We start from the raw sequence: 72,089 nt of genomic DNA on the forward strand, positions 1-72,089 counted from the left end.
CACGTTAAAATTATTTAGAAGGAAGAACGGATAATCTAATTAGGAATTCCACTTTATTTAGATTACCTAATAAACCTTCTTTTGCGAGACGGTTTATTCGATCATGTCCTATATGATTTAATCTCGCATGCCCTACTAGAACGTCCTTATCACACATAGGAAAAGAAGTAGTATTGAAGGAAAAGTTACTTTCTAGATCGATGTCAAGAACTGTTAAACCATTTGATATAAAATCGGAACCATAAAATATATTTTCTAAGCACAACCTTAAAGAATTATCTCTAAAATGGGAATTCACTCAAAAAAAAAATCTCTAAAATGGAAATTGAACCCTAATTTCATTAAGACAGTTACAGAAACGAGATTTATCTGAATCTCCGGAACAAACAAGACATCGTGTAGGATTAGAATGCGACCTTCTCGTAGGTTTAGTCGACAAGTTCTGATCCCTTTGACTAGTGTTGTTGCCTACATAGATCCACCTTGATCCTTCTATGCTCTGTCAAAATTCAATAAAGATTTCACAATCTCTTGTCACGTGGTCCGTGTCACCTGAATCAACAATCCACATATGAGTAAGTTCAGTCAAAAGAACAGTGCTAGATACGAACAATTCACTCATTTTTTAGTTAATAAGTTATACCTTTGAGGCTGTGCAATATTTTGCATAATGCCTTTTGTTCTAACAGCTATAACACTTTACTTTAGTGATATCTACCTTCTTGCTCTTTTGTTTGTGGCCTTTTTGTTCAGATTTCTCAGTCTGATTGACTTTACCCTTACCCTTGTCTTTACTAGAGAAACGTCTACTTTTCTTACCTTGTTTTATTGGAGAGGAGACAACATAGTTTGTTTCAGCAGTTATCTTATTTGTGAGCAAATGGTCCTATTCCAATTCGATATGATTTCTGGCATCATCAAAGGTTCTTATGGTAGTGGAGTGAGTTAAGTGCATTTTCATGTGCTCCCAATTTTTACGCAAAGAGTGGATAACTGCCTGCATCTGCTCATTAATCATCACATGACCTGTGGAATTAAGTTGAGTGGGCATGTTGGACATCTGTCTGAGATGCTTTTTCATATCATGATCATGTCGTTTCTTATATATATCAAACTTTATGGTCAACAACATAAGCTTTGTCAGGGAGAGGCCTCCAAAAGCTTGTTCCAGGGCTTGCCAGAGATCCCTAACGAGCGGTTTGATGAGCACGAAACTATTGTGTTAGGTCATTTTCCATAACCCTAAGTATGATAAGACAAAATGTGGAATTCTTTTTTCTTCACGTGATATAAGCATCTCTATCATGTCTGTGGTAAGCAGTTTGGCCTTCCTCAGGTTCTACAAATATATTATCCAAGGGCTCAATGACATCTTATTCCTCTAGCACATAGATTATCTTAATGCTCCATGCATCATAGTTGTTCCTATTCAATTTGAGATCTTTGTTCAATTCATCAATGATTGATTTGGATGCAATTGTCATTGTAATAAATTGATCTACATTTAATTGCACACATGAATATGAAGTTATCTCTATCAATACGTCTTTGTTCTCTATGCAACTTATATCTAATCAATAAACTTTCTCACTAGATCTAAATTCGAAAAAAAAACATAATTATGCTATAATCACCCTCTGTTCTCTAATGACCACTTTTACTAATTAGATATTATGCATGAAGAATTATGTTTTATGGATTAACTTGCATCCCATACAAGATTGATACTAATTCTTTTGTTTTTTCTTATGTTTAGTAATCTAAGTTATAATTTTTGCATATAACTATCATTTAGCTCAAATAATAAATAATTTCATATTCAATATTGGCGAACTTTATTAAAGAAAATGAAATAATAATAATAATTAATATATATCCATAAAACTAATAGAAATTATCTCAAAGTTTCTAATTAACTCTTGTTGTACTTAACCAACCAAACTAAGTTCTGAACAAGTTTTCTTTCTAGTCACATGACCATATCTTTCTGATTAGGATGGATATTCGAACTTTCTTAGTTAGTTCATTCGGGACTCGACCAACATTTCTCTTGTAACACGAAGTTGCAATTTGTTTTCTAGATCTTAGTTTCATATAGGAATTAGCTTCAGGCATAGTAACTCTTTGACGATTTAAATATTCCATAAAAGTCAGCATAGTTGGTATGTAACTCTTTCTGTTGAACCTCCAACATTCAGTTTAAAAATTTCTCAGATTTGGAGCTGTCAATGACTTTCTCAAAGTTCTATAAACAATAGTGTTTAGTTTAACATATGAGCTGAACATCCTACTATATTTACCTTCTGCATCAAATTTTGCATTTTGATGATGTGGGATGATATTTCCTGAATACTATTGTCGAGAAAAATGACTCATCTTGCAACATTTGATCAAATTATTCAACTTGATAATCTGAATAGGATATCGAGCAATGATGGGAACTTGAACAGTAATAGTCATAACTGCTAAAGAAATATAATTAATTTTTAAATATTTCTTAACCTTTATCATTAAAAATGAACTTTGAACAGTTCTATTTGATCCAAAATATTTTTCTGGGACAATTGAAATTTTTTCTTAAATATTCCATAATTTTTGGGAATTTTAAAATTAATTCTGTAATTTAAAATAATTTTTGAACCTTCTTTGGTTCAAAATATTCTATTTATTGAAAAATTAAACAAAATATCCTAAAAAAATCAGAAAAATTAATTAAACGGGGTCTAGAAAACCAGAGGCGAAAATACCTCCCGGACACGCCACCTAGGGCATCGACGCGTGTAGTTCACGCTCGCCAGGTGGCACTCGACGATTGGGCCACCTGGTGCCACATGGCCCACTCGATCGAATCATGTTGCGCCATATGGCGCATGTGGGCAGCGATGGCGATGCATGTGGCCTATGCACTACCTTACTGATTTCGATTGGTACCCTAATTTCATTCATCCTAGAGTTTTTAAAGTCTTGAATCACTTTGGTGAGGTCAGATTTTCGAAATGACAAGTCGATTTTTAGATATAGACATCACATGCCTTGTTTGAGACTGGAACAATGTTTTAAAGCAGAAAAAACCAACTCCTTATTGCAGGGACACTTTCTTTTGTGATTTTGCAATGTATTTTGATGTAAAATTGTCTATTAAACACGTTCTAATCATATAAAAATTAATCCTAACATATTAATTAATTTTTATATGAATAAATTTATCGTTTCGATTATTAATTCTGAATTATTAGCTAGAACACAAATTCTAGGGCTCTGATACCAACGAAGAATTTTACTACCAAAATAATCAAATGGACTCAAATACGAGTTTGAGGCTTACCTTTTGGAGCTTTGATTAAACTTGAGTAGGCATTGGAATAATCTCTTTAGAACCACGAACTTCTATCACTAGTCACGTTTTTTCCATGTTAAAATTATTTAGGAGGAAGAACAAACAATCCACAAACTAATAAACGAAGTCTCACTGTGAGAGAGAGAGAGAGAGAGAGAGATATATATATATTTTTTTCTGAGTCAATATTGAATGTTGTCTATAGGTTTAACTTAACCCTCTATTTATAGATTAGGCTTCTTTATCTCGTGAGGGTTCGATAATTAATTAATTCTAATTAAATACTTATTCTAATTCCTAATTAGATTAGTATTCTTAATTAATCAACTAACTGATTAGCTAGAATTAACTTAACTGTGATTTTTATTAATTATTTAATTTCTTAATTAAATAAGTATTTGAATCTAATTAGAATTCTATCTGAATCCAACTTTTAAATCCTGATACACATATCTAAAAAGTATTTGATGAGTTTCGAACTAGTTTTTCTTCGGGCAAACTAAAAGAAAACAAAGAAATAGATAGAATATAATAATTTCAATGGCTAACAGCAGCCTTATGAAAATTATTTATAATTGTAATAAAAAGAATATAGTTCGTGTATACAATTGATCCAATTGGAATATTGGAAGAATTATAAAATGATAGGATGCAAAAATCAAGGGCTAAATTGTTAGTATAGTTTATGGTTATGTCGCGATTTGGATAAAATGTGCATATGGGTATAATTTCAGAGAATCAGCATTTGTCGGGTGGTCAACTGTTCATGTTTTTGGTTTTGTTTGGCGCGTGCATTTTATTACAAACTGCGCGTGAAATAAAAGTGTTTGCAACGTGGGTGGGTTTAATGGTGTTCGTGTCAGTCCAAATATAATAGCGGCCTGTCCGCATATGGGCCCATGCTCGCCTGATCAGCAACTAGGGACCCACGTTTTCCAAGTGTTCTGTCTTTTTTTCTTTTTTTTCTAAGAAAACCTAGTTTGATGAGTGGACTATATTATTAATTTTACGAAATACTTATATATACTATCGTTTATAAAATAATAAAAACAATCCTATATTTTTTCAAAGAAAAAGAAAAAAACAATCCTATAAATTCCAAGAGCTAATTAGGTGTCACATTTATTATTTCATTAAAAAAAATACGATATAAATTTAAGAGACAATGTAATAAAATAGGTCTAAGGTTTTTAAGAAGTATCAATTTAGGCTCAATGTTCAAAATAGCACCAATATAGGCTTAACGTTTATAAAATAATATCAATTTAGACTTAACGTTTACAATATAGCATCAATTAAGGCCGCACGTACAAAATACAGTAAAACCTCTATAAATTAATAATGTTGGGACCATGTAATTTTATTAATTTAGAGAGTTATTAATTAATCGATAAATTAATAATTATTAATTTATAGAGTGATTTGAAAATTTTTTTTAAATAAATTTTAAATTACTAATTTAAATAAAGTTTTTGTCTAAAATCAATGAACAATGCATTATATAAGTTAATTGAACTTGGAAGTTCATTGTATTTATGTTAAAAATATTCAATGTATCATAGTTAATGAATTACTATAAAAAAAATTATATGGAGTGTTGTTTCAAATCATACTAAAAATAGGCTTCTGATGAATATGTCACAACGAATTTAAAGGAAGCAACCACTGAAGATATTCATGAACTTGAGGGAATGATTGGTCAGTTTGGTTACCGCAATCCAATGGATTTCAATCAAATATTGGATTATCCAAGTGAAAACAATGAATGCTTACAAGTTCGAAGTTTAGAAGAAATTGTGTCGAACGTTATGGAAAATTCAATTGAGGATGAAGCTGAAAATGATTCGGTACATTTGAAATCAGTCACAAGAAAGGAAATAATTACAGCATCATCCACTATTTACAATTTTTTTTGTTACAATTTGCCAAGGATACACCAGAACTTTTGAATGCACTGAGAATAGTTAGAGATGAAATTCAACTAGATTTAAATTTCAAGAAAAAATAAAATAATGTAGGTTCATATTTTGCTAAATTATCCTAAGTACGTATATCTTTATATATTTCGCATATATATTTGAGAAATTATTAATTTATAGAGGTAATAATACAATGTATTTATAAAGGGTTGTTCCAGAAAATTATTATCTTATTAATTTATTAAAATTCATCATTTTTTGAACTGGCCCAAATCGGGACCGGAAGAAATTATTATTTTAAAGAGTTTATTAATTTATCGAGTATTAATTTATAGAGGTTTTACTGTAGCATCAATATAGGCTTAACGTTTACAAAATAATACGAATTTAAGCTTAACGCTTACAAAATAATACGAATTTAAGCTTAACGTTTACAAAATATATACGATTTAAACTAAACGTCATAATTAAATTAATCATATTATATTCTTTCCCTATTAACTTTATATGTTATCTTTTTATTTAGTTATATATTCTTATTTATTATAATACGATTAATTAGTATTCTTGCTCATTAAGATGTTATATTTGTTTTTCATCAATAACTCCATGACTACTAAATTTCATTGCTTATGTAATATATGCAAACTAAAAGTAATTGAATATCCACAATATTTCGAACACTGACATGTATCAGTACTTTTAGTTTGCATATATTACACGAGCCATGGAATTTAAGAGTTATGGAATGGCTGATGAAAAACGAATATAAGGTTTTAATTGGCAAGAATACTAATTAATTGTACTATAATAAATAAGAAAATAGAACTAAATAAAAGATAACATATAAAGTTAATAGAAAAAGAATATAATATAATTAATTTAATTGTGACGTTTAACTTAAATTTGATATATTTTGTAAACGTTAAGCTTAAATTCGTATTATTTTATAAATGGTAAGCCTATATTGGTGCCATTTTTTACGTGAGGCCTAAATTGATGCTATATTGTAAACGTTAAGCCTAAATTGATATTATGTTGTAAACGTTAAGCCTATATTGGTGCTATTTTGAACGTGGAGCCTAAATTGGTACTTCCCCAAAAACCTTAGACCTATTTTGATACCTTATCCCTAAATTTAACATAAAACAAATAACCACAGATTATATATTGAATGGAATTCAAATATTTTTCATAAATTTAAAGCTATAACAGCTGCAATTCAAATTTTAGCATTAAAATCATTTTAAAAAAATATTTATTAAAATATTTCTTAAAAAATGATGGAATCGATCCTATGAAATTATGTAATTTTAATAATATATATTGTATTCACTATAAGTAGTTTAAAGAAATACAAAATTTATAATGAACTGAGAAATGATCATTTTACTCAAATGATGTCACATTAGCAGTTGTGGTGACGGGATATGATTGAATAGAAGGACTATTACTGATCTCGGTTGATAGTAGAATTTCTCATTTAGTATTAATTCTTTTACATTTCCCCTCAGGTTGAACAAGGTTGTGGACGAACTGTCAACTTGTTTTGAAAAACAGAAAATGACCTTGCTTATTGGAAGTCATCAGACTATTTCAACGATTCAAGACGAGTTTTCAAACCTCGAACAAACAAACGGTAGAAAGGTCCGAGACATGCCGCGATACAATCAAGGAAATCTTCTACTATCATAGATTTCTATAAGACATCAAACTCATAAAATATAATTTTAACCTTTTGCATGACCACAATTATTATCAGATCGAGATGTATACATTTCTTGCACAAACTTATGCAAACAATTTCTAATTTCATTTACCAAAAACAGCAACTACATCTCGACGAGGCAAAAAACAAGCACGTTGAACTATATGATGTGTGGCTGTTCCACATGCCGTGTGGACCCTGTTTCAGTGAAAACTCCTTCTCCTCAAATGGTCCTTCATATCTCCACTTAATGCATCACCTTTTTTAGCCCGAGATTTCTGGCAACAGATTTATGTCCTCGCCATTCTCCTTTTCTTAAAAATATTTAGACTCCAAGTCTCGTGTAGGATAATCAAAGATGAGGCTCTTGCTCTTGAGTGTCCCTACAAATGCTATTTGGTCAATGTACTCAAAGATTTCATTCCTAACTTTAACTTCGTTGGGGCTGCTCCCTCCCTTCAACAACTTGCCAAGGTTCGGGACGGAGATCGAGTACGACGTCTTATGGGTTGGCATCAAGGTGGTTTCATGCTCATATCTCCACTTAGATTCCTTATGGCTACTCAACTTTTGTGTAACAATCTCAAAGAAGGTGCACATTGAAACAAAACTCCCTATAGTTCCATCACGACTTTATGTAACCGACCCCGTCCTTCTCTGGGATTCTTCTTATTGACCTAAATATCGAGTCATTCCTTGACACATCCCCTAAACTTTGAGGTCCTCCTTATAAGATGGTACTTTATAGTGGGAATATAGAGTGGGTGTTTCCCTAACAATGCTATCATAACTCTCATTTCAAGTAAGTAACAAAATACACAACAACGAGTTTATAAATTACCTAATGGAGGACTTGAGTCAACAACTGCCTACACGTGTTAGGGCTATTTTTCATGCCAATGGGAACCATTAAATGAAGGGTGGAAGACCCATCACCCGAAATCAAAGGAGTGTGGTATGATTGTCTCACCCTACTAAGGGTTTCTTCTCATTGCATTGAATTAGTTTTCTTCGCTAAGTAAAAAACTTGATAACTCAATGCATCTTCTTTCGGTGCCGATCCTCGGGTAAAAAAAATGACCAAGGTGGACTTTCTCCCTTCATTAGGAGAACTTACCAATGGTGTAAGAATGTATTTGATCCCATCATTGAATATGGTGTAAGTGTTGCTCCTTCCTGCATGTGTCGTATCTCGATCAAATTGCCAAGGTCTTCCTAAGAGCAAATGGTAAACATCCATCTCAACTACATCGCACATAACCTCATCTTTGTATGCCTCAATATAAATAGGAATCTTACATCAATGAGTGACATGAAGCTTCTCCCCATCTTTGATCCAACCAATCTAATATGGGTTAGGATGTGGTTCGGGTACCAAACCAAACTTGCTCAAAGTGGTTCGACTAAAAATGTTCTCTTGGCTTCCCCCATCAACGATCACCTCAGATTTATTCCAAAGGATTAGGAATCGAGTTCTAAATAATTGATGTCTCGGGCCATGATCCTGCTCACTCGTCATTAGCACCCTCTTCACCATATGAATGTAATGTTCATCCCTAGAGGAGCCACTCTCAAGTGGGTCATAATACCCCCTCATTTTCTTCCTCATCATCATCTCATACACTACCATGTTGTCACACTTCCTCTTTGGGCATTCATTAGACCTATGGCCTATTCATTACATCTAAAAAACTTGAAAGGTGCCGGTTTGGCATAATGGTTATTGTTTCTAGGTGGAGGCAGGGTTTCTATACCTTGCGTTCCATCTCCCATGGAAATCCTCCTAACATCGAGACTCTTAGCCCTACTAGCACTTGCAATTTTCTTCCCCTTATCTATTAACTCTAATTGTTCTCAAGTGGATGTGTTGTTATCTCCTCCCACCCATTTAAAGCTCTCTCGACTCCTTATGCTCATTTGGGACTCCACTATCAATGCTAATTTTCTTGTATCTTGCACCCAAATTACCATTTGAATCTCAATCTTGTCTTGTATGTTGTGTCTCAACCCTTTTAGTTACCTCAAAATCTTTTGACTTTCGGTTTTTGACAATTGAGCCATTGTCGAAAGCCTCCAAAACTTTGACATGTACTCGTGCAACTCTTACTACCTTGTGCATAATGTTGGTATGAGCTATAAAGGTATTACTCATAATCTGGTGGTAAGAATCTTTCCCTGAACATCGCTTTCATCTGTAACCAAGACTGAATTGGTTCCCAACCTCCTTTTCTCATTTCTTCCTTAATGTGATCCCACCATACTGAAGCTCTGCCCAACCAACCTCACTTTTCATTGGTTCAGAATCCCCGCATACCCAAAGAACCTCTCAACCCTTGGCAACCAATCACGGAAAACCTTTATATCCAACTTGCCCCTAAAGGTGAGAAAATCCACTTTCAATTTGAATGCAGTATCTCTATCAAAATTAGCCCTATGTGAATTTCTAGCATACTCATTACCACCAATTGGATTTCTCCCAATAAATCCTACATTTCTATTGTATTTGTGCCCATAATGTTCATCATCAAACTCATACTCATCAGTATCACTATCATGCTCATCAATTAGCAAATAGTTAAGTCACCTTACCTCTTATTGCCTCGAACCCTTTGGATTCGGCTTTAGTGGATGTAAATTCCTCCTAAGTGGAGGTGAAGGTGGTTATGGTGGTGGTTGTTGAATACGAACTTCCTCATTTCTCCTTGGATGTCCTTCCAAGGCTTGTTGGAGCATGCCTTGAACACCAACCCTCATTTGCTTAATGGCGGCTCTCATTTTCTCTTCCGAGTTTCTCCTTTGCTCATTTACAACTCGTAGATGCTCTCTAACTTCAAGCCTCAACCCATCAATCTTCTTGTCAGAAGCCTCCATAGCTTCTTATAGGATTCTAGGTTGAACCAACTGATACGGATCGAGCACAAAATGATAGTTTTGATCTTAAACTAACAAAAAAATAACTCTTCTCTAGCTAAAACTAGAAGGAAATAATCTCAAAGGTTTGAAACCTTGGCCTCCAAAGGATATAAAAATGAATTTGATTCATAAAAAGTTGTATTCAATAAAAATAGAAAGATTTATATACCCTCTCAACCCTAGACTAGGAAAGACATAAAAACCCCTAAAGCACAACTAACATAACCTAAGCTACTAAGGGTAAAATAGTTACAAGATGACTTAATGGCAGAAATTATAAATAGATGGTGACATATTCGTAATTAGGACAAAAACACAAAAGGAAGAGCTTGCTAGTTAAGTCAGCTCACACGTTGTGTGGTAAAGTGAAACGTTGCGTGGCTGACAATTCGAAAACTCACACGCTGTGTGGGAAGAGCCACACATCGTGTGAATTAAAAGAGAAGGAGCATAATCAGTCGTTCTGATCACACACCATGTGGATGTCTCACACACCGTATGGGCTCTTTGCCTTCGTCTTTGTTGCTGCTCTTCGAACCATACGACGTGTGTCTGTTCCACACGCTGTGTGGACCTTGTTTCAGTGAAATCCCCTTCTCCTGACACGGTCCTTCATCTCTCCACTCGATGCTTCACCCTTTTGAGCTCGAGACTTCCGACCAGTGGTGGAACCAGAACTCAAACTAAGTCGGGGCTTAAATATTTAATAATAAATTTTTATAACGTTAAAAATATTATATCATGTAAAATTCAATAATTTTTAACACAATAATTTGGGGGCCTAATTTTAACCGTGCGGTTGACGGCAAATTTTCAAAGTCCAACCCGTTAGGGCTGGGCAAAAAAAAAAGCCTCCAATACGTTAAAACTATAAAAATATTATCATTTTTTAGAAACTAGCATTGAACTAATAGAAAATTAAACATGTTTACTTTTTTTAATGGTAAAGACATAATAAAAATGAATATTAAATATGTTTACTTTTTTTAATGGTAAATACATATTAAAAATGAATTCAAAAGTGTTATCAAAATAAAAATAAAGAGTCCATTTAAATTAATTAATAATGGTAACATGTTTTTATAATTATTGAAAAATAAAATTAAAATAAATAAAAACTTTTTAAAAGAAAATGAGGTTGGAAGGAATTTAACATATGACCTTTTAAATAGAAGTAAGCATCTTTAACCATATCATCTACCTTTAAATATAGTCAATATAATTCTCTCAAAAATATTATCAGCCACTATTACTAAAAAAATTCTCAATTTTCTGGCGGCCTGCTGAGGCTCGAGTCCACCTCAACCCCCCGGTTCTGTCCCTGCTTCCGATAACAGATTTATGTCTTCATCATAACACCTCGTATCTAAAAATGCTTACCTAAGCAGGATTTTTAGACGTGTAATGTATACTTACTTAACCAAGAACTAAGTTCCTTCAATAGTTGAATCCGACTATCCCGTTCAGGCCTTAATAGCATATCCAACAAATAACGGTTGCATGTTACGGGATACATTTTAAACGAATTAAAAGGTTACTCTAATAGTTTCGACTAGTACAAAATACTCGTGATTTATTAAACCTATAACAATTCAATTATTCTTTTACTTGTATTTAGTCATTGTAAGAACATGTACGCCTAAAACTGTCCATCTTTGTTACCAAAAGGTATGCATCAAATCTTTCATTCCAATTTATTTTTCCAAAGAAAAACAAAAAAACCTTCAGCTACATTCATAAACCATTAAAAAAGCTTTGTGGTTTTTATGTGGAGAGAAACTCCAATTATACGCTAACCTTAAGCGCGTGAAAACTACTCTTCACTTCCCATTTATGATTTGTCTACTTGCGAGATATTCATAAACTCCATAATTGCCCCTTTTCTTAAAATTATTTAAATCATTTGCTATTTTTAAATTATTTTAATGAGATTATGCCTTTATGATGTATAAAGCCACACATTAAAGAAAAAAGACCCCCCTTTTCCCCATTTTTTAATAGTGGCCATGTAAAACATATATTTAAGAATTTTATTGGTTTCTGATTTAAAATTTTTGGTATTTCTATAACAACACATGTATCAATGAATTTACTTTCTCAGAAAATAATTTTTTATGGAAGAAATAATTGAATGTATAATATTTCATTGTTTAGCAATAATAAAAATGATAAATTTAAAATTTAATAAAAATGATAAATTTAAAATTTAATTACAGTGGTGTTTCCAGCCATACAACTATTATTATTCGTTTTATTTGAAACTGTTTTTGTGATCTACAATATCATAAATCGTAATAAAGCAATATTAGATAGTACTTGAAACTGTTTTTAGTATAACAACGAAAAACCTAAAATCGACTTCATAAATTTTTTTTCCATGAATGATTTATATGATGATAGACAAAACTCTCATGTTTTTTCATAAAGGAAAACATAATAACATATATAAAAAGACATACGATAACCGGTCACATAGAGAGACAAATCTCAACTATCAGTAAAAGGAGAAAAAACAAAAAAGTAGAAATAAAGAAGAATGAAAACCTAGATGAAAAAACCACGGCTTGCAATTCCTGAGTTGAATACCAAAGAGTGCAAAAATTGGTTTTTCACATATAAATAAGCCGAGCCACTTATGAACGGCTCGGTGGTCGACTCGATAAAAGATCGGTTCAATTTGTGAACGAGCCGCTCGTTAACACGATTTACTAGCTCGATTTGTAAACGAACCAAATTTGAGCAGTCAAAGGTTGGTTCGAAAACTCGCGAGCAAACTCGATTAGAACATTTATGAACAGATTTTAGTTTTGTAGAAAACTATATAGTTTTCTGTTAGTTTATAAATATCTAAACTTAATATTATTTCATTTGCTATTAGATGAATTCATTCAGAAACATAATAAATGAGTAATAGACGAACTATTTGTAAGCATTTTGTTTATTTATTCACAAAATTTGCTTGTAAATTTATTTATGTATCCAATTAAAGAGTTATTTACGAGTGAACTTTATAAATATAATTAATAATTTACTCATAAACAATTTATGGTTAGATAAATTTTTTGATAAACTAAGTTTAAAAGATGATTTTGGGTTCAAAACTCGGTTTGAATTTGTTTATTTTCTAATGAACCGAGCTTGAACAAGTTCAAGCTCGATTCAAGCTCAAGCTCGTTAATTTTATAGCGATCCGAACTTGAGACAGGTATATGTTTTTTTTTTTTTTTTTTTTGAAAGAGATGGAAAGATCATGTATATCTGTTGAGAGCTGATAATGGGTAAATATCTAAAAGAGTCAACAAGCAAACTGTAAAGTCAAAAAAAGACATCACACTCGCTCTCCTATCACATATTAACGCGCGTGGTTCTGTTATTACCGTTGGTTTCCTCCATTACCCAATTCCATCTCCTGTATTTTTATTTTCTATGTATTATTTCCCTCACATCTTTTTCTTTGTTTCCTCCTTTTCAATATAGAAAGAAAAAAAGAGACAATTAATGTTGTAATCATAACAACCTTTACAAAAGTCTCTCTATTTCGCCATAAGCTAAATTCGTTCCTATAATTCTACATTCTATGGAGATTTGATTTTTCCTTTTTCTTTTTCTAAATCAACAAACGGTTGTTCTTCTTCTTGGGGTTGCCTACATGTGCCCTTCTTTCTACCTTTTGGCCTAATGCTTATTGTTCTTATTGTTATTCCATTGCAGCAATATAAAATTATAAACCCCTCAACCATTTTTTTGTTCCTAAATTGAAATGCATTACAGGTGCTTGCTTTTTTGTTTCTGAGAATAATGCTTCTAAATTATGTGGATTCTTCATCACTTTTAATTAATGGAGAAGAGACAATAATGCTTCTTCCTTCTTCATCAGGTAACCCACGTTTTCCCTCTTTTTTTTTTTTTTTGGTTCTATGTCAATTTCTTCCTGCTTATTCAATCCTGTTTTTAGGAAAGTCCATAAATTTCATGTTTTTTGTGCTTCAAGAATTCTGGGTTCATTGTGATTATCATTTTTAATGTTGATTTTACCAGAAATTTTATTGCTTTCTAATTTAAGGCTTCTAATTTAGGATGCAGGGAATTCCAGAAGAAATTGAGTATTTTTGGTTCAATAATGATGACTTGTGAAACTACAAGATGCAAATTTTGATCTGGGTTTTTGCCAGAAAGAAGAAAAAGAGTTGAGTTTTTTTAAAAAAAAATCAAAATTAGTAATTAATAGATGGATCCGATGGGGCATCAATCTCCAATACCCAGTCCAGTTCCAAGGAAGAAGATGACCAAACAGTTGACGGGGAAGAAAAACGACACGCGGTTGCATTCTGCAGCCAGAGCAGGAAATCTAGTAGCAGCAATAGAAATATTTACCACTAATGAGGAGAAAGAGCTCAAGGAATTACTAGTAAAGCAAAATCAATCAGGAGAAACTGCTCTTTATGTTGCAGCTGAATATGGTTATGTTGATTTAGTTAGAGAAATGATCAAGTACTATGATCTATCAGATGCTGGAATCAAGGCAAGAAATGGGTTTGATGCCTTCCATATTGCTGCCAAGCAAGGAGATTTAGGTAGGTCTCATCATTTGGTTTTTGTTGCCCTTAGGGTTTCCAAATTTCGTGTCCATTTCTGTTTAGAATTAATGTTTCCCGGTATCCGTTTCAGTTTCCGTTTCGGTTTGTGTGCAACTGGCTGGACATTTACATTATGTTAATTCATTATTGCAGATGTATTGGCAGTTCTAATGGAGGTCCATCCGGAATTGGCTATGACTGTTGATTTATCAAATACAACATCTCTGCATACTGCCGCGACGCAGGGGCATATAGAGGTTGTCAAATTTTTGTTGTCTGCAGGGAGTAGTCTGGCAACCATTGCTAAAAGCAATGGGAAAACTGCCTTGCATTCTGCATCGAGAAACGGGCATCTGGAGGTTGTTAGGGCGCTGGTGGCAGCAGAGCCAGGCTTGGTCACAAGGACGGATAAAAAGGGGCAAACGGCACTTCACATGGCGGTGAAGGGCCAAAATGTTGAGGTTGTGGAGGAGTTGATTAATGCAGTACCTTCTTCAGTAAACATGATTGATACAAAAGGCAACACATCATTACATATAGCAACCCGGAAAGGAAGATCTCAGGTGAATCAATTTTTTCCCCTAAAGAGTCTAATTTTGAGTTTATAGAGATTATCCTTGTTCAAAGAAACTTGTTAGTAAGACTTTTAATTGTTTATTCAACTAAATTGCATTGACCTCCTGCTCATTTGAGAGGTTGCATATGGTCCAAGTTTTTCTCTATCAGCTTGAATCATGCTTTGGTCAAATCACTTTAAAAGTCAACTTGAGTTTTCCACATTATGACTGAATTTTTTTTATATGTATAAAGCTTAAATCTTGCTGCTTTTGTTGTTAATACTGTTTTATAATCTGGATGTGCTTCGAATGACGGTTATTCGAAATTGATCATCAGTTGACTTCTGAACAAACCTTGAATTATCTTTTAATTTGATGAACAAGTTGAAAACTATTATAATAAACTAGCTAGTTGAGTTTTAAATTCAGAAGCTGCAAAATAAAGATTTCATATATCCAAATTGTGTGCAGTGTTGAAAAAGGAATTGGTGCACAGAAATGAAAGCATTAAACTGACAAAATGCTGTTCTGATCATGCAGATTGTTCTTCTGATACTCCGGCACAGCGAAACAGACTTAAAAGTTGTCAATAAAAGCAGCGAAACAGCCCTTGACACCGCTGAGAAAACAGGGCACCCGGAGATTGCAACCATGTTACAGGAGCACGGGGTTCAGAGTGCCAAAACCATAAAGCCACAGGGAAAGAATCCAGCTCGCGAATTGAAACAAACAGTGAGCGACATAAAACACGAAGTGCATTACCAACTAGAACACACCCGTCAAACTCGAAAGCGAGTGCAAGGCATAGCGAAACGTATTAACAAAATGCACACAGAAGGACTTAACAATGCCATAAACTCAACAACCGTGGTAGCTGTTCTAATTGCCACGGTTGCATTTGCAGCCATCTTTACAGTCCCCGGCCAATACGTTGATGATCCAAGTGAAATCCCAGCGGGAGATTCACTTGGACAAGCAAACATATCTCACAAAGTACCATTTATGATCTTCTTCATATTTGATTCGATCGCCCTCTTCATTTCCCTGGCTGTGGTGATAGTGCAAACATCGGTTGTTGTGATCGAAAGCAAGGCGAAGAAGCAGATGATGGCAGTAATTAACAAGTTAATGTGGATAGCTTGTACACTAATATCAGTAGCATTTTTAGCTCTATCATTCATTGTTGTAGGAACAGAAGAGAGATGGTTGGCAATCTGTGTTACAATTATAGGAACAAGTATAATGGTTACAACTTTGGGTACTATGTGTTATTGGGTGATTAAGCATAGAATCGAGGCCTCGAATTTGAGGAGCATACGAAGATCATCACTCGGTAGCAGATCGAAATCGATTTCAATGTCTGTATTATCAGATAGTGAGATCTTAAACAATGAAAAGAAAATGTATGCAATCTAAATATAATCCCATACAACATCTTTTTGAATACTGCATCTTGTCTTTTCTTTTGACTTCTAAATGTACATGTCTGACTGAGCAAATCATAAGCTTTTACCTCTTAATTCTAGTCTATCAATGTTGCTTTGGATTATAATTAGGAAAGTAAAAGCAGGACTTAGTTAAAAAGGTAAGTGATGCTAGAAAAGAAAGCATAAGCATTGGCATTGGCATTGACAAAATGGTGTCAAATCTGTGATGACTTTGGGGCACTTAGAAGATTCTGTTGATTGGAATGAGTCATATATAATGGGTCACATGTAAGATGACTAGGATTCTCATGTTTACACAACCATATAAACAGTTCCTCCGTAACAACTTATGGAAGAATATATGTTAGGCTTCATTATTTTTATCCTCTTGTTTGTTTTTCACTCAATTTCTAATACGTGTCATAGTTATTTTGAGATAATTATTCCCGAGTTAGAAACTCGGTGGAGACAGAAAGATAGAGACAACAAATTTTCTTCCACAAATTGTTTTAAAAGAATTTCAAAATAATACTCTTTTTAAAATTGAAGACCATTTTAATAGGTTTTTAAAATTATTTCAAATTTTACCTACATGTCAATTCGGTTATCAAATTTTTTAGACTGGACCTATTATTCTGAATGCATTGATGAACTCAAAAGAATTAAAAATTAAAAATTAAAAATTTACAAGTAGTGTCTGATACTGCTCCTCAAGTTGGTGCTGCTCCTTAAGCCGCAAATAGCAAATTGTTATTGAAAAAGAAACTCAAAGAGAATGAAGCAACAAAAAAAACCAAGGAATACGATGGAAGGGCATTTTCAAGGGAACTCATATAGGAAAGGAGCTTTGTATTCTTAATGCCTAGTGTTTCTATGTGTTTTAATTTTTCCTAAGATAAAAAAAAAAAAGAAATTAAAAATTTACATATGGAAAAATTCATAGAAAACGCATTAGATCTACCAACGCACTTCTCATATTATAATTCTAAAAGTATCTCCCCAAATCATAAAAGTGAAATATCACTGCTGGTCATGAATCAACTACATCGAGACACACGGAGAGAAGATCCAATGATCCACAAACTAAGAGCAATGGATCAAACTAGAGAGAAAAGGCGGGGGTGGCCTCTCTTGAGAGAGGAAGGAGAGAGCCTCTCTCTTCATCTTTCAAACATTATGTGATAAAATTTACGATTCAATTATATATAAAATCTTATTCTTAGTATGTCAATTCATATAAATTTATTTTTTATATCACAAAATAAACTATGCCTTATCTATATATTAAATTAATTTAATTATATATTTTTTTAGTTAATTTTTCGTATAAAATTATAGACCTTAAAAAATAAATCGCATACCCTAATTTATAAACTCTAAATTTTTAATAAATCCTAAAAAATAATTTCTATACATTAATAAATCCTAGACTCTAATTTATAGACTTTACTTTCTAAAGTATATGATGTGATAATAAATTATTAGTCTGGCACTTGGATGATGTGGTGTCTCAGATATAATATAATTTCTCGAGATTGAAATATTGCAAAAATAGTTACAATTACAAAATTAAAGAATGGATATATTAATATCCAAAAATAACAAGAAAAATGATAGTCTAGTTGGCTTGATATAATTTAAATTATTGTTTGGCATTAACAGTAGATTATTTTATTTGCTACCTAAAAAAAATAGTGTGGGCTTGGAAAATAAATGTGGCTACGAGTAAAAGGCTCCATATTTGAGAATTACAAGCCCATCGTTATTCTTGAGCCAAAACTGGTTTGAGTTTAGCTTCCAGGATCCAAAAGGCAAAATTTTCATAAAAAAAAAAAAAAAACCTGAAAAACGACGCAGAAAACGTTTTGCTGTGTTGTGTTTGATCGCAGAAAGGATCGACAAGTATGGATGCCGAGTTGCTTGAATTGCAGAGACAATTCGAGTTCGCACAGCAAGTTAAATCCAGTATTCGATTGTCCGACAGAAACGTCGTTGAATTGGTCCAGAAACTCCATGAGCTTCACATCATCGATTTCGACCTTCTCCACACCGTCTCCGGCAAAGAATACATAACTCCTGTACTCCTCTCCATCTCTTCTCCAACACACTCATGCCTCTAATTTTATGTTTGGTTACTGAGAAAATGAATGAATTCAAGAGAACTGAATTTTAAATTTTAATCCTCGAAGTCAGCTCAGCTAAATAGTACTATAGGTTACAACTAATTGAGGTTTCAGATATTATAAATGTGAGGCAATCTGCTAATTTAATTAGTTTTCGCACATTTTTGGGTTACTAAATGGTGTTATAGTTTACTTGTCGTGCTTTGTTGTTTTTATTTTGTTAACAGAAGTATACGATTTAATCATCTCTAGCATACTTCATTAATTTTTTTTTGTCCCAAATTGAATGTGATCATATACGGTGCTCCAGGAACAACTGAAGCAGGAAATAGTGGCAGAGGTAAATAAATTGGGGCGTATTTCATTGATAGATCTTGCGGACGTTACTGGAGTTGATTTATACCATGTCGAGAAGCAAGCTCAACATGTGGTGTCTGAACACCCGGAATTCATGTTAATTCAAGGAGAAATTATATCACAGGCTTATTGGGATAATGTTGCAGAAGAAATCAATGAGAGGCTTCAAGAATGTAGTCAAATTGCTCTGGCAGAAATTGCCGCACAGTTAAATGTTGGTTCCCAATTGGTATCTTCTATGTTAGAGGCTCGCCTTGGAAGTTTGGTAAGTTGTGTTCTTTTCTGCAATGTAGCCCTTAACTTCTTCTCTCTCTCTCTCTCTTTTACTTTGGTGTTATAGTAGGGAGGGCAAGAGATTGGCAGTCATGGGCATTAATGGAAGATAAATTGTAATATGAGTTTCCTTGGCACTTAGGTGAGAGGCAGACTTGAAGGTGGGCAATTGTATACACCAGCTTATGTTGCTCGTGTTAATTCCATGGTTCGTGGAGCTACAAGGGCGATCACAGTTCCTACAAATTTGTCAGTACTCTGGGGAACCATACTGCAGTCGTTGCAGGAGATGGATGGAGCAAGTGGAGTAGCTATGGAAAGTTCATTTTTCCAGTCTCTTTTTAATGGACTGGTGAAGGAAGGCGAGGTTCTTGGATCACTTCGTGCAGGAGTTCATTGGACTCCAAATGTATGTTATCTTATTTTTAACACTATTGTATACTGTACGCTACACTTTATCTTGTCAGAACGAAAAGTTCCTTTCATTTCAGTTGTGGTGAATTGTGGAGTATGTCTTACAGGAGATTCCCCATTGAAGATGTAAGAAGTTAATGTAGTGTGAATTTGCTCAATTTAGCAAGATGTGCTATTTATTTTTTTACAAGTCATTCGATGTATACGATTGTTGTTAACCCACGTCAGAACTTCTTCAGTAAGGAAAGGTTTAGAGTTTGGCTACAGCCTTTTACATGATTACACAATGGAAGAAGAAAAACTTGCATTTTAGATACACTGTAGCGATTGTATGTTTCATTCACTAGACAAGTGTTGGATGGCACCTGCAATATGTGCGAAAGCTTCATATGTTGTGAATAATATTGATCACTAAACTTAAAAGATATGAAATGGTACTTTCAGGGAAAAAAAACATATGAAATGGTGGGGATAGTGTATGCAGGGTGGGGAACATGTTGGGGCCTTCTTTTTCATGTGCTGAAGATTCTTAATGGTCAAGATATTTCATTAGTTGCAACTGTTTATTCTTATACCAAGTTTATTTATGCAACAGGTCTTTGCCACCGCTCAGAAGGAATGTGCAGATTCTTTCTTTTCACAGGTTTGAAAGCCCAGTTCTCCTACTTATCTGTGAGTTTTTGCTATCTAGTTTGCTTGTGTTGATGCATTGTGCATCACCTAAAATGTAGTAGAATGTCAAAAATCATGTAGTTTAGCTATCTGCATCATAGGAACAGAATGACATGATATAACTATGAATAATGAAGGCTAGTTGTGTCATCTCATTAGAAACTTGGTTAGTTGCTCTGTACTGTAATCATCTTTTTATCCTTTTTAGGCCCTAAAAATGTTATACCAACAAACATTGATTGTTGTCGCTGCAGAATTCTTTTATCAGCTACGACACTCTGAACAAACTTGGAATATCCCAACCTGTTCAGTTTTTGCAGGTATTTTATTGATTTGAGTGTTTCTAAAATTCGGAGTATTTATATATATTTTCCTAAGGTTATAAGATTCTATTCAAGTAACTGTCTTTTTTGAGAAAGCTTCTCCTGCTGTCTAATCAAAATTGTGGTCCTACACTCCAATTTAGTCCAGGTATCCGGAAGGCATACCTTTAGCTACTGCTTTTGCTAACCCCTCCTTGATTGAAATATTGGATGCTGCTGTTGAGGATGCTGTTGAGCGCAGTACCTGGTAAGGGCAATAATAAATGTCTACTTATATTCTGTCCTGTTTACTTTTCTCAAAAATGACTGCCTTGATATCTTAATTTCTTGTACAGTGCAGTTTTCATTTGATGTCTTTTTATTCGATAGTCTAAAGATTACTACCTCACTATATGGGTCATTTTATAGTAAAATCCAAATTCCATTTATTTGACGTTTTTAGACTTCCAATGAAATTTACTTTTCGTTTTTCCAATTTACCCTTGTCTCTTCATTTACTCAAAGAATGAAAATGTGTCTTGGGATTTAGAAAACGTATTTAATCCATTGTTTAGAACCAATTAGATTTGAGTTTGTCGATTAAGCAATTATCAGTCTTTCTGAAACAAGGGTAATTAGTCTTAACCACTCAATTTTTATCCTAAATTAAGCCTAATTAATAACTCCTTAATCCTAGTACAACAACAAAACCGACAAATATAATGGATTGGAGGGAGTATTGTTTTTTGTTACTTTCTAAGCAATAGTTTGTAGCTGGAGAAAACATAGTTAAATCTATATTTTCTAGCTCTTACAATTGTAGCCATCTTCTTATCCATAGCATTGGTTAGATGGGGTCTCATCATGTTGAGTTGTATGAATGCTGCTGCTGATTTGTCTGAATTTTGAGGTTTAAACTCAAAGGATAAATAGTTAAGTCTATCTTTCTAGCTCATAAAATAGGAGGCCACTCTTTGCAGTAGCATTGGTTAGGTGGGGCCTCCTTATCACATTGAGTTTATGAATACGACTCCTGATTTGGCCGAATTTGGGGATTGAAACTTGGAGGCCACTCTGTGCAGTAGCAATTTTATTTGGAATACTTAATCTAACTGTTTACTGCTCTTTTTTTCTCATTGTTTCCTCCATGTATTGGATAGTCAGTACTTTATCATGCCTATTGTTATTTTCTAATGCTCGTAGTTGCTCATGGAAAAACTACCATTGCCTCAATGTTAAACAGGGTCATCATTTTGATTTCACTTCTTCAATTCCTTTTGTTTTTTGGTGCCTATGTTTAGTGGCACATTTTTTAAAGAAAAGAAAATCCAAGAAAGCATGCCATGTATAGACAGTCATTATTCATTGCATTTTATACAAAAATAGAAAAGAAAGCAAAAAAGAAAAAAGAGGGGGGGTGGGGGGAAGAGTCGGAATAATGGTGCACTTTTAAAAATATTTTCGCTAATTTAAATAGGGAAATTGTAGTCAACACAATTCTGATCCTCGTGCTTTTTGAATTTATTACTGTAGATATAAATGTAGATGCAGTATAAGTAAAAAAAATGGGGGAAGGGAGAGGGGATATAGCCTTACAGACATTTTAGGTATATGGTTCACTTATGATGATGATCAAATGAGTTTGTCTTATTTTGAATTTATTACTGTAGATGCATTATAAGTAAAAAATGGAGGAAGCGAGAGGGGGATATAGCCTTACAGACATTTTAGGTATATGGTTAACTTATGATGATGATCGAATGAGCTTGTCTGACTTAAAAGAAAGTAACTGAGGGGTAGGGGAAGACCTAAGCAAACTTGGAAGAGGGTGATTGAAAGTGATATGAGTTTATTGGGGATTGAGGAAAATATGGTAGTGGATAGGACGGAGTGGAGGGAGAGAATTTATGTCGCTGACACGACTTGATTTCACGGTTTTATATGATGGTTCATGTTAGCCGATCCCGAATCATTTCGGGACTAAGGCTTTGTTGTTGTTGTCGTATTCCTTCCTCTCATGGTGTGATATGATTGATCATTGCAGGATTGATTCTCTCTCTGTGTTACCCATGTCATTTGGATCTCAAGATGCATCTAAAATTTTGTCACTTTGTCCTTCTGTTAAGTCGGCTCTCAAGGTACATTTCTGCCTCAGTGATAGTTCGTACATAAAATCATGCGAACTATTTATTCAGTTGCTATTTGTTTTTCTTAGGTTAATAAAGGACTCATCTTGGGGGAGACATATGTTTTCAGTAACAATTTTATCAAGGTAATGCTCTTGATGCTAATATTAGAATGAATTTTTCGTGAGCTATGAATACCTTCAATATGTTCTATTCATCAGTATTTAGATATTATGTACATGGGTGCTCATAGGCAATTGTTGCCAATTGGTATCTGTTAATCTTTTTGTCTTAAGAGCATGTTGGGTGAGATGCTTTACTTTTTGTTCTGAACTTTGAGGTTCAGGAGATGCAAAATATTGAGTAAGTGATATAAAATGGTTTCATTGTCTTCTTCCTTCTAGGTTCTATTGTTTCAATTCACAGTTTGGAAATTCAGCTTATTTATTTCCTTGAAAATATCTGGAATATATCCACTTCTTCCTTCCTTTCCACATGCCAAACCTTTGATAGAAACACATACAAAAAAGAAGAAAAAAGAAAAGAAAAAAGAAAAAACAACAGAAGTCCTTTTCAACTGACTGAAATCCAGCACTATTGAGTTACTGAACCAAATAAGTAACATGTGCATGTCCTTTTGGTTTCTTAAGTTGATTCTCATGTTTGAAACCTTTTCTCTGAATGGTCAGTCTGTATATGATCTTATGGAAAAGGAGATGGATGCCTTTGGCCTCTTGGGAACTTCTGGTGATGTGCTGAGTGATGACTCAAACATGGTTAAGGAAGTTAAAGTTAAAAATGTTTCCAGTAGGTCTAGTGACTTCAGTGACACTGGCAATCAGAAAAAGAAGAAGGGAAAATCTGCTGCGACAAAAACAGTTGAAAGCATTCCTGATGATGAGGACTATGTACCTACAAAATCTAAGAAAAACCAAAGGAAAGGAAAAGGGGCAGCTTCTCTTCAAGCCTCAGATGCAAAAGCAGGAGCTAAGAAGGATTCAGCTAGAATGCAAGAGGACAATCTTAATGTACCTTCAGAAGAGTGGGTGATGCAAAAGATCCTTAGTCTGGTTCCTGATTTTGAAGAGCAAGGTATGCGTATGTTCAAAGTAACTATTCATCCAATTTGGTATTATTTTATGTCTAGCTTTGTTGTTATATTGGTCTGATCTGGCAGGTATAGAAGATCTGCAGATAATCCTTAGACCTTTGGCTAACCATATGAGACCTATGCTTATTAATTATTTGAAGAAGAGAAGGAAGACAATATTTACTGAAAATACTGAGAAAATGAAAAGGTTGCTTGATAATGTGCAAAAGAAACTTGATGAGGTTAGCACATATGTTATTGATGATTGCCAGTTACAGTCTTTTGTCATGCTTGCACTCTAATATTTTCTGAGATGTGGACTGTTCATACTGTAAGTCTGGCTCCTCCAATCTGCTAAGGGCATTTATGCATTTTTGTTTTTCCTTCTTGCAGTCTTTCTTAAATATGCAGCTGTATGAAAAAGCACTTGATTTGTTTGAAGATGACCAATCAACTTTAGTAAGTTATTGATAAATCAATGTGCTAACAACCTTTTCTGTGATAAACAATTGAGCAGTTGTTGCTTGATGATAAAATGTGATAAATTCAAGTATTTTTGTGTGATTTACAGGTTATTTTGCATAGACATCTACTTAGAACTATAGGTGCTTCTATTGCAGATACACTCTTCCATAACTTGGTAACCTTCTATGTGATTTCATTTGGCTTACCATTGATTTTATTTTGTGAAATTAAGATGTGTGCTTTTAGGGATGGTCTGATGTGTTCAGTTGATGACCATGTAGGACAAGCATAACAAATTGAAGACTGGATCTGAAGTTGAAGAATCCCAAAGTTCAGAATCCATTATGCTTAATTCTGCAGAAAGAACTGCTATTGTATGAGATATTTAACCCCCAGTTTAAGCCAAATGAGACAGATCAAAAGTTGAAAGACAGCTCAAAACTGATCTGTTTTTTTTTCCTCATTTCATGTGTAGGCAAAAAGTTTTCCAGGATCCCTTTCAAAGAAAGCTCTTGCAGTAGTAGAAGCTTTGGAAGGGAAGGTCAGTGATTGAACATGTGCAGTGGGAATTTTTTAATTTCAAGATTTATTTCATTGGAATAGTTGTTCATTGATACTCCGCTCCTTTCCTTTTTCTCTTTCATTCCCATTTCTTTGAAGGGTGAAGGACAATGGGGGAGGGATAGGTTTAATATATATTTTTTTTAATATGTAGAATTGAGAAATGTGAAACTGGTATATGCTTAACAATTCCATTAGTTTCCTTTCAAACTCTCAGCTTTCCTTTCTCAACTAGCTTAGATTGCAGTTCTAAATCTATATCCGTTTAATAATTTGATTATTTTCATTTCCAATTCCTTTATTATTTTAATGAATTGATCTCACTTTGTGGTGATTTTGTAGCTTCAGCTTAATTCTTTGTTTTTAACTTTCTAGACAAATTTCAAGATACAATTTGGTTGATTATTTAGTCTACCTAGCTAGACTCAAGAACTTTAGGTGTCTTTGCCCATAAAAATGATTTTTCCGAATGCTTTCAGCCCTATATCCTAAATTGTCACTCTAATGACTAGACTACAAATTGGTGGTAGACCTCCTTATGCCAATTCCTGTCAAAATTTGATCCTGGGTTGCATGGGACTTTATTGGCTTAAAGAGCCAGGATCTAAATCTTGTGCCTTACCTATTTAGCCAGTTAAAGATTTTTGAAACTGCATGTCAATTTTGTGGAATTTCCTGCAGCATTTAAATTTGATTGTTTTGTGTCGCAGCAAGTAGAAGCATTCATGACTTCACTAAGGGACATGGCAGAGGAAAGGTATTTTTATAAATGTTTTTAATTGGTTTGGTGCCTTTTTCATGGTTCTCATGATGTTTTTTTTTTTGCCTGACAGAGTTCTGCATGCCTTAATCTAACATTTTGCATTCTTTTTCAGTGGGCTACTCGTGAAAATGCTTGACAAAAAGTTGGAAAGAACTCTTCTGCATTCATATCGCAAGGTTTGCCTGGGTTTAATATCAAAAAATCTAGAACTTAATCATGTTTCACAATATATATAGTCAGAAGAAGGTTCACTATAGCTGTAAGGGTTAAGGGTTAAATTTGCCCCTAACTGTTATTCAAGAAGTTCAATTTTGTCTTCGTCATACAAAACAGTCCAATTTTGTCCTCGTTGTAGAAACTTCAGCTCAAATTTTCCCTCATGAACCTAGTTCAATTTTACCATTTTCTAAGTAAATGCTGATGGCAATTAGTAACGAAATTTCTTCAAAAAGGGTAAAATTGAACTAAGATATCTACCACGAAGCAAAATTGAACTGTTTGTACAATGAGGACAAAATTAAACTTCCACGATAACCTTAGGGGCAAATGTGACCCTTATCCCCAGTGGTAATCTTTATGTCCATGTATACCAACGTAGCTATTTTGAATGACTGGAAGCCAAGGTTGTTTTGTGTCTGACAACCGTTATTGATTTTATAGAGTGCAAATAATCGCATAAGTGTTAGGTTCATTGTTTTCCAGCTGATTACTTCTGAATAATATACAAGTCAATCAGTGTGTTGTTGTACTTTGCTTTTTTTTCTTCTTACAAGTTCTTGATGTACAACTAGAGATGAAATATTTTAAATAAAATTGCTCAGTTTGATTTCTGTTTTGCCACTATCAGGATTTGACGGCACAAGTTTCTACAGAAACTGATCCAGTTACTCTTTTGCCTAAAGCTGTTTCCCTACTCTACATTCAGGTTCTGTGCCTAAGTTTGATGTGCCTGCACCAACTTTCATTTTATACTTCTGTATATTGATTTTTAATTATTTGTGCAATGTCTATACTTGGTTTTTCTTGCTTTCAGGTCCACAGCAAAGCCCTTCAAGCTCCAGGAAGGGCCATTTCTATTGCCATCTCTCGACTGAAGGTAATGATTGAAAGAACTCTATTGCTGAAATAATTCAAGCTTAAATTTCTCATTAACAGAACACACATTTATACTAAAAGACAGTCGGTTTTAGCCAAGTAAACCGAAACCTATACAAACTCTAATTAGGAAAACCGAATCCTATGCAAACTCTAATTAGAGCAAACCGTGAAGTATAGGTTAATTGGGAAAATATAATTAGTTCCTAACCGACTATGACATCTTTATCACCCCCTCAAGTTGTATTGGGCGGGACCACACTGAAAGCTTGTCATGGAGCAATTGAAACCTCCCGCAATGCAATGGTTTGCTAAAAACATCCGTCCTTTGATTCATGGTAGAAATGTATTGCATAACAAGTGCTTTTGAATGAACTTTATCTCGAACGAAATAGAAATCAATTTCTAAGTGTTGTTATAGAATACAAGATTAGCAGTTAAATAAACTGCACTCAAATTATCACACTATAAGATAGGAGAAGTTACTGGAATCCGATTTGACGGAGTAACATTTGTATACGTGACAAATGCGATCGAACGATATTCTACCTCTGTGGATGAACGAGAAACTGAGCGAGGACCACGATAGAAGGCATCTGCCTAGAAAAACAGCATAACCGCGGGTGGATTTTCTATCATCTTCGTCTCCACCTCAATCAGCATCCAAAAAATAGTGCCATTGGCTAAACCTGTCATCTCAACAAGTGTCAAAGCATACGAACAAGTCCCATTTAGATAACGCAAAATGCCTTTGACAGCCAACCAGTGTGATGCATGAGGCGCATGCATAGACTCTATTTAGTGCAAAGGAAATGCCTGGACGGGTGAAGACAAGATACTAAAGACTACCCACTATACTCCTGTACATTCTGGGATCGGTTAACAATGCTTCATCCTCAGTGCTCAATTTTTCGATCGGATTTGACGGGCTTGAAACGGCTTTACTGCTATGCATATTCGATTTCTCAAGAATAGCCTTACAATACTTGGTTTGATGAAGAAAAAGCCCCATGGAACTCCATTCAACTTCGACACCCAAAAAATAATGTGCTCGTAAGGAAAATTGAGACTCCAAAAATTCAATAAGTTTTGCAACCATACTCAGAATATTTAGTAAATCAACAACATAGATCAAACAGAACAATCTAACAGTGCCACAGTGATTACAATACAAAGAGTTGTCTGTCTTTGATCCCTTGAAATCAAACATAAGTAGTTTAGAGGTTAACTTCTCATGCCACATACGTGGTGATTGTTTGAGACCACACAGAGATTTGTGCAATTTGCAAACATGTGCAGGGGCGTGTAGGATCCACAAAACCAAGTGGTTGTGTCATATAAGCCTCCTCCTGTAAATCACCATGCAAAAAGGCATTTGAGACATCTAGCTAATGTCAGAATAAGGCGAATAGTAGGGAGTTTGACCAGAGGACTGAAAGTTTCAAGTAGTCTATCCCTGGTCTCTTATGATAACCCTTTGCCACTGATCGTGCCTTATACCTCTCTACCTCGCCATTCGTCTTCGTTTTAATTTTAAAAATCCATCTATAACCAATTTGATTAGCATTCAGAGGTAACGGAACCAAGCTCCACTTGCCATTCACCAGCAATGCATTCTATCCCATAGCATCTCTCCATTCCTGTGATTTTGAAGCTTGTAAAAAGGTTGTGGGCTCTTTCTATACGGTCGCAGTGAGTATCATGGGTTTTAATGTCCCAACATGGGATCTAGTAATGTCCCAACATGGGATCTAGTAACCATCCGATGAAGACTTGAAGGAGGTTCTTGAAGAGCTTGAACCAATGGTGAAGAGGAGGCATTATTTTGTGTATCTGTTGATAACTCAATGTCAGTTGGAATGGCGGACAGAGTCCGTGAATAAGCAATCTGAGTCTTAACTGCCCCTGTCGAAGGATAGTCTGTAGAGGTTGTTTGCGGGCTGACAGTTTGTGTTGCAGATGACGCGACAGACTCAGTTTGATGATGCTTAGATGAAACTACTGATGTGGAGTTAGAACCCGATGGTGATGTTGCAGGAGTGTCCAAGGCAACATCATCAGAAACAGTGGCAGAAGGTACAGAAGCGGATAAATACGATTTACGTATTAGGAGAGGATCAGTGATTGTAGGAGTTGCTAATAAGGTGGGCTGAGAGTCATGGTACCAATAAAAAAAATTTCCCAGATCCTCAAATGGAAAATCTTGTTCATCAAAGAGACAGGATAATAACAAGGGCTAATTACATAAAACTCATGATAGCTTTAAATAAATATTTTTATCTCACACTGATGAAATTAATGCTTATCTTATCAAACACTCTTAAACTTAATATTCTAAATGTCAAGGATGCAAAACGTGTTCCTAAGAATTAGGGTGAGAATTAGTTATTAATTGATTTGGATAAATATTAAAAGTATGCCCATAAAAAGAGAGAAATCTGGGACTGAAAATTTGACAGAAGATTGAGCTTCTCTTCCTCAATAGATCTTTTGGAATTTAAATTCATTCACTGATATATAAACTTCACCATGGATTTTCTCATCATAGATTTTAGAATTTCGTTTATAGTAGAAGCTCCTAATCTTCAACCTTTATGAATATTAGTTTAGTTTGATTAACTATATTATGGGCATATTCAAAATTAACAAATCTAAATTAGTGTTAATCTGTCGTTCACTCATATTTTCCATTCTCATATTCCTATTAAATTAAACATTTGTGAAAACTTCATATTGTTGAAATTTGCTTTTATATATTGAATTGGGAGTTGTAATATATTAGATATTAAAGAAGAAGGAGATCCAAAGGATAGAAGGAGAAGTGAAACGTGAATATAAAAATACCTTAATTAGATAATATTTAATTTTGAATTTTTATTGTTATAACCGTTTGAGTCTGACAAAAGGAATATATTTTATAGGTTATTGATAATTTTATTATAAAAAATTATTGCATTGATGAAAAAAAGAAAACTAACTATTTTAATTGTAAAATTTAAATGAAAGCTAACGTTGTGTGTAATTTTCTCTAATAAGCAATGATAGCCTTTATAAAGTCGACTATAACCCAAGAAGACACATTATTTAGTAGACCGAGGTGCAAGTTTATATTGTTTCGTGGAAATATTTTTCCTTGGAACAATCTTTTCCACGAAAATTATTTTCCAAGGAAAGAAAATGTTTTTTCTTGTATGGGTAGGAGTATAATTGTAGAAGATACAAATTCATGTTGATTTTGAGTCTTTTCTCTTTTGGAAAATAACTTCCCTTTTATAAAAAAAGTTATTTTCCCTGATTCTCCTTGACTTGATTTCCTTCTGAGCAACAAACTCTATAGAATAAGAAAAATATTTTCCGTGAAATGAAAATGCCTCAAAATGAAATTCAATTTGTAAGGAGAGGTGAATTCTTGTTAACTAGATGATTCTATTCCATGTGGATGTAACATTTTCAGGAAAAACTAGATGATTCAGCATATAAGGTATTGACAGATTATCAAACTGCAACAGTGACTCTCTTATCACTTGTTTCCGCTGCAACTGGTGATGTAAGTAAACAAATACTCTTTATCTTGATTCTCTTATTTCCTGAAATTGTATCTGATTTCGTTTATTGAATATTGTTCAGGAGGAAGATTGTACATCAGACAGAATTTTAAGTAAAAAGGAATTCCTAGAAGACCTGATGCCAAAATTGAAAGGTCTTGTTTTGAATACCCCCAAAACTTGATATTGCAAGGTGCCAAAGAACCCAAGGCAATTGACTGGAAGAATTCTGCACTAAAAACGCAGCAACTCTTGTTTACTGGTTAAAGTATTTCCAGCAATGTGTCTAAAAAGATATCTCGGTTGTGACGTTTCGTATGAGAGGGATATTATCCTATAGAACACCAAAGAAAATGCTAGCTTAATTATGTTTTGTATGCTTGATGTAGAGTAGGATAGCTCTTTTCATGATTGGTTGAATGGGTCACACTGACAATTAAGAGATCTGTGGAGATAGATGCTAAAGGTAACAAATTGATGAAAGGCAAAGGCATGATATTACTTTCTGAAGGGGTTTTATGGCATATCATACCTGAGGTGGCTAGTCTAGATACAAATGGTTTTGGATTATAAATTTTGCTATGGCCTCCTATCTGTAGTGTATATAATCAAAGGCAGATGATGAATGGAAAAGGCAACCAAAAAAAAAAGTTCATAATTTTTCCTATAAAAATAAGGGATATGGTACCAAAATAGGTCCATGGTTTTTAGAAAATTTATGCTCAACGTACAAAATAATACCAATATATACTTAACGTTTAAAAAAAGTACCAATTTAGATCTCGATAACATAACGTGATATATTATTCATATTATTCTGTTAAGTTCTATCGTAGAGAGAAAAATCAGAACTTAATGGAGTAATATGAATGACATCACATTTCGTCATCGAGACCTAAATTTGTACTTTTTTTTAAACGTTAAACTTATATTGATGCTATTTTATATGCAGAAGCCATATTGATAATTTCTCAAAAATTTTAGGCTTGTTTTGATACCTTATCCTTAAAAATAATGATTATTTACATGAAAATCATATCTGATTATAAAATTACAATCAAATCATATCAAAAACTTAATTCTTAATATGTCATTATTTTCCATATATCACAAATAAAATATAATTTTATAAATTTTAGAGTTAATTCATAAATCACAAACCTTAAAAAATATATCCTAGATCCCTAGTTCATAAAATATAGTTCTTAAAATATATAAAAAATAATGGTTTTTTAAATTTGATATTATTTAAATTAGTATTTGACGTAGTTGTAAATAATTTGTCAAATCTAAATTTCTGTGTAAATTTCCCTAAAAATAATATACGAGCCATACTACACTAATTACGATCTTACCTTTTCAATCTTTAATACAAAGTTTAACCATTTTGTTCTCTTAATTTAACCGTCTCCCTAAATTTTGAAGAGTTGGACATCATATAAATAGTCTCAAACTTTCCAATGCATAAGTATATAAAGGCAAATCAATATATTGCTTATAGAGTCCACCCAAAAAAAATATATTGCTTATAGAGAGTTGCACAACTCGATAAATAAGTAATATTGGTTTTATGTTTTACATAGCTTGAACTTCATTTATGGGTTTCAAGAAAAACTTGTTCAACTGAAAGAGAAAATATCGAATTAAGATTCAGATGAACAAAAGAAACTATACAAACATCTCTCGTCAAAACTCTTAACAAATCTTGATCTCTCGCAAGGCTTCAAATGGTAACAATTGAGAAGAGAGAAGAAGATTATACAGCTCCATCCATCACCATCAAAAAACAGCTCAATGGATGCATTTTCTTCTTCATCTATAAAAGAAACTTCACACAGAAATTAAGAAGGCGGAATACTTGGGAAAGAAAGAGAAACAAAGTCTTGAGATAAAATTGCATAAACTTTCCTACTAGTGTTAAGCCAAAATAATAATAATAATAATAATAATAATAAGTTAATGATTATCTATTTAAAATACTAGATCAGTTTAAGCCTCGAAATTAGTCTGTACTATAACCAAGGATACCAAATAGTTACCAAAAAAATTAAATATCTATCTAATTTTGAAGTAGGAATTCTAATTAGATTAGATTTTAAAATAGTAAAATAAATATTTGTTAAGGTTTTGGCTTTTTTATTCATTCCCGAAATTATACAGAAAACCTAGGGTAAAAATATATATCTAGGATTTAAGCAACATTCAAATAAGTATTAGCACATTAATCTGTTCGTATCTGAACTACAATATGTCAATTGTTTATCCTTTTCAGTTCAAATAGTATGGATCCTATTATTAGGGTTTCTTTCCCATGTATTCTATTCGGAAGAAAAAGAAAAAAAAAAACCCAGCTAAATCTAATTTATTTAAGTAGTGAATTCATGATATACTTGTATATAGTTTAAATCCTAGTGTTTGCTTGCACTGTATTTTAATTGAATAAAATCATGTTATCTTATTCACACAGAACCTTCAAGATACAAAAAACAATGTACAGCATTACTTGTTACTGATAACAATTTGTGCCGATGATAGAATAGTCTCTAACACCATACACACATTACATGTCAGCATAAAAACCAAAGTTCCAAACCTCATCCAGTACACAACAATTATATTGAAAAGAATGTCTATATTACGAATCTGCCACTAATCTAAATTAACACCAACAGAAGGATAAGTATGGACTGTAGCATGTGATTAAAGTCGGAAAGCCACAAATCCTGCCATTTGATATGAACAGCATTTAAAGTGAGGTGGAAGGTAGAAACTACATCTCCAAAGTTTACATATGCAGATTAAGTGATATATTTTGCTAAAAATGGCTGATTGCTGCATCAAGATTTGACAACAAGATTGATAAAAATTGAAAATTTGAAGTAACATTAATGCTGCAAACTGACTTACGATCTAATGAATGAGTACATAACTGAAACTTTACATTGTAAATGGAAAAACTGGTTAATGTTGAGGTAAAGCCGGTCTCTTTTCCAACAATTCATAATGAACAACAAAATTATCCTGCATCCAATGTAATACATATTTCAGAAACCATTGATTTTTGCCAGAAAAAAATTAATATTGAAAAACACAAAATAAGGTTAAAAGATCGAACCCGTCGGTTAATTTCGAATGAGTTTGGATCAAAACAATGGTATGATCCTCTCTCATACGTATTTGTCTTGACAAGTGGCTCTACATTGGGGACTCTTATGAACCATAATCGAATCTCTTTGTGATAAAACCAGCCCCTATTGTAACTGCCAACAAGGTGTTTAAAATCACCCTTAGTAAAGTATCCTCAAATCTGAGTATCAACAATAGCAAAATAGAAAATACTCCTACACCTCTATGACAATAACAAAATGAGCACTTTTTTTAGATAATATAGATATAAACAGGCAAGACGGGAAAGGGACAAGGGTATGCAATATGAAACCAGTTCGCAACTGAGCTTACAGTTCATTTGCAGCATATAATTGAGCTTCCTCTTTTGGCATGCTGAAATGCAAAAACATAAAAATGTGAGTGCTACATTGAAACACAAAGAGGAAGCAAAGCAGCATTTTCAACAGAAAAATCTACCTGTAAAATATATAAAACAATGTTTCCACCGTGAACTTTGAAAAGTAGCCTTGCTGCAGCAACCCATGCAAAGAATCAGAAAGACAGGAAGCATGAAAAAAAAATTGAACTAAAACGGTTTAGACATGCAAAGAAACAGAAAAAAAAAACATGAAATAATTGAACTAAAAGCAGTTTGCAGCTCCACAATTTTAAGGAAAAAAACGTACATGTAGAGCAGGAGGTTGTTTCGCATAATAGCATTGTGGCACACTAAACTCTGGGTCACCCTTAGCTGGCTCATCAGACCAAGGGGAGCCAAACGTCTTGTGAAGATTCTCTGTTGAGTTCAAATTTAAACCAAGAGTTGTCAAATCAATTCCAAGGGCCAACGAAGTCAGATCAGGGTCACTCATCCTAATAACACTTAGCAAACCAAGTAACCCAAATGGATCAGGAGCAGATTGTGCTGCCTGCATGGATTTCATGCCCTGATCCCTGAAAGACTGATTAACGGCTGACATTTGTTGTAGTCGAAATTGAGACTGATTCTGATGTTGCTGATATTGCTGGATAAGTTGATCATATGATCCGATGCCAGAAACTGTATTTGGTGAATTCAGAGGTCTCAATCCAATTCCAGGTGGTCCATTATTCTGAACCAAAGATCAAACTCACAGGTTAATCTGGAATGGCACAAATAAGATAATTTCAATAGGAAATTTTTACAGAAGGGAAAAATTAAGCCCAGAGGTAGAATGCCCTTCCATAAGAAAACAAAAACCTAAATCTAATTTATCAAATTTAATGTCCTCTCTATTTTAACTATAGACAATAAGTTAGAAACAATCACTCTCACACAGGCATAATATAGGCTTACTACATCTGTTGCTCCCTGTATTTGGCCCAATACTTCAACTGCCCTCCTGAACTTCCAAAAAATGACCCCCTATTCTTATCCAATTTCATTCAATAACCTCATATTCTTGTCCAATTGCATTCAATAACCCCTATTCTTGTCCAGTTACATTCAATAACCCCCTAATCTTATCTAATTGCATTCAATAACCCCAAAACTTCAACCGCCCCATGAACTTTAAAAAGTTTCTAATTATTTTTCTATTTGGCATTTATTTTTTACACGTAACGAGCACTTTGACACTTGGCAGAGTGTGTCTCCCATTTTATGCATCCAACAAATTCTATTGATAAATAGGGGGTTATCGGATGCATTTGGAAAATAATAGGGGTCATTTGGAACTTTTGAAAGTTAAGGGGGGAGTTAAAGTTTTGGACAAAGTACAGGGGGCAACAGATGTATTAGGCCCATAATATATAATCAGCAGCCTTAGAAAAGATACTACAAACTATTACAGCAACAAGCATTCACACCTGCGAGTGATAGCTTGAATGTGAAGGTGGGAAAATATCAGAAGCATGAATAAGATCCTGATTGTTCACAGGAGAAAAGGAGACACCACTACTACTGACAGCTGGAGCATGTTGCTGTTGCTGCTGTGGACGATAGGATGAATAGGATCCTCCTAGGTTGAATCCAGCAGACCTACCCATCTGCAACAAGTGGAAGCATATTATGTGAGGAGCGCATAAAAAGTAACATCATGTATTGCTCTTTTTAGATCGAGGCTCACAGGGAAGTGCTGAGATTGCATCATTGACATGGAATTGTCGTGCAGTTGCTCCTTTTGATGCATATCCATACTATAATCAGCATTACCTGAAGCAAATCTGATGTGATGTTCAATATAACATATTTAAATAAGAAAATTCCACAAGCAAAAAGAATATCTAAGAACCTTTAAATCCAGGCAAAGCTGGAAAATCTTCATTTTGGATGCTGAATTCTTGATTCTGCTGGACAATGGGGCTAACCCCGAGACCTTGTTTCCGTAAGGAACCTGAAATGTTATTTTGTTTATTTTATCCCCAAATTACTAATCGGTAAGAATTGATTATCAAACCAAAAGCTAAAATTGCAAACTTAGGTTTAACTTACCCAATTGTCCTTGAGGCCCACCAGCAGAACTAGGTCGAGTGGTCAGCTGAGGGAAATCATTATTGATGTCAAAAGGGGAACTATCATTTCCATCATTCAGCATTCCCATGGAGTTGAGATTATTAACTGCTTGAACATGGTTTTGTGAAATAGGTCCACCAGCAGAAGGATAGGAGTTTCCCAGCATAGAAATAACCTGAGATCCTGAATCCAGAAAAATGTCATTTATATGAACAAAAAGAACCACTCTTAGATTAGTACTTACAACTGTCATCCATGAATCAAAAAGTGAGTTCAAAAAGAAAAGGGTCAACTATTTAAGCAAACTGCAACAAAGATCTATTCAGAAAGTCAACTCTTCTGAAAAAATGGCAAAAACCAAGAACATGTAAAGCATAGTTATCAAAGGTGCAAGGCGCACTAAAGCACTAGGAGATCCTGGAGCCTATACAGAAGGGGCAGGCACGCACCTGAACAACACAAAGTGCACAAAAGAAAAATAATAGTCTAATATATATATATATATAATCATAAAAAAGAACAATTAACATTTCTAAAACACAACAAATAGTCAAATGCTAAAGCATATCCAAGTATTCATAATTTTAATCATAAATCCTACATGAAATAAATTCCAAATTAACTATTAACTCTTCCATAATCATAATTCATAATAATAAATTACAAATCTAAAGACTAAAGTTCAAACAAATCCTAAGTTAATCAACTAATAGTCTAATAACTACCTTTCGTCAAGACTAAAGTATTCATAGTCCATATTCATCACTCATCAAACTGTGCGATATTTCTTCCATTCAAAGATTCATTCCTCTTTTGTTTATTTCAACCGTATATGATATAGATAGGGAAGGGTTGAGATTAAAACAGCCACTTAACTTGGGACACTAAAAAACATTGTCTGCCTTACAAATTTGCGCTTACACGCGCCTCCAGCAAGTCGCTAGGCTCTGAAAGGGAGGCGCGCTTTCGATAACTGTGACTAAAGAACCACCAATACTGATCCAAGGAGCTCTTGACCAGTATTCTAATCACGAATCAAGAAAATAAATAACATAATCTCTTCCATCATGCAGTAATTGCTATACAAAACAATCTTCCCTGTCATCCAGGAATATCAAAACCATAGTTGTCAAGTCGAGATTCGACTCATGAATCAAAATCCTCATTTTGTGAAACGTGACTAGCAAGATTCGGTTCAAATTCTTCAAGCAAGCAGCGACCCAATTAGCGGAGTTTTGAACTTAGTAGAGCGGAGATTTGAGTTTCAGAGTCTTGTTGACTCTTTCGGATGATTAAAAACGGTGAAACTTGAAAGTATGAATAACTATTTTGGTTTTAAAAATTTGAAGAAAGTTATGTGCAAGTGCTCCACGATGAAAAGAAAAGAAGAAAGTTTGACGCAGGACGATGGAATGGAATTAATCTATTGATTTATTCTACAAAGAGTTGCTGTATGTAATTGTAATTTGGAAAGCCACAAAATCTCACAAGTTTTATTTTAATTTGTTGAATTTTTTTTAATTATTCCTTTTGTTTAATCCTTACTGGTTGTTTGCGCACAAAAAGTCATTCCTGCCTTTAATTAAACTCTACAGATAGCAAAATCATAAAAAACTCTTAATTGCAGCCGATTTTTTTTCCTAATTCATGAATCGGTGGAATCGGATGACTCAGCCAATTCACTACCGAGTCATCTGGTTCACATCAGATTCTTGATGATTTTCGATTCTGCCTATAGAGTTAGCTTGAAATGGAGCCAACTCGACTCGAATAGTACGATTCAAAATCGCAAATCGTACGATTCTAAAAACACTGATCAAAACCAAGTGAGCATAGAATATTATTGATTGCACATTAGCAAACTACTGGAACCAAGCAAGAATTCAGTAGATCTAACACATACACAAGCACGAAGAAGGTTACCAAATTCTTTTAAAATGAAACCCATGCTGGTTTCTAAGCTGGTATAATACTGGATAGATTTTCTGCATCTCTAAGACGACCCATTGTCACAAGAACTCTTACTTTCGATAAACATTCAATCTCTAAACCAGATCAATGTCTATAAAGCATGAACATTTAAATAGAGCATGAAAACAGTTTCCAAGCAAGTATAATCAGTAGTGAATTTTAGTAAGCCACTTATTTTACAATCGCCAGTTAGTTTATCTCAGTATTCTTATACCTTGTGGAAGTACACCACTCATCAGTCGATTTTGACCTTGCACGCTTAGACTTCCAGACCCGCTATTTGCAGTTAGATTTAGCCGAGATGCAAGACCAGGCACAGATAATCCTCCACCAGAGCTTATGCTCCTCGAAATGTTGCCCCCGCCAACCATGTTTCCCATAGAACTAGTAATCCGAGGACCTGCAGATCCCAGAATTTGGGAAACTCCCAATCCTGAAACAGCATTCCGGTTACCAATACCAGCAGAGGTTGGAAGAATCCCAGGAATAGAACCGCCAGCTCCGTTTGTGTTACTACTGAATCCAGGGTTTCCTACACTTATACCTCCCCTATTTGTGACTCCTGAATGCCCATGAGAACTTCCATGAGATAACTGTCAGGTATATAACAGAGAGAACAAAATCAATGAGAAACAGAAAGGGACATCTGCACTAATTTCATTTTAAGCTGAGCAAGCCATAATTAAAGATTACCAATTTACAAGCATATGGATACCTGAGAGAAAGCAACAGGTAGATTATTGGATGTAAAGCGCCCACTTGATAGGCTTCCTGTAGGTTGCTGAACCCCGCCAGAAGAAGGAACATTATTTATTGTAGAGTTTCTAGATGTAAGGGTACCTGGCATGTTGGGAACATTGAAGTTCCCATGGATATTATGCAGCCCTTGAATAGTTCCTGAATAAGATCACAATTGCAAAAGAAAGAATAAAAAACATATGTATTTACAAAAGCACAAACTGAAGCTCCAGAAATTTTGCTAACCAGTATGATGAAAAACAGGAGATGCTGCACCAGACTGGCCAGAGAAGGATGAAGGAAAAGAACGTCCGGTACTGTCTGGGAGATTTGAAGCTGAACCGTTAAGCGAAGACTGCAAGCAAATGAACATCAAATTTTATAACAGATGAAAAATGAAGCTCAAGAAAGAAAAAACTTGGATTAGCAATCAAACATTAAGACAGCTTAAACAGCCACTAAACAGAAAACAAATAGCTGAAAAATAAAAGGCAACTGACATTTATTTTTATTTATTTTTTTGGTCGAGCAACTGACATTTATTGAGTACAAGGAATCCAGTGTAAAAGGAAATGCTACAAACAGTAGTAGAAATCTCAAGACCAATTAATATTTAAATCTCCCATGCCAGTTAAAAATATTCCAAGATTCTGTACAATGAGAACAAACGCTAAACAAACTTCCAAATTAACTCAAAACACATGTCAGATTCGCATCATCATCACAAGCAAGGGCATAAAATAAAGCAACACGCCAAACAACATTCTTAATCAGCATAGAGATGAAACAACAAAAGTTCAGGAGCACATATACAATAATGAATTAGTAGATTATAATTGATTTAAGTGCGAATTAATTAGTCCACATCCAAAATGTTTGAACTATTATTTAAATGATAAGTGCTCCAGGTCAGATCTGGTTTCACAATTAGATATAAGACCTCAATTACTAATCCAATAGAAGATAATATAATGGTACATAATTCAGAAACTACAACTAAGCCACTCAGAAAAGAGCAATACATTAAGCAACCCCGACATTGCATAGATGTCAAAAGGTCATGCAAAATATCATTCCTTGCCAGGAAGCAGCTTCCTTGTCTTGAGTCAATAGAACACTGACCAAAAAGTTTTCTCAAGGAAAATGTGATCTACAGCGAAAAAGAAACACAAGATTGTCAGAAAACCATCACAAATATCCAAGAGAAAGTAGAACCACAAGATTGTTAGAAAACTGTTTATATGGCATGGAACATAAGTAAAACTTGATGCAACATGAAACACAGATCCACCAAAAGTAGAAATCAAAAGTAGATTATATATGTGATTTATAGGTCAAGAATCATTTCTAAAACATAGAAACTATACATCAGTGCTCACTGCTCAATTGAAGCGAACCACTTTTCATGACATTTGCAAAACACCAATATGATAAAATGCTTTTGAATTTTCCAGATAAAGTAAACCCTTCCCGCTCCTTATTTCAATCTTGGGCTCTTAAAACAACAATAAGTTGCTGCAAATCATATTTAAAATGAGAAACTAGGTTATGTCTGATTACAAAAAGCTACAGAAACAACTTGAAGTTTTATTATTCCATGGTATGTTTGAATGAAAGTAATTCAACAAAAAATCACAGCAAGAATGATCTTCAAGAACTACGTGAATTGAGTATTGAAAAAAGATCAGTTGAGCTACAGGAACTAGCATCATCACCCTTGTCAAAATCAAGGTCTCGTAATAAAAGTACTCCCTCTAAGCCAAACGCCAATACAAAAGAAGAGAAAAACCCTGAAGCATTACTTATAATGCAGCAGCGTAATTCAAACAATTTGCCAAAGGACTGATCCATTGACATCAAATAACGAAAGTCTGGTTTGCTACAACATGAAAACCAAAGAGGAGCCCAACGTACTCAAAATCTAAACTAATCTTTCATCGTTACTTCAAGAAAAGAGTACGAAGATTAAGGGAGAAAAACTCAATTCCACTACTTGGTTTACTTAAAAGCGCTTTCTGCATTTAAGAAATGCGAAAGAAATCGTTCTCTTCTGTATTCCCACAGCACTCAGCAACCAAAGAAATGTGAAACTACAGTAGACATAATCCCAATATCTACACTAAAAAAATTTCGACAAAACAAACCAACAAAAACATATGCATATATCAAATTTGGTGTGTTACAAAAATCCTAAAAAACGCCCGGAATTTACAACAAACAGTGAGCTACACGGCTAATAGTAGAAAGAGAGAAGGATCATAATAGAAACTAATGAAGTCAGCGACTATTGGGGATCGAACTTGCAGCGAGTCGGGACTCAGAGCCAGAGACAAGAACAGTACCTGAGAGGAGATCAGGATGAATATAGGAGATCTTTACGGTAGAGTCAAAAAGGAGCGAGTTCAGTTTTTTGCCCTAAATTGAAAGAAGCGAACAAGAGAGAAAGAGATTTAGAGAGAGTCACAGAGAACTGATGAGAGAGGATAGATTTGATAAATGGAGAAGAAGTATTCTGTGTGGTCACATCTATAATTACTTTATGCGATTCCGCTTTTAGCCCGCCAACTATAATTACTTTTTGGATGTCTATCTTATTTGACTCCAAGTGCAACTATTTGAATCACAATGATATGAGTTTTTGTGATATCAAAAATCAAATACCAAAAAAAAAAAGACTCGTCTATCAAAGTTACAGTAACATACTCTTATGCAAATCAAGACGGTTTTATTTCCAAAACCCAAAAATAAAAATCCAAAGCGTTCAAATGAGAATGTAATGCTCAAAATCGACTTAGACTTTTCCTTACCTAAAAAAATCTAAAAATTCTCTATACCAAATCGAATCAATCAAATCAAAAACTCAATTAATTGTTATTGCAGGTACATTCTAACGATTCTTCTTACGTTTTCCTTTCAACCCAAAGAAGTTTTAGTACAAAAAAGAGAAAATCAAAAAAGGAAATGTTACCCATGAGAATTTTTAATCGAACTTACTCCTAGAGGACTAATAGGGCCTGCTTTCGTCCACCTAAGAGCTCTTTGACGTCCTCTAATTGAAAATTGGTAGTCCTAAACTTAATAGAAAAACGAAAATGGAAGAAAGAATAGAGGAAAAGTTGAAGGAAAAATAAGGGAATAAGAAAAATAGTTTTCAATTCTAATAGAACCTGGAAGGGTGAAGGATTGTACAGTGTTAGGAGAGAAATGAGTTATCGTGTGAAAAAATTAACATTCAAACTCTTTTCTCTCTCATCCTTTAAGTTTTGAAAATAAATGAGTCAATGGGTAAAAGAAATTAATATTTTAAAAAAAAACTGCTTTTATATACAAATAAAATTTGAAATTATGCATAAAAGAGGCATTTGTTAGGCATAATTTAAAAACAATAAAAAGTAAAAAACTAACAAATTTAAAAACAATAAAAAATAAAAAAAGGGAATGCAATAGAGAAAAAAAAAATAAGTAATTCAAAAAAAATAATAAGTTGCTTTCTTTTTCTTCATTCAAATAGTCATGATCCATAATTATTTATCAATTTAAGCAATTACGTATTTATTGTCATTTAAATAAATATTTTATTCACGGAATAATAAAGATAAAATCAAACATTTGTAAAATATTTTTCAACAGATAGAGATATGTAAAAGTCAAGGTAAAAAGTATATTTTTTCAGCAAATTCGTCTTATTTGGAGTATGAATCATGGGAAGCGGTTGGTTTATCATAAAATATTGATTCCTTAAGTCTTCATAAGTTCGAGGACTTTTATGCGGCTAAAACAAAATAGTATTCAAAGAGAAGCAAACAATTTAATAACAGTTGTTTCCCACGGTCTATCCCGGGCTAGTTTGTTCTTTTGTTCGTATTGACCTTTCTTTATAAAGAAAACAATTTAATGGCAGTTGTACATAGTAGCAAGGATACATAGTAGCAAGGAAAACATGTCTGTTTGAAAATTGATTTTTTTTCAACACCTTAACCACCTCCAAACCACGTTTGGTATGGTTCCTCAAAAAGTTGAGAATATACCATAAAAATCTCAGAAGTCTAAAGATTTATCTCAACAGACACGAAAACATGCTTGCTTGTCGTTTTATCTCTTTCAACAATTTTAACCATTTCAAACATACGTTTTTAGTGGAATCATGGTTCCTCGAAATATGAAGAGCATGCTATAAAAATCTTAGCCAAAGTGGAAGAGTGGAGGATATTGCTTCTAACGAATTTGAGCCAACAACTACTATAAAAAAGGTTTGATCCTACGTTGAACAAGACAACAACACAACAAACTCCAATTCTAAAAACTCTTTCCAGCCTTCTCATCATTATTTTTCTTAGTTTAATCTTCCTAAGTCACATATTTTCCTTTATTCTTCGAGCCTTTCCATAAATATTCTAAGCTTCATCATAATTCTATTTCTCACAAATTCTCAATTTGCCAAATTCAAGCTCCAGCTTATAAATTCTAGTCATTTTCATAATGAATCAGTAAGTCTTTTAGTTGTAAGTCATTTCCAAGCATCAGCACATCCAAATTTCAAGTTTAATTCAATTACTGTTTACATTACAAAATTTGTCGATTTTCGATTATATTTCCCTAGTTTTATGTTCTTTCATTCGTGTATTCAATTTTTCAAACATCAATAAAATAAATTCAATTCAATTCCTTGAGTTGAGTTAAGTTGAGTTGATTTATTTAATTCGTCATTGCTTAAGCTAGTAAAGCTTTATGTGGTAGAACGATGAACCCAGTAAATATCTCTTCAGTCTTAAAATCTTCCATCCAATCATTTGTACTGGATGTTAGAAATCACAAAATGTATAAAAATCAATTTGGGAATCAGCTTTCAGGGCACGCTTGCAAAACATCGACAAATCAATGTTGGAATTAGTATTTTTCGAAAACATCGTTAACAATATTATTTTTGTATATACGTACTTTTATTTAATTATTCCTTGGGATATATATACATATATATAAAAAATTGTAAATAAAATAAAAGGGATTACAATTTTGGCAGGTGAATTACAATAGTGGGGTTTGCGGGTTTGGAAGGCTTTTTTCAAAAACAAATTAAATCTATTTTTCTAATTTCATTTGTCCATGTCGCAAAAGTTAAAAAAAAAATATATTTAAAAATTTTGGGGATTTTGTATTTTGGGGTTTTCCTTTCAAAGTATGTAATGATGTTACAATTAAATTTATTTTACCACTCATAGTAGCCTTTTGAGAAATTATTAATATTTATCATTTTCAAAATAAAGTTTCTTAGAAAACTCATCATGTATCACTTGTATTTCAAAACTTAAGTTTTGAAAGTAGTATAGTGTTTTATTAAAAAAAATCCTCTTTAGATGTTATTATAAACTATTAATAATATTCTATGTTTTCAAATTTGGCATAATCCTAACCTCCGATCACCATCAATTGTTGATGGTCAACCTCATCAAATTTTCTTTTTTTTAGTAAAGCTTACAAAGATGACGAGTAAATGAAAAGTTACTAGTCTTTGCCTTTCTTTCCAAAAGGTTTTATCTCATGCAATAGGCAGAAAGTCTTCCATGGCCAATGGTCAAACAAAAGAGAAAGCTAACACTAGTACAGAAATGCTTACTTGTGTCGCATCTCTTGTGTCGCGCTTGAAGATAAAGCGACACAACAAAGTAACTAGTGTCGCGCGTTCTGTAAACGCGACACAACTAAGTATTCTGTGTCATCATTTGTGTCATACTTTAAGAGCGTGCGTCACAAACGAGTTACTTCTTGTATCGCATGTTTTACAGTGTGACACAAAAGCAAGCTACCAAAGCGACACAAGAAGTGTATTATCTTTGTGACACGCTTTTATAAAAGCGACACAAGAAGAGTGTTATCTTTGTGTCGCTCCTTTTTAAAAGTACGACACAACTAATACGAACTACTATTTGAATATAATTATTTTTTCTTCATATTTCTTAAAATACAAAAGAATGAAAAAAAAAGAATGAAAATCAAATAGCATGTACATACATATAAACTTAAAAACTTATCCCATATAAATTAATTAAAAATAAAAATAATTTAATTAATTATAATATTAAAAAATAATGTTATAACTATTATTAATTAGTATAAAACTATTAATTAATAATTGATATAATATTAATATGGGTAGTTAATTTATTAGTCCATTTATTTTGACAAAACACATTGTTTAGTCCCTGTATTTTTAAAAACACGCGGTAAGGTCCCTAACCTAATAAATTAATTACTCTATATATTAATCATAATTTTCTAAATATAAAAAAATAAATATAAAAAAATATATTGATAGATTAACAAATTCTTACAGATTTATACCATTTATTAAAATGATTTGAAATAAAAAAAAATGTAAACTATGAAGAAGGATAAATAATTGGGGATTTCAGTTCTTTTATCCAATAGATTTTCATCCTCGTTTACCCAACTTGAACCCTAAAAATCATATCCAAAAAATCACTATTTCTCTGTTTCTTCTTTCCCATCGACTGCCGCCACCTCCTTTCTTCCCTATACGGCCGACCGCCTGACATTTCTTCCGCCGTGGCAAGGCTTGTGCCACCTCAAAGCCTCCGATCGGATTCAACGGCTCCTACTGCTTCTGCTTCCTCCTCAATCCTAAACTCTGTTGTATCTCTCCATCCAGATACGATGGAAAAGCTCAAACTCTTTCGGGGTGACACGATCCTAATTACGGTTTGAATTGCTTTCACTTGCGAGTTTGAATTGTTTTTCTGAGTGGTTATTGTGGGTTATTGTAGTGTTAATTATGTGTTCCTTTGGGTGACACGGTCAAGATTAAAATTTGAATTCCTTCCACTTACGAGTTTGAGTTGTTTTTCTAAGCTGTTATTCTAGTGTTAATTTTGCGTTTCATTGTTATTGCTTATGGTTGATTAGAATTAAGATTTAATTTATGTTCTTGTCTAGCTATAGGAGATTTGGGGTTTTGAGTATATGGTTAGCCGGTTACCTCTATTAGCTTTTGGATTCTTTTTGAAGGATGTATGAGCTGCATTTGCTCTTTCACTTTGGTCTTGTGGATGTTTTTATCTTTGTTTTGTATGGTTGATGCCTTTTATCAGACCCCAATATTGAAAAGTGTGAAAATCTAATTGGTCTACATATAGAAAATGTCTCCTACAATCATCTGTCTCTCTTTGTTTCAGTATAGCATAATACTCGGTTCCCGTCGACACAAGCCTTAAGTAGTTTATACCTCATGATATAGAGTTTGTTCTGAAGTTGAAACCTCCCTTGATACACTGTCATTCCTCTTAGATAACCATAGGATTTTAAGTCAAGGAAGGTTAGAGTTACATGATATAACTGAAACTTAATTTCTTGTCTTAGCAAAGACATGCAGCATTATTGTGAACACATACCAGAAAGTATTCTACTACATAAACATGGTTTTAAGTATTTCATTAACCTTTTACAGTTATTATTTCCTCTTCAATTGAAACTACAACGTTCTATTCACTCAACCACCATCAATCAATAAAACAAGAACTGCACAGCTAGTTGCAAAAATAGGCAGTGAGAAACATGCCTTTTGGCAGTTAAGGTTTAACCTAATGTGTTCCTTATATATGTCACATGTTATGTCTTTTTTTATACAATATTTTAGTCTCATAAAATAGTCTTGATTATTGTCTTTATTACTTTCTTTGTGGCTTGTGTTTTGTTGTGGGGTTTGATTTTGAGTTGAGATAACATATGTTGAGTTCATTGTATTTCCTAACGATGAATAATGTTGTTTTTAGCTTACTTGAAGCATCGAATTTTCAAGAATACTTATAAGTAATTTTATGGGCAAGACCTTTTTGTCTTGATTCGGAAATTATTTTATGTTGAGTTCATTGTATATAACGTGTGATTGCTTCTTTCATAACTTCCTTGTAAAAATCTATCCAACGTGAAATTCATTTTGGTTTAGGTCTTGAATTGTTGTTTTTACAGTAAATAACTCAGAAGAGCTAAAGAGGAAGGCTAGAGCTGAGAGGTCTTTGTTCACATACTTTTAGAACTTGAATTGCTGCAACCTTGCCAATCGATATTCACTTGCTAATCTTTTTTTTTCCCAATAGATTTGGACTTCCTGTGTCTGCTGATGAAGATGCCAAGAAAAAAGCTCGAGTTCAAAGATTTGTTATTTCCCCTATAAGATGTGTTAATGTAATTCTCTTTTTTCATATCTTCTGCTTGCGTGTGTTCCAAAATATTATTTGCAGTTTACAAGGGATGAATATCCTACATGATTTTTGACAGATTTAATACTTGACCTCTAGCAGATTTTATGGGGTGCATACATGTAGCAGTGGCCATCCCATATACATAGTTGTGGGATTGAAATTAGAGCCGCATTCTATATAGGCTAGTTTATATCTCTGGGCCCTAGTATAGTTTTGGCAATGACCAGCATATTTCTGGCTACAATAGATAGCTTAGACGGGAACTTTTATGACTTGGAGTTCGTATCTGCACACTCAAGATCATGGCTAGCTATTTTGTTTCATTCCTAATAAATTTTGTTTTCACGTGAGTGCAACATGAATATTTTCTACTGAGGCCTGATATTAATATGCTTTTAGCCCTTTTAATTAAGGTTTCTAAGGTTGTGTTTGTGTCATGACAACATATTTAAGTGATAAGGTCAGGATCAATTATATGTAATTGATGCCAAGCCTACTTGTAGTTCTTAGCCAGATACCATAAATCCCGAATTATGTAGTTTTTTGTCTTCTGTTTAAAAATTAGGTCAGGTTAAGAAAAAGTTGTATGTATGCTGATGTTCTTCTAGTTTCATACATTTCCCTCATGTTATATTTTATTAGAGAATCTAGTTAACTATGCCTCGCTATTACCTCCTTAAAGAGACTTCCAAATTTAAGTAGGAATTTCACAATTGTTATATGCATTCTTTATCTTCTTGTCTGGAACTTTTTTAAATTCTGATATACTAATCTATTATCAAGTGTTATAATATGATTTTCTTGAAATAGAGTACTGAGATTAACGCGTGTTTGTGTTTGTGTATATATATATCACATTTGTGTAATAGTCGACTGCATTAGTTATATATATATATATTTTGGCTTTTCATTCACAAAGTTGATCTGATCTGAAGTTCGGATTTTCTTGATCCAATTTATGATAATCGGTATGGATTTGCCTATTAGTTGTTATGCTTCATGTATATTAAGTTGATGATTTATTTTTTTTACTTAATAATTGCTGTACAGAGTGGACAAGGGCCAGGCCGTCAAATTATCTTATATTCATGCGGTAAATCCATGGCATTCAGTTGCTGCTGAAATGAGTCATAGGTTATCCACCTACGAGAACAGTTTTACCATTGGAAGCTCTCACACGGTGGATCCACTCACAATGGTAAAAACACGGTTTTCGGACAATGGCAAAGTTGGGAGTCACTGACTCCTTTATTAATTAAAATCTATTACGCTAAACCAGAATTCGAACTCGACAACTCGAGGGAAACCAGAATTCGAACTCGACAACTCGAGGGAAATCAACTTAATTATAGAAAGATATAATTATGTAGTTTCTGTGTTGTCATAACTGAGGAGGGTGCCATCTTTATTCGAATCATGTTCAATGAATTAATGAATTAATTAAGTGGGTTTGTTTTTCAGGTGGTGAAGCATGGAATTGAAACAGAGTTGTTAGACAGAGTAGAGAGGATGACAAAGGGACATTACCAGAAATGTATGGAGCAGAGATTCAAGGAAATGGTAGCAAGTAAAGGGCTTGATGCTGTCGAAACTGAGATCAATGATATGGATTGGGAAAGTAGCTTCCATATCCGCCATCTTCCCCAATCTAATATTTCTGAAATTCCTGATCTCGCTCATGAATACAGGAAATTGATGAAGGAATTTGCAGGGAAGTTAGAGAAACTAGCAGAGGAAGTTCTAGATTTGTTATGTGAGAATCTTGGACTTGAAAAGGGGTATCTGAAAAAAGCATTTAATGGATCAAAAGGTCCAACCTTTGGCACTAAAGTTAGCAACTACCCGCCATGCCCAAAGCTAGAGCTTATAAAGGGACTGAGCACACACAGATGCTGGTGGTATCATCTTGCTTTTCCAGGATGACAAAGTGAGTGAGCCAATGGATTGATGTCCCACCTATGCGCCACTCCATTGTTAGAGACCAACTAGAGGTAGTCTATCCATATCTGTTTTTGTATGCTTACTTCGACAAAAGGGTTATCTTCAAAGACTCTATGCATTTGGTTCCAAATATCACTCGTAATTTTAGCAATCACTCATAATTTCTGTGCATTTGGTTCCAAATATTAGCTCTCTGCAATCACTCATAATCACTAATTATTTCTCTTTATCGCTGTTTGGCAGATCATGATTTTTGTACATATCTAAGTATCAGTCTATCAGTCTCTTGTATTTAGTTGTAACTTTTTATTTTGTGCTTCAGACTCTTTGAGCACACTTCCACCAAAGTCTGTACAATTAACAAAACCATTTGCATTTCAACCTTGGATGAATTCAGAGGAAAACATTGGCAATCTTCTGATGGTATGTCCCTGGTTAATCTCTAGTTACTTCATGTGCTTGTCTGCTTATTTGATTTTCGATGAAGAGTTTTTATTTGACTATGTCCTTGAAAAAAAAAAGATCATTACATTGTGCACTGCTATTAATTTATTAGTTGGTTCAACATTCATTACAGTTTCCCTATTTCTACGAAAAACCTTTTGCCTACAATTACGTCGGATTATTGTGGTAATATTTATGCTTGATTATATTTCAATATTAGAGCTCCATTCAATCCAAAAAATATATATTTTTTTAAAAAAATATCAATATTTTGCGTGGCGCGTGAGGAAGGAGCGATACAAAGTGTATCAGATTAATCAGGGAGCTTGTGTCGTGCACCATTGGAGCGCGTCACAAGAATTATTATATGTTGTGCCGCGCACTCTAGAAGTGCGTCACAAGAGTTATCGCTCTATTGTATCGCGCGCTTGACAAATACGACACAATAGATGAGTAGCTTGTGTCGCTCTCAAGAGCGATGCAAAGTTCTTGTGTCGCACCCCTGTTGTGTCGCACAAAAGTGCGACACAACAACATGAAAAAGTCCGACACAAGTAAGCATTTCTGTACTAGTGTAAAGTTTCAAAGTATGAGCATTGTCTGTTTCGGCTGGAAACTATCAGGTTGGCAACATTGTCTAATCTCAAACCTTTGCAAATACAAAAAACTCTCATCGTCAAATTTCTTTCTTTTCTAATCGTCAAACATTCCAATTTCTTCTTTTATTGTTTCTTACTTCTTGTCGAACCCAATACAACTTATAATGCCCGTAGAAAATATAGATAATATAAGAAACAAATCGATGCATCATATATTATTATATTATTTCTATATATGTATTTTTATTGGATTATTACGTGGTATATATGTAAAAAGGTTTTTTGTAAATAAAATAAAAGGGATTACAGTTTTGACATGTGAATTAAAATAGTAGGGTTTATGATTTTGGAAGGCTTTTTGCAAAAACAAACTAAACTTATTTTTCTAACTTCCTTTGTTCTTGCCGTAAAAGCCAAATAGAATATACCTTGAATTTTTGGATATTTTATATTTGAAGTTTTTCTATCGAGGTATGTAATGATTTTACAATTAAATTGATTTTGTATTTCAAAGTTTAAGTTTTGAAACTAGTAAAATGTTTTATTCAATTTTTTTTCCTCTTTAGATGTTATTAATAAACTATTACTAAAATTCTGTGTTTTTTTATATTTTTTATTTTATATTTTGGCACAATCCTAACCTTTAAACCTTTAAATCGAGTACTAAGAACCTGTAAACTTAAATGCTTGATCTGATTTTCCATATTTCTAATTATTATATTTTTTTCACTCAAAGTTTAGAACACTTGTTTATGTTTTACTTCATCTTGATATATATATATATATATATGCGTGTGTGTGTGTATAGTTTATAGCACCCGATTAAAAGGTGGCAAACACTTTAATCAAAGAAAATCCTTATGCCAAGATCAAACTCGTAATCAAAAATTAAGAATAAAAATCATATTTCACCACGGAAGTAGAGTCATTCCCTCTGTACGAACAAAAGACTCGCCTATCAAAGTTACAGTAACATGCTCTCGTGCAAATCAAGATAGTTTCATCTCCAAAAGCCCAAAATCAGAATCCAAAACTTTCTAAATGAGAGTCAATGCCCAAAATCGATCTCGACTTTTCCTTACCCAAAAAACATCCAAAAATTATCTATACCAAATCGAAGCAATCAATGTTAATGTTGAGATTTAATGATAAATGTAAGTGAATGTATATTATCTCAATTGAGTGAATTACAGAAGAGTTGAGTAAGTATTTATACTCTTATGTACAACAGCTAGGATATGAATGATTGTGTGCTGATATTGAGGAATATGGGATTCTTAGTCTAACTGATGAATTTGAATAAGTCCCGTGACTAAGTCAATAGGTAAAAGGGTAAAGGTATTTACTGTGAGGTAAAGTATTTAATTTACTCTAACATCCCCCCTCAAGCCGAGGACGAGGGAGCACCTGTAGCCGTGTGCGAAGCTGCTGAAAGCGAGTTGAAGGCAGAGGCTTGGTAAGAATGTCGACGACCTGGTCGTCAGTAGGAATGAATCGAACATTGAGAAATCCAGACTGTACTTGCTCACGAACAAAGTGGTAATCAAGCTCGATATGTTTTGTTCGAGCATGAAACACGGGGTTGACGGTGAGGTAGATAACACTGACGTTATCACACCGTAGCTGCACCAGCGTAGGCATTGGGTAGCCAAGATCACGGAGTAAGGAACGTAACCATAGAAGATCGGCAGTGGCATTAGCAAGCGCTTTGTATTCACTTTCTGTCGAAGAACGAGCAATGGTGGGTTGCTTGCGAGTATGCCACGAGATCAACGATTTTCCTAAATAGATACAATAGGTGCCAGTGGATCGACGATCATCAGGGCAACCACCCCAATTGATGTCAGTGTAGCAGTGAATATGACGAGCGGGGGTGGGAGAAAATGTAAGTCCATGCTCAGAGGTGCCTTGAACTTAGCGAAGAATACGTTTTACAGCCTTTCAGTGAGTATCGGTTGGACAGTGCAGAAACTGATAGAGTTTGTTGACAGGGAAGGAAATGTCTGGACGAGTTATCGTGAGATATTGTAGGGCCCCAACAATACTACGATATTCAGTTGAGGAAGGGAGTTGAGTGCCAGTCTCTTTTGATAGGATAGGGGTAGTGGCCATAGGTGTAATGCAGGAATTGCTGTCAGTCATCTTGACCCGTTCTAATATGTCATTGATATATTTGGTTTGATAAAGGTGAATTCCATACTTCGTGTATCGAATCTCAATTCCCAAGAAGTAGGATGCTTGACCCAAGTTGCGAATGGGAAATTCTGATTCGATTAGAGAGACAACTTTATTGATGAAGGATGGTGAGGTTCTAGTAATGAGGATATCATCCACATAGCATAGGATGTATGTCTTGTCATTTCCTTGATGATAAATAAATAGAGAATTGTCTGCAAGAGACATGATGAAGCCAATGGTCGTTAAGTATTGCTTGAGGCGTGTAAACCACTCCCATGGAGCATGCTTAAGACCGTATAAGGATTTCTTGAGCAGGCAGACATGATCAGGTTAATCGTTGTCACGAAAACCTTGAGGTTGCTCCATGTATATCATTTCAGTGAGGTGACCGTGCAGAAAGGCATTGGATACATCAACTTGATTGACGAACCAATTGTTAGATGCAGCAAGTGCAAGGACAGTGCGAATGGTAGTGGCTTTAACAACAGGACTGAAAGTTTCTTTGAAATCTAAACCAGACCTTTGCGTGAATCCCCGAGCAACAAGGTGATCCTTGTGTCTTTCAATTGAGCCATCCGCATTCCGTTTTGTACGAAACAGCCATCTGCTTGTAATTGTATCCCTATTGGACGGACGAGGGACGAGTTCCCAGGTTGAATTGTCAATAAGTGCTTTGATTTCGGTTGACATGGTTGCTCTCCATTCAGGAATTTTTTTTGCTTTGGAGAAACAAGTAGGTTCAATGTCTCCAGATGGGTGAGACGCAATGAGGCCTGTAAATTTTCCAAGAGAATTGTATGTTGATGGGCGTAGTCGCATTCGATGATTGGTTTGTGCAGTAGGACAGAGAGATATATTGGAAGGACGAGAGGAAGGGCGAGGAAATATTAAAGGGGGAGATGGTGCAGTGGTTGTCAGGGCGGAAGTGTTATTGCGAGTGCAGATGGGCTGAGGAGGCGAGACATTTGCCAAAGGTGATGTTGGTGTAAGGGTGGTGGCATTGGCAATTTGTAAGGGGGACGAGGGTGAAGGGGATGTAGGCGAGGCGTCCCTGATATGGGAGGGAAGTACAACTGGTGGCGCAGGAATTGGGGAGCGAGCTGGTGTTGCGACAGCAGATGTAGGGAATGGTGTAGGGCTAGGTGTTAGTGTTATAGGAGGGGCGAGTGTAGGCATGGGAGACGGGCTGTTGGCAATTGTAGGCGAGGAGGTTATGAGCTGCTGGTTTGAATTAATAGCAAGAGTGCAATTTTGATTAGGAGTGGCGGATGTAGGCGGCAATGTATGGTGCTGCTGCGTAGAGTGGAAAATAGGAGGGATAGGCACATTTTGATCTGGAGCAAGAGCCAAGGAAGAGTTCCGATTAGGCGGAATGTATGCTGGGATTGAAAATGTGTAGCCCGAGTCTTGACATGGTGCTATTGGTGCTGCTGCTGTCATATTAGATGTAGGGAATAAATCTTCACGATATTCGATATGTTTGCAAGTGTATAAACGTTCATTTTGAAGATCAAGACACAAATCTCCTGCATGATTAGGGGACGATCCAAGATACACACATAGTTTTGACCTATAGTCAAATTTGTGACGATTATACGGACGTAAGAATGGAAAGATTCCACAGCCAAAAATACAAAGTTGTTCATATTTGGGATGCACTTTGAATAAACAATAGGATGGAGATTCATCGTGACGAACTGGAGTGGGCAAAATATTTATCAATCTTGTACTGTGTAAAATTGCAAAATTCCAGAATTTTAAAAGTAAAGCAGATTGGGCAAGTAATGTTAAGCCTGTGTCGACAAGATGTCGAATTTTCTGTTCGGTAATGCCGTTTTGTGCATGAGTGTGAGGACAAGAAATTTTGTGAATTATACCCTTTTGTTTAAAAAGGAAGTGAGTTTCTGAAATTCGCCATCAAAATCGGAATAGAAATTCTTAATTTTTGCATCAAATTGATTAACAACCAAGGCATAAAAGTTAGAGAAAATAACAGAAACATCACTTTTATTATGCAAGCAAAATACCCAAGAAAATCGGGTGAATTCATCAATGAAGACAACAAAGTATCTATGACCAGAAAATGAAATAACAGGAGCAGGGCCCCAAACATCAGCATGAATGTTTTCAAAAGGCATTCTGCTTGTTCTTTTAATAGACGGAAGAGGTGCCCTAGATGATTTTCCTAGAGGGCAGTAGCTACACGGACCAATAGTGCCAGCTGATTGCAATTTATTCTTGTGGACAATTTTATTGACAGTCTTATTATGGCAATGTCCAAGTCGAGCATGCCATTGGGAGAAAGAGACAGCTTCACCAACCAATGCTTGCTTGAGACTCGGGGGCAGCACATACAATCCATTCCTACTCGGTCCTCATAACCGGATTTCCTTGGTGACCTGATCTTTCACAAGAAATTGATTAGGCCAGAATTAAAAAAAACAGTTGTTATCTTTTGTGAATTGTTGAACAGAGAGTAGAGATTTTGTAAGTTTGTGTACAAGTAAGACATTATTTAATTCAAGGTCTTGAATTTTAGTGTTTCCAGAATGAGTGATAGACAAACCTTGGCCATTACCAAAATAAACGGGATCCTGACCATGATACGGAGCTGTATACGGGATGTGTGTCGGATCCGATGTCATGTGATGTGTTGCACCGGTGTCTGGATACCAAGGCTGTTGTTCATCAAGGTCCGAGATAGTGTGGGGCTACTGCCACGCCATATGAGCTTGTGCTCGTGAGTGAGATGGACGTCGTCTCTTGTGTTTGGTGCCATTATTGCATGTGTTCTGCCTCTTAGATGTGCATTTGTCCGCCCAATGTGTAGTGTCACCACAGATGTAGCAATAGCCCCGTTTCTTAGCCTGGTGAGAAACATTTTTGGTGGAGTTGGTACTGACATTGGCAAGAATAACTGGATTGTCATAGTGTCCTTTGAGTAATGTTTCATATGAAACCAGTTGATGTCGAAGTTTGAAGTAATCGATATCAGTTGATGAAGCCATGTGTGAAGCAATGATTGGTTTGAAGTCTTTGTGGAATCGCTGGAAAATTAAACCAGGTAAAAGATCTGATGGATAGGGATGCCCAGATGCCGATAAGTCATCCAGAAGAACTTTGAGTTTTGTCAGATATTATTCCATAGTCATTCCATCTTGAGTGTGAAGGAAAATAGGCAAACGTTTGGCAGCGGAAATATAAAACTTTTACCTATTTCCTTTTCCCAAGATCCGTTAATCGTTATTTCATATAAGGAGGGATTGAACATAAATACCTTTATGACAATCAATCTACTGTTGCAAACGAAGTTCCCACAACTTCAAAAGAGATGAAAATTGTCTACCAATCAGCCCCTACCAGAACAGACCTTCCAGACCTCCGAACGATAATCCCAACGGTGGAAACGTGGAAGAATATGTCTAGAAGCTCATATCCAAAAATCGCGATGATCCGACGGTTCAATATCTGGGAATCCGCAAAATCGTGAACTGACCTGATGTAGGAGAAGCAAAACGAATTTCTCCTTTTGTATGTCTTCTCTACATTCATGAACATAACAAAACATATAAGTAAACGATTAGAACTCAACCAAGTAATAGCAATCAAGATAGATTGCCTCTAATTAATCAACACAAGATCAAGGAGAAAAAGAAAGAGATGAAATCAATTGATTCGGAAGCAATCAGTGGAATTCCATCCTCTACTGTAGGGGTCGAAATTCTCAGTATGCGGGAGAGACTAGGTTGCCAAAATTTACAGCTAAAGGGGGTTTATATAGCCTCTGTTGGTCCCTTATAACGTTACAAGTATAGTTCCAAGGGGGGGTTAGGAACTATTTAAACTTTTTAAAGATTTAGGGCAGACTTCTTTTCTCAATAGAAAAGGTTTTAACAGCGGCGCTGAGTAATCAGTAAGATACTGGCTTAGTCAACTGATGACTAGGTCAGTTTCTTGACTTGAGTCAGGAGATAGCACTTAAAGTCTATTCCTGAGCTCAGATGTTTGATGCGCACAACTCAGCTTGACCTCTTTACTTGGTCAGTTTTTGGTTATTTAAGCAAGCAATATATATAAGGAGTTTAAGGTAAGAAATACGTTACTCAGCAGATTTATCCAGGTTCGGCTTCTTCTAAGCCTACGTCCTGTCCCCGGAACACGTTCCGAGATTTCAAATCCTCTACTGAGCTCTTTAAAGGTAGAGCCTCAAACCTTTTACAATCTTAGCAACTGAGTATAACAAGAGTACCTTCCTCTATACCTCTACTCAATCCTAATCTCTCGCTGAGTACTATAACCGAGTACTCAGCCTCTCCTTTCTAATCTCTAGAAATGATAAGTGTTTGTCCTAAACAATGATTGCTAAGACACCTTAGATGATTGAATAATCACTCTAGACTTTTACACAAATATATGAAATGTAGTGTAAGATTTGCTTTGCTTCTTGCTTGCAGAACTTGCGTAGAAATTTTGTCAGCGTAATGGCTTGATCAAGTTTTGTGTTGAATGAAGCTTCTGATGACACTATTTATAGAGACGCCTTGAGGCATCGGTCATTTCGAATTTCAAAATAACCATTGGAGGGAAACAGCTTCCTGTCGTTGTCATCCTGACTTGCTCAGAGCTCTCGGCCAATCAAATTTGTGTATCTTCTGTCCTCGGTCAGCTTTTGGTCAGCTCGGCAGAATGTCTCTCCTTTTATGGTAAAGTCAACTAGACAGCATACTGTGTCGTCTAAACTTTACCCAAAGTGGAAATACTTTGTCTGGAAGTTTTCCTTAGCCAGCTGCTGTCTTGTACGCTTTGTCGAATCAACTCAGCAGCTTCGTTCCGAAGTTGTTCCCTGAAGGTCTTCTAGATCCTTCTCATGTTGAGTTGCATTTTGCACACAGCGACATCGTTTTGATAAACGCGGGCCGAGTTATCTTGAGTTGTTTGACTTGGGCTTTGACTTTCGTATTGGGCTTGGGCCTTTTAATCCTTATGTCTTATAATCAATTTAACTCAACATTGAACAAAACACATTAGTAGAATAAATCAAAGCATTTAAACTTAGTGTGTTTAGAATATGTTTTTCAATTATACTTAAACAATTTTGTCAAATTAAAATTATGTGGAAAGGTGTTTCAACAAACTCCCCCATTTTGATGTTGGCAAAACTATTCAGCGAGGAACTCAGTGTTGAGCTCCCCCATGATAGTTGACCTAATATAACTTAGCAAACTCCCCCGTAAGGGTTGAGCTACTGACTTAGTTTTACTCTAAACATTTAAAGGTTTAATTGAGTAAGTCTAAGATCAGTTTTTCAGATATAGGTCAGTTCATGGAACATATTCTATTTTACTCAGTGTTTACGCGGAAGGTTTTATCATTCAGAGGGCGTTGAGTAATTTGTTATTCAATGAGTTTTATAAGGCAGTGTTTTATAAACATATAAGTCAATGTCAAACATGTTATCAGTATTGGGTTCAATCAATAAGTTTTACAAGTGTTAGACATAGCTGATTCAATTTGAAGATACATAATAACTCAGTACACAGCAACATATATCATAACTCAGGAATAGAATGAAAGATGCAGGTATGATATATTGATATCGGTAGTCAGTGTTTACAAACAAAACTTAAAGACAAGGCATATAGATTACATCAAACTTAGTCTATACTGAGCTAGCCTATATCTATTTCTTTTTCTTTTATTGGGATTGACTAGATCCATGTTGTGTTCTTGGTTGTGTTCTCGCTTGTTCTTTCTCCCCCGTTTTGTCAGCATCGGGAGGAGGAATCCGAAAGCTGTCGGTTAAGATAGCCCTGGTTAGTTCGTTGGACAGCGCTTTAAGTCGGTCAGCACTTTCATTGACACCATCAAAAATGGCAACTCCCTGATTTGAGACTTCATCAGGTATATTGAGTGCGGCAGCGCTGATCATACTGACGATGAAAGCTTCAGACTTACCAATCCATATAAGCGCGTCAGTCAGTCCAGCAATGACTTGATGAAAGGTTTTGAGTAAGTAGGTGTCAAAGTACTGACGCTGAACATTGCTGTGACGAATGTGATTGAAGGTTTGTCTTGTGATAGACAACATCTCATTTTGTTTCATTACGTCAGTGTCCATCTCCTGCTTGTTCAGATTCAGCAATCGAACAGCTTCACCAATTTGCTCCACTGAGCACTGAGAGTAAGAAACCATTTGCTCATTGGTCTTCAGTTGCTCGGTGTGAAGCTGAGCAAAGAGCATCTTTACTTCATCAGAAGTTGCATATCCAGGGTTCACAGCTGACAAGTTCTGTACTTGCTGTTGTAGAGCGTTTAAGTGTTGCACAGTTGTCAGCTGGATCTCGGCCAGCTTGGCGATGGAATCCTGCTTAGCTTGCTGTGTTTGATAGGAGATGATGATACTCAGCAAGTCCTTAAATCCTTTAACTTCGTTCAGAAGCTGAGTTACTTGGGAAAGCTGAGTAGTCTCCACATTAGAAGACCCAGCAGCAGGAGTAGACGATTGTTGAAGGTCTTTGATCAAGGTTTGTACTGAGTCGATGATGCGTTTGCCAGACTCAGTGACATTCATGTAGCTTAAAGAACCTTCATTCAATTGTCCAGATGCATCAGTATGACCGGTGGGAGGAGGAGTCAAAGGAATGACATGGTCAGTGACTGGAAGTGTTGTTCCAATCTGCACTTAAGGTTCTGGCAGGGTTGATTGATCGGCAGAGATGTTAATTGGAGAAGTAGAAACTCGAATACTGTCTATGCTGACGGGGGCAGATGTGTTTGGAGTCAGCACAATGCTTGGATGGACAACATTGACAGCACTCGTCTCAACCTGACTTGTTGAGGTGGCAGAAGCATTTTGGTCGGCATGTTCCTGTTGGGAAGAAACAGAGGCTTGTTTTTCGATGGATGCCGCAGGTTTTCTACCAACAAATCTGAGTTTTAGGGCAGAAGGGTCTTTGGTTGGTTGTTGAATGGCAAAGTTAGGAAGAGTTGATAGTTCAACAGGAGTCTCACTGACTTCTTTCTGACTTGCCTTGATGAGTTTTCTTCTTCGAGGAGGAGGAGGATTGTCAGCTTGAATAGAATTGCCGAAGTGAGAAGGAGAAGTTTCTTCCTGATCATGATGAGGGAGGTCAGCTTGCTCTTGGACTTGATCAACATTGTGTTGGTCAAGTTCTTGCTCTTCTCCAGCAGCCAACCCAGTATTGGCTTGCTCAGCTTCGATTTCACTAGCTGTCTCCTCGGAGTCAGCATCATCGTTGTTTTCATCATCGTCATCAGAATCCCCATCCAATTCTTCCTCAACTTGTGCAATGAACTGGTCGTCCAGATGCACCTCTTCTTCTTGTTCCTCAGACACAGTTCCTAAACACTGTGTGTAGTGAGAGTCACCAGGCACAACAATGTCAGTAGGGATAGCATCGAGGGGAGTCAGTGTAGAAGGCTTCTGCTTCTTCTGAGGTTGCTCATTAGTGTCCTCAGTTTCAGGCTCATCTTGCCTGCTCCGTTTCTCAGCTGACTTAGGTCTTTCCTGACCCTTAGTACCAGCTGACTTCTGCCTCTTAGCTGGAGACTCAGCATCATGTGAGGTAGTCTCAACAGCTTTTCTTTTTCGGGAAGCTGGGGCCTTAGTCCTTCTCCCTTTCTTTGGGACAGCAGTTTCCTCAGCTTGCTGTTCAGCACTCGCAGCAGCAACAGCTTTTCCTTTCTTTAGAGGCTGACCGAACTTCAACGCTCTCAGCAAAGCTGCTGTGATCTCAGATCCTTTAGCTTCTACTTCATCAGTTAGGTCTACCTGATGATCAATGAGGATCCTGGTGATGAGTGATCCTAGCCTTAGAGTTCCGGTACTCCTTAGGAAGCCAGCAACTAGGAATACTGGCATGTTGATCGGCTTATACATCAGCATATGCCAGATGAAGCATTGCTCGAAGTTTGTTGCTGAGGTGGTGCAGTTAATCTTGGGATAGATAAAATAGCTCAGCAGATAATGAGCCATCTTCTGGTGCTGACCCATGGAGGAACTGGATACTTCTCCTGAGTGGCCTGCAGGTTTACAGAAGTTGACCTCGTACCCAGTACCATCCTGATCTCCAGATCTCCTTAGCCCTGCTCCCTCAGTTTTTAACTTGAGCAGATTCCCTAGGTAGAGAGGGTTGATGAAGATGGTTTTCTCTTTCACCACGGTTACCAAGTAGTCCTGGTTATCATTGGCAACGCGAAGGTTTGTTCGGATTGGTGGGATCCCTAATCGAAAACAGCTCAGTCCATCCATTCTGTGAAATCCACTCATAGAAGGGTTGTTCGGATTGTACGAAGGCTTCAGATACCCATCTTGAGGGCTCAACATTCCATTCTCGGACGTTTTCGAAGACCTTTGAATAGGTCCTGACTTTTTCAGGCTTTCCCTTACCAGAGGAGGTTTGGCCAGTTTTTCCTTTGCTCGGTGAGGTGACCTTGGTAGATTCTGGCACAGAGGTTTGCCTGGAAGTTTCATCGGAGCTGGGCTTAGGGTGGCCGGCACCGGAAATGTTGAAGGAAATTTTAGTCATAGTTGAAGGATGCGTTTGGGAAGCTTTGAGAATTTTTTTTAGAGAGAAAGCTCTTTGCCTTAAAATTCGGTAGACGTAAAGAAGATAACAATGGGGATTTACCCATTATTTATAGCGGTGAAGTGTGGATCTTAACGAATCCATGTGTCAGTTTTGCCTCGGGATTGTGAACCGACAATGATCCTGGCATTTATGACACATTCGGCGCTTACGTCATCCTAGGTGGCTCTGATACCACTTGTTGGTCCCTTATAACGTTACAAGTATAGTTCCAGGGGGGGGGGGGGGTTAGGAACTATTTAAACTTTTTAAAGATTTAGGGCAGACTTCTTTTCTCAAGAGAAAATGTTTTAACAGCGACGCTGAGTAATCAGTAAGATACTGGCTTAGTCAACTGGTGACTAGGTCAGTTTCTTGACTTGAGTCAGGAGATAGCACTTAAAGTCTATTCCTGAGCTCAGATGTTCGATGCGCACAACTCAGCTTGACCTCTTTACTTGGTCAGTTTTTGGTTATTTAAGCAAGCAATATATATAAGGAGTTTAAGGTAAGAAATACGTTACTCAACAGATTTATCCAGGTTCGGCTTCTTTTAAGCCTACGTCCTGTCCCCGGAACACGTTCCGAGATTTCAAATCCTCTACTGAGCTCTTTAAAGGTAGAGCCTCAAACCTTTTACAATCTTAGCAACTGAGTATAACAAGAGTACCTTCCTCTATACCTCTACTCAATCCTAATCTCTCGCTGAGTACTATAACCGAGTACTCAGCATCTCCTTTCTAATCTCTAGAAATGATAAGTGTTTGTCCTAAACAATGATTGCTAAGACACCTTAGATGATTGAATAATCACTCTAGACTTTTACACAAATATATGAAATGTAGTGTAAGATTTGATTTGCTTCTTGCTTACAGAACTTGCGTAGAAATTTGGTCAGCGTAATGACTTGATCAAGTTCTGTGTTGAATGAAGCTTCTGATGGCACTATTTATAGAGACGTCTTGAGGCATCGGTCATTTCGAATTTCGAAATAACCGTTGGAGGGAAACGGCTTCCTGTCGTTGTCATCCTGACTTGCTCAGAGCTCCTCGGTCAGCTTTTGGTCAGCTCGGCAGAATGTCTCTCCTTTTATGGTAAAGTCAACTAGACAGCATACTGTGTTGTCTGAACTTTACCCAAAGTGGAAATACTTTGTCTGGAAGTTTTCCTTAGCCAGCTGCTGTCTTGTACGCTTTGTCGAATCAACTCAGCAGCTTCGTTCCGAAGTTGTTCCCTGAAGGTCTTCTAGATCCTTCTCATGCTGAGTTGCGTTTTGCACACAGCGACATCGTTTTGATAAACGCGGGCCGAGTTATCTTGAGTTGTTTGACTTGGGCTTTGACTTTCGTATTGGGCTTGGGCCTTTTAATCCTTATGTCTTATAATCAATTTAACTCAACATTGAACAAAACACATTAGTAGAATAAATCAAAGCATTTAAACTTAGTGTGTTTAGAATATGTTTTTCAATTATACTTAAACAATTTTGTCAAATCAAAATTATGTGGAAAGGTGTTTCAACATCCTCTTCCATCTAAACCCTAGTCAGATAGAATTAGGTTACTGAATAAGAATTTAATTCGGAATAAAACTCTTATTGTTATTATCTGTAATTATATCTAAATATAAAGATAATAATAACTTATCTATACTATATATAATTACGGAAGTAGAGAGAAATGAGAAGAAGTGTTTTAGAGGTCTTTTTTATGAGTTGTCAACGTAGTAAAAAATCAGATTAAAAATATTTAATTAATTAAAAATAAATATTTAATTAAATAAAAATAACAAATTTATATTTATAATATATTAAATAATTACTAGCCTATTAATTAAAATAATAAAAGAAAGCAAGAGTTACGGGAAGATGAAAAAACACAAAGCAAAGGAAATCCAAAAGTCACAAATAAACTTCTATATAAAGCATGATAGATAATATTCCACCATTATATTCATTGGTCACGATAGATAGTATTTTATTTCTGAAGGTAAATATTCGATTTTTTCATATGTTGTAGTTATTTTGTCCTCAATTATGTTGTTGTTTTATTTTTATTAAACAATAGTTGTTATAGTTTCATCTTTCAGATTCATTTCCGTTGTTACTCAGGTTCTATATCTCTCGTTATCTTATCCATGTTTTCTTTTTTATTTGTCTTTTTTTTCCAAACTGATAGCTTCAATTGAAGAAATCCGACAGAAATAGAAGATGCATGAACAACTAAAACCGGAAAACAAAAAAGTATCAAAAATTACAAGAAATTCTTACGTTTCTCAAGGTAATTATTCGATTTTTTTTCATATGTTGTAGTTATTTTTGTTCTCAATTGTGTTGTTGTTTTCTTTTTATTAAACAATAGTTGTTATAGTTTCATTTTTCAGAGATAAAATTCTATTTCTGTCGTTACCCAGGTTCCATACCTCTCGCTACCTTATCCATGTTTTCTTTTTTATTTATCTTTTTTTTTTCAAAATGACTAAAATAAAGATTTTTTAAATTTGTATTATTTTTTAGTATATGTTGCTAGGTGTTATCGTTTCGATTGCTAACTCTTAACTAAAATTTAGATTTTCGGCTTTATATGAACTCAATTTTTGGCTTTCTCAATTGTGCTGTTGTTTTATTTTTATTAAAACAATTGTTGTTATAGTTTCATCTTTCAGAGATGAAATTCCATTTCTGTCGTTATCCAGATTCCATACCTCTCGCTACCTTATCCATGTTTTCTTTTTTATTTATTTATTTTTCAAAATAACTAAAATAAAGATTTTATATATTTGCATTCTTTTTTAGTATATGTTCCTAGGTGTTATCGTTTTGATTGTTAACTCTAACTAAAATTTAGATTTACGGTTTTTATGAACTCAATTTTTAGTTTTAATTGAAGTTAGATTAATTTTTCTAATTCGGAACATGTTGAAATCCACTCATTTTTTTAGTTTGAGTTTAGTTAATTGATATGGATTGTATTTTTTATTTTTATGCATTTTGGTACAAATAGATATAAAGTTTCACACGATAGTTGTTCATTAAAGTTTGAGACATATTAAATAAAATATTAAAGAGATATTGGAATATTATACTTACAATGAAGTTTATTTCAATATAAATTATGTTATATTATTATTATTATTATTATTATTATTATCAAGAAGTTATTTTTTTCCAATTTTCTAGACAAGGAAATTGTAAGCGTCTAATACGCTTGATAAGATGTTTATTCTTGAAGAATGTGGATTATGCTAGATACGAATTCAAAATCAAGGTAAATAAAAATAAATTTTGATGCTCAAAATCGTAAAAATGTACATTAATTATGGATATTGAGATAATTGCTTTTGCAACATTGGTTTATATAATTTTTAACTATTATATTATGGTTCGTACAAAATTGTTAGTATTTCAAGAGTTTTTAACAGATGAAAATGAAATATGATCATAGGACAAATTATTGAAAAATATTAATTAAGAAAATATTATTATTTGAATCTCTTCAAATTCTCAAATGTTGAGCATAATGATTCTAATTAATATAATTAATTTCACATATTAATTATAAAATGTTTTTTTTACTGAGTGGTTACAATTGCGATTTAATTCTATTTAACTAAAATTAATTTATGGACTTAATACTTCATTAAAAAAAATAAAATGTTTAATTAATGGGCAAAAAATATTTTCATTCTCCTCTTTATACGCTTATGTCTCGACATTCTCTCTTATTTTAAAAAAAAAAAAAACCCGAGAGAAAGATGGTTCTCTCCTAAATATCTTTTTCGTCCCTTCAATTTTTTTTTTCAATTTTTTTGTTTGTTTTTCTTACTTACAAAATTCTAGAATATATAATTATTAGAAAATATTAATGAAGTCAAATAAGTGATATCTGCGAGTATGGCTGATATTCTATATAGTGAAAGAATGAATAACAAATTGATTGAATGTCTTGATGAGATATTACGAGATGAAAATAAGAGAAATTATCATCTTAAACTGATTCAATTAGATATATTGGGTTATTGTAGCAAAATGAATAATTGAATTCGAATACTTGGTGATCATGAAATTCCATCAACCAAAATAATTATCATCAAGATGAATTTGTGACTAATTCTTACGAATTTTATTTTTTTATATGTAACATATTGAATTGATAAAGTTTCTTCATATGCAACATTAGAAAAGTATTGATTGTAATAGTTTATAGAATAATATATTGATGTTGCTTCCATTTTAACATATATTGTAATTCTTTTGTATCTTAGATATAATATTTAATTTTAATCGTAGTTTAATTCAATTTTTGTTTAACCTATATTGTAATTCTTCTGTATCGTAAATATAATATTTAATTTTAATTATAGGAGCGGCCTCTTGCCAATTAAATTGGCAAGGGAAGGCTTGCCCCCAATACACCCTTGTGGTGGGACCCCTCCCCGGACCCTCGCTCAGCGGGGACGCGTAATGCGACCGGGCCACCCTTTTTTTTATAGTTTAATTCAATTTTTGGTTTTTTTATTATATTCTAATATATTTATTAATTAATCTGATATTTTATTATTATTGTTTCACAGAATATTTGGAATATGAAAATATATTAAAATTCCTAAAAAGTAGTCAATTATTTTTAAAATTAATTTAATTGGAATTATCATTAAAAATATATATTAATTTCAAATATACATAATATAAATTTTTTTCATAGCATGATATAAAATTATTTAAAAGTAAATATGTCAATTTATTTATTTATCTAAATTATATAAAAGTTTCATACTCCGTGCATTGCACGGGTTTTCAACTAGTTAATAGGATAATAATAGAAGCAATTTAATCTCATTAAACCTCCTAACTTATTTATCCTATAATTAATTTAATTCATAATCATAATCTAATTATAATTGTTTAAAAATAAATTAATTCCTTTATGTGACATAGCACATAAAATCGCCCCCCTTGTTACTGGGCCTTAGTGGACTCAGTTGGGCTTCCGTCAATTAATTAACATCTGTTTCTCTTTTGGGTTCCAAGTCTTATGTGTGACCCATTAGGTTCTTATTGCTTCTAGCCGTATACAACTATTAAATTAATTTCTTAAAATTATATTTAATCTTTGTATAACGGAATGAGTACGCGAACTGTGATTAGCAGATCCGAAACATTCCCCCAGAGCTATAAGAAGACATGTTGATTCTGTCGTTGACCTTTTCGTATTAGTTACTGTATAATTCAATCCTTCATCAACTACATCCTTGAACAGAATCTTATGACTATGGGCAATGTCAAGTCATATATAGCGAGACGTTCGTTTTACTTGTACAGGCCGAGTTAACTCCAATTAGATAGGTTAAGTGAAATCTGCATTTCAAGTCTTAAGCTATCACCTTGCAAGGATTTAGAGTTAAGTCTTCCACAAGCGATCCTTGGACGTATCTCCTATTTATCAAGAATGACAAATGCTCAATCCAATGTATAACTATCCTGCAATTACTTCATATGATACCCAACGTCTGCCGTACACACCCTTGAGTCATCCCTGTTATGGATCGTGTTACAACAAGATCAAAGCATCACATTCCATAATCCATAATCACTAATTAACATTTCTTTGAGTCTTAGGATTACTTATACCTATTCATACCAATGAGATGAATAGGTGACAAGGATAAATCTACTCATCCTATTATCTCAAGTCGGGTCCCCAATCCTAATGAACCCCTTTTGTTGGATCCATGTAACTATCCAGATATCTACATATCTGAAGCTTGTGAGATCAGCTCTCTGTCTTGACAGAAAACATTGTTACATGCAAGTCTCAACAGTGTTATGTCAATCCCTATTCAAAACATATCACTTGACTTGGGGTGGTTTTAAGTTTATTAGTTTATTATAATGTTTTGTCTCACTTCATGCTTGTATGAACACTTTATAATCACTTTAAATAAACTTAGGGATTTCCTTTTATTAGACTTATTTAGTTCTTTAAAAGAGGTTGCCTTTGTATAGTTATGAAACCATATCTTATTAAAACAAATGACATAAAAACATTTCATTTACAACTAGTTTATATCCTAGAACAATTGTCTATAGGACACTAAACCCCAACAGAGTGAGCCTATCAATCGCCGCACTAATTTCCAATCTTCGGCTGCCAGAGATTACGCCATATGTGCGTTTGAGCGTGTTCCAGATATCATAAGAGGTTTGGGAGTTTGTGATAACATGATAGACATCTTCATTAATTGAATTCAATAGAAGAGCTCTGGCAATGTTTTCAATGTTATCCCAATCAGCATAGGATGGGTTAAGGATGAAGTCCATCGGGTTGTTCCTGTGGTGAAGATATTTTGGTGGAGCAGTGGATGGGCTGGTAACATGTTTGAACAGCTTTTCGGATTTCATTACAACAGTAATGTTCATGCACCAAGCACGATAATTGTTATTGTTCAATTGAACCTTGACCTGTACATTTGTATTTGTGGGCATGTGGAGAGGTCTGTTGTTCGTAATTGTGGAACCAGTAATGCCGGACTCAGGGCACGAGCCATTGATCATTGAATTTACCGAGTTGAAATTGAAGGTGGTGTGTGGCGGTATGTAGGATCTGAGATTGAATTGAGGCCGGGCATTTCGGATGTGCGTTAGACCAGGCTGCGATTTCTGAATTGGAGGGCCACTGGTTATGACCGAGTGTTGCAGATGAGAATAACCCATATGTTGCTGTGTGGTGTGCTGAAATTGCAGATGAGTGTTCTGATCCTGTAATTGAGAATTAATATCAAATGTTTTTGAGATTGGCGCTGTCATGGATTGTGGTGTGAATCCGTTAATGATTGATGCAGTGGTGGTTGATGGAGGCCCTGTCGGGAAGAATGGCGCAAACTGCAGATGTGAGGATTGCTGATTTGTGAATGCCGACTCAGTTGCAGTCGGTATGAAAATTGTTTGAGGAACTCTGATTGTCTGCGGAATTTGGTGTGTTTGCTAGGAGGAAACAGAATTTGCGTGGGTGGCTAAGGGAGGCGGCGGTGGTAGGGAAGATGCAGAAAAAATAGGTTGAAAAGTAAAAGGTGTATGTTGTGTTGCGATAGATGAAGCAACATCGGATATTAGAGTGTATTCGGATTATTCGGCTGTGAATGAGTTTTCCAGAATCGATGTCGGAGTGATTGCCGTGGATGGGATTGGCCCAAGGTTGTTATTGGTATCTAATACCATGTTAATGTTGAGATTTATTGATAAACGTAAGTGAATGTATATTATCTCAATTGAGTGAATTACAAAAGAGTTGAGTAAGTATTTATACTCTTATGTACAACAACTAGGATATGAATGATTGTGTGCTGATATTGAGGGATATGGGATTCTTAGTCTAACTAATGAATTTGAATAAATCCTGTGACTAAGTCAAGAGGTAAAAGGGTAAAGGTATTTAATGTGAGGTAAAGTATTTAATTTACTCTAACAATCAAATCAAAAACCTAAATAATTATTATTGCATGTAGATTCTAAAGATTCTCTTTATGTATTCCTCTCATCCCAAAAAGTTTTAGTACAAAATGAGAAAATCAAGAAAGGAAATCTTACCTATGTGAAGTTTTAATCGAACTTGATCCTTAAGGAACAAGGAGGCTTATTTTTGTCCACCTAATAGCTTTTTGATGTCCTCTAGTTAGAAATTAGTAGTCCTAAGCTTAATAGGAAAATGGAAGATGGATGAGAGAATAGAATGGTGAGGGTCGAATGAGAAATAAGGGAATGAGAAAAATAGTTTTCAATTATAATAGAAGTCAAAAGGGTAGAGGATTGTAGAGTTTTAGGAGAGGAAGGAATTCCCATGTGAAGAGTTTCCATTCAAGCACTTAACTCTTTCATCCTTTAAGTTTCAGAAATAAATGAGGCAGGTTTCAAAAGAAATGAGTGTTTTAAAAGAAAACTTATTTTATATACAAATAAATTTGAAATACCTATGCACAAAAGAAATGGGGATTTGTTGGGGCATAATTTAAAAAAAATTAAAAGTAAAAGGGGATGGAAGGAAATAGAGAAAACAAGTAATTCAAAAGAAATATCAAGTTGATTCCCCTTTATTCATTCAAATAGTCATTATCCACCATTATTTACCAATTTAAACAATTATGTATTTATTGTCATTCAATAGAATATTTCATTCATTCACAAAATAATAGAGATAAAATCAAACATATATGTGTTATAAAATAAGGAAGGTAATATGCAATAGAATAAGAACAATAAAGAGAAAGTAAGTGTACGCTTGTATTTCACTTATATTTCACTTATCTGTATTACATGAAAAAACCTATATTTATAGGCTTATCTTCATATATTATAGTCAGTACCATATGACTCTCGTATGTGGTTGATTAAGATTTTAGCCAAACACATTCTCGACTTGCTTCATAAATAGCTACTAACTCGGCATGATTTGAAGAAGTAGCTGTAATAGTTTGCTTCGTAGAGCGCCAAGATATAATTGTACTTCCATATGTGAATAAATAGCATGTTTGTGGTCGAGCTTTGTGTGGATCAGATAAGTAACATGCATCCGCATAGCCAACTAATTTTGGTTTAGATTCATATGCATAAAATAAACCCAAATCAATAGTTCATTGAAGCTAACATAATTAATAACATCTGAATATTATTATTGGGGGAAAAGGGTAATAATAAAGAAAGAGAAAGGATCTCCAATGTTATACCATGCCATACGCCATCCAAGCAAGACACGGTAAAAGAAGTCAAAGGATCCGCCACCCCATCTTATCCAAACATACATTCGCTAGCATGTCTATCCTGGACGGTTTCAAAGAAGACCAAGGGACATTGCCGTTAATACTGTTGAAGTTAGTAGTTAATACATTAAATGGCACTTAATCATCATTAAAGGAATTAATGACATGACTATTCAGATACAACACCATTAATGATAAAAGGTTATGAAAACCTATATAAATGCCCCAACTCTGTGGTATTATAGGTAGGTTCACAAAAATCCCTAAAGCTCTTGTCAATTATTCTTATTCTCAAATCTTACACTGACTTTGGCATTAGAGTGTTCCCCATCAATCCCAACGGCACCTCACAGGGAAGATATTATGACCAAGGAAATTCTCACTTTTATCAGGAATATATGCTTAATTCCATTTTAATGCCTTCGTGTAGGTGCAAAGCTATATCTGGATGACAAATTGACAAGAAAAGAAATATCGGGCCTTGTATTATTAGTAAGATACACTAATGCACCTATTGAACTAAAATATGGTACTTCAGGACTAATAATCTCTTCCCTATCTTCTCAAGGTCAGAAAAGGATCTTTATTTACATCAAGTGATCGAACAACCATTGGGTCACTCAATGGATGTGCTCTGTCCATGTAAAATCTTTTAAGTGTCAAATTTGAAAGCCAAGACAAAATTTTATCTTTCCAATATCTTTCATCTCAAATTCCTTTTCAAATAATCCACTACTTTTGGAAGCTCTTTAGGAGTTCCAATAATATTCATATCATCTACATAAATAGAAATGATGGAAAATCTAGTTTCTGGTCTCTTTGTGAAAACACATGGACAAATTTGATCATTCTTATAACCCTCTTTTAGCAAATATCATTAAGACGATTATACCACATGCGCCCATATCGTTTCAGTCTATACAAAGACCTTTGTAACTTTATCAAATAAAGATCTCATTTTTCACATTTTTCTTGCAGTTTGAATCCTTCAGGGATTTTTATATACATATCATTATCAAGTGAGCCATATAGCTAAACTGTAACTACATCCGTTAAGTGCATGCACAGTCTTTCTTGTACTGTAAAACTAATGAGATATCAAAAAGTTATTGCATTCACAACAAGGGAATATGTCTCTGTTAAAACACCTTTCCACATGATTTTGATTTGACAAAATTATTTAAGTAATTGTTAAAAAATATTCTAACACATTAAATTTAAATGCTTTGATTTATTTATACTAATGTGTTTGTTCAATGTTGAGTTTATTTATCTATAAGACATTAAGATATAAAGTCTAAAAGCCCATGAGTGGAAGTCAAGCCCAAGTCAACATAATCAAGAACTCACGGCCCAAGAAGATGAAACGAAGTCGTATTAAGCAACTTCTAGACAAAGTATTTCTACTTTGGGTAAAGTTCAGAAGGCGCAGGAAGCTGTCTGGAAGACTTTGCCAAAAATGTCGAAACATTCTGTTTGCCAGACGAAAAGCTGCCGAGCACTGCCGTGGATAGAAGATGCATGAATCTCATTGGCCAACGACACTGAGCGCGTACTGAGTGACAACGACAGGAAGCCGTTTCCCTCCAATGGTTATTTCGAAATTCGAAATGACCAGGTGCCTCAAGTGTCACTATAAATAGGCCTCTCATTTGCTTCATTCGATGCAGATCTTCAACTAGTCAAAACGCTGACCACATTTCTACAAGAAGTTCTGTGAGAAAAGCAAAGCAAAAACCTTACACCAATTTCCATATTATTGTGTAAAAGTCTAGAGTGATTTCAATCATCTAAAGTGTCTTAGCAATTGTTGTTTAGGACAAACACTTTATCATTTCTAGAAGAATAGAAAGGAGAGGCTGAGTACTCGGTTATAGTACTCAGCGTAGTTATAGGAGTGAGTAGAGGTAGAGAGGAAGGTACTCTTGTATACTCAGCTTCTATTGTAAAAGGTTTCGTGCTCTACCTTTAAAGAGCTCAGTAGAGGATTCGAAAAGCTCGAAACGAGTTCCGGGGACTGGACGTAGGAGGAGAGGCCGAACCAGGATAAGTCTGCTGAGTAACTTATTTCTAACCTTAAACTCCTTTACATATATTGCTTGCTATAAAACTAACTAAGTAACGAACTCACGCTGAGTTAAGTACACTAAGAAGCTGAGTTCAGGAATAGACTCTAAGTGCTATTTCCTGACTCAAGGAAAGAAACAGACTTAGTCACAAGTTGACTAAGCTTGTGTCTTCAAACTGCTTAGTCACGCTGTGTAAACCTTTTCATTAGAAAAGAAGTCAGCCTTAACGGACAAAATTTTAAATAGTTCCTATCCCCCCCCTTGGAACTAACTTGTCACGTTATAAGGGACCAACAAGTGGTATCAGAGCTTAACAGCTCACTGAGCAAGATATAAGTATCTTGAGCTGATCCCCACAATGGCTGAGAACAGCACTCGTTTCCTCCCAGGAAATCAGACAACTCAGATTTTACCTGAGGGACTGTCCATTACTCAGCCTCCGCTGTTCTTCGGGTCTAACTATACCTTTTGGAAGAACAAAATGAAAAATTTCATTCAGGCAACAAATATGAGTGCATGGCTTTCCATAGTCCAAGGCCTATTTGTTCCTGTTGAAACTATTGACGGCCAAATGGTTGTTAAAGCTGAGACTAAATGGACAGAAGATGATCTCAAGAAGCTACAAAATCATGTTTCGGCTATAAACATGCTTCATTGTGCGTTAGATGCTGCAGAGTACAACAAAATTTCAGGTTGTGAGTCAACGCAGGAGATCTAGAAGAAGCTAGAGGTCACCTACGAAGGAACCAACAAAGTGAAGGAGTCAAA

The 72,089-nt window shown here is 34.7% G+C and overlaps 3 protein-coding genes, 1 non-coding gene and 1 pseudogene across 8 annotated transcripts; 4 read left to right on the plus strand and 1 right to left on the minus strand.

The window, feature by feature from the left end:
- The first annotated feature begins 13,367 nt into the window (after window positions 1-13,367).
- LOC136224571 (ankyrin repeat-containing protein At5g02620-like) lies at window positions 13,368-16,457 on the plus strand. 2 transcript variants are annotated; one of them, XM_066012932.1, is made up of 4 exons: window positions 13,368-13,754; window positions 13,954-14,451; window positions 14,608-15,017; window positions 15,552-16,457. In XM_066012932.1, the coding sequence occupies exons 2-4, from the start codon at window positions 14,106-14,108 to the stop codon at window positions 16,425-16,427; spliced, it is 1,632 nt and encodes a 543-aa protein (XP_065869004.1). In that variant the 5' UTR covers window positions 13,368-13,754; window positions 13,954-14,105; the 3' UTR covers window positions 16,428-16,457. The 2 variants fall into 2 exon arrangements, with proteins under 2 accessions (XP_065869004.1, XP_065869005.1); XM_066012933.1 differs by having other exon boundaries at window positions 13,961-14,451.
- Window positions 16,458-18,239: 1,782 nt separating this feature from the next.
- On the plus strand, window positions 18,240-30,730 carry LOC136222449 (E3 UFM1-protein ligase 1 homolog). Its single transcript, XM_066010223.1, has 20 exons — window positions 18,240-18,516; window positions 18,872-19,183; window positions 19,334-19,600; window positions 20,201-20,248; window positions 20,532-20,597; window positions 20,744-20,847; window positions 22,624-22,717; window positions 22,795-22,851; window positions 23,395-23,797; window positions 23,883-24,037; window positions 24,189-24,254; window positions 24,367-24,435; window positions 24,542-24,634; window positions 24,736-24,801; window positions 25,532-25,578; window positions 25,697-25,760; window positions 26,432-26,509; window positions 26,618-26,680; window positions 30,134-30,226; window positions 30,307-30,730. Exons 1-20 carry the CDS (start codon window positions 18,343-18,345, stop codon window positions 30,406-30,408), a joined length of 2,421 nt encoding a protein of 806 aa, XP_065866295.1. The 5' UTR covers window positions 18,240-18,342; the 3' UTR covers window positions 30,409-30,730.
- Window positions 30,731-32,836: 2,106 nt separating this feature from the next.
- Window positions 32,837-41,035, minus strand: LOC136222405 (probable NOT transcription complex subunit VIP2). Of its 4 annotated transcripts, none has more exons than XM_066010141.1 (15): window positions 40,878-41,035; window positions 39,558-39,685; window positions 38,782-38,890; window positions 38,513-38,694; window positions 38,012-38,390; window positions 35,806-36,009; window positions 35,606-35,707; window positions 35,441-35,526; window positions 35,181-35,360; window positions 34,019-34,444; window positions 33,810-33,862; window positions 33,684-33,725; window positions 33,340-33,484; window positions 33,166-33,245; window positions 32,837-32,947 (listed from the first exon to the last, which is right to left on the minus strand). In XM_066010141.1, exons 2-14 carry the CDS (start codon window positions 39,573-39,575, stop codon window positions 33,186-33,188), a joined length of 1,986 nt encoding a protein of 661 aa, XP_065866213.1. In that variant the 5' UTR covers window positions 39,576-39,685; window positions 40,878-41,035; the 3' UTR covers window positions 32,837-32,947; window positions 33,166-33,185. The 4 variants fall into 4 exon arrangements, with proteins under 4 accessions (XP_065866213.1, XP_065866212.1, XP_065866211.1 ...); XM_066010140.1 differs by having other exon boundaries at window positions 32,837-33,056; XM_066010139.1 differs by lacking the exon at window positions 32,837-32,947 and having other exon boundaries at window positions 33,081-33,245.
- Window positions 38,782-38,862, plus strand: LOC136225297 (small nucleolar RNA snoR35). Its single transcript, XR_010687019.1, has one exon. It is a non-coding gene; the product is annotated as a small nucleolar RNA snoR35 (small nucleolar RNA).
- Window positions 41,036-47,839: 6,804 nt separating the features above from the next.
- LOC136222603 (1-aminocyclopropane-1-carboxylate oxidase-like) lies at window positions 47,840-49,326 on the plus strand (annotated as a pseudogene).
- The last annotated feature ends 22,763 nt before the right edge of the window (window positions 49,327-72,089 follow it).

The sequence above is a fragment of the Euphorbia lathyris genome, chromosome 3, assembly GCF_963576675.1.
Source record: "Euphorbia lathyris chromosome 3, ddEupLath1.1, whole genome shotgun sequence".
Taxonomy (NCBI): domain Eukaryota; kingdom Viridiplantae; phylum Streptophyta; class Magnoliopsida; order Malpighiales; family Euphorbiaceae; genus Euphorbia; species Euphorbia lathyris.

Bases quoted from the DNA above. Each gene is read 5' to 3' on its own strand.
- LOC136224571 (XM_066012932.1), top strand. From the start codon at position 14,106: ATGGATCCGATGGGGCATCAATCTCCAATACCCAGTCCAGTTCCAAGG. The intron at 14,452-14,607 runs GTAGGTCTCATC...TCATTATTGCAG, and splicing joins TGCCAAGCAAGGAGATTTAG to ATGTATTGGCAGTTCTAATG. The intron at 15,018-15,551 runs GTGAATCAATTT...CTGATCATGCAG, and splicing joins CCCGGAAAGGAAGATCTCAG to ATTGTTCTTCTGATACTCCG.
- LOC136222449 (XM_066010223.1), top strand. From the start codon at position 18,343: ATGGATGCCGAGTTGCTTGAATTGCAGAGACAATTCGAGTTCGCACAG. The intron at 20,249-20,531 runs GTTTGAAAGCCC...TTGTCGCTGCAG, and splicing joins CAGATTCTTTCTTTTCACAG to AATTCTTTTATCAGCTACGA. The intron at 24,635-24,735 runs GTATGAGATATT...TTTCATGTGTAG, and splicing joins CTGCAGAAAGAACTGCTATT to GCAAAAAGTTTTCCAGGATC.
- LOC136222405 (XM_066010141.1), bottom strand. The intron at 34,445-35,180 runs GTGTGAATGCTT...TCTTTGGTTCAG, and splicing joins ATTCAAGCTATCACTCGCAG to AATAATGGACCACCTGGAAT. The intron at 33,863-34,018 runs GTACGTTTTTTT...GGGTTGCTGCAG, and splicing joins AACAACCTCCTGCTCTACAT to CAAGGCTACTTTTCAAAGTT.